Consider the following 72,089-nt stretch of genomic DNA (forward strand, 5'->3'; position numbering starts at 1 on the left):
CAGCTGGACCTAGACCTCAGCCATGCACAAAAAGAAAGATTATTTCAGCGCAATGGATTGGATGAACACAGAATGCAAGCCCTTCTCCATACAGAGGTAGTTCAGCTTCAGATAAAGTTATGGCATGACAAAAATATCAAGGAGAAGCAATTCCAAGAGGGAGATTGGGCACTACTCTATGATTCAAGATACAAATATTTCAAGGGCAAGCTAAGGACAAGATGGCTGGGACCCTACACTATGGAGAAATGCAATGACAATGGTTCAGTTTTGATCAGAACCTGTTATCACAAAATCACTACTGAGGGCTGCAACCAAGCAAGATTTCATGTAACTCTTTCAACCTATCTTTAGATCAAAGCTTAGCCTCTTTGATCAGAGAGGGCTCTCTCACAAACTCTTGATAAAAATCATTCACTACAAAAGATGGCTAACTCTTTATTCATTGATTAAAGCAAAAGCTGGTTGGATTCATGTCAAACTGGTTCTCATTGGGCTATGGAGTCTCATACACTAAGTAAACAAGAAAACATTATCATTTCATAGAAGCCAAGGCTCTTTGCATTAAGTGTCAAACATACTCCATCAAAACCACAGCTTGTTAAACACACAGGAAGTCAGAGCATAATATTATGAATTCTGAGTGATTGTGTTACAACAAGGCTGTAAATGAACATAAAACATAAAACACCATCCTTATATTTGACCACAATAATCCATCGAGAATCTTGGGAAGAAATCAACACTGTTTTACTATTACTGTCATAAGCTTTACAATGGCCCAAAACAACTCTGTTTTTCTATAAAATGTCCAACCCTTTTTACATCCTATATTGATCCATATATAGGCAAGCAAACTCCATCACCTCGAGCTTCCTCCTCCAGCATGAGGGGAGCCTCGAAGGTGGCTATTAACTATTCCTACATGCTATTTAATTAATGCATTTATTACAAAGTGCTGAACTGTAATTGCACACAATCCTAATCAAACTAAAACACTAATTCCTTTCTCCTCGTATGCTTGATGCTTTTCTGGCTCTTGACACATGTCCTTTTGCTGGTTGGATCTAGATGGCTGAGCTACAGATACAATGAATACTGACTTTGGATGCTTGAAAGCGCTGATGGCTCATTAATTGACCAAACGATGTGCTCCTATTTTAATGGTCTTTGTCTCCCATTAGTGTTCATGCATTTAAGATCATGTTTCAAGCCATTTAATCTTCTAATAGTCACGTATGAGGGAAGAAATCTTATGATCTGGCCATCTCATAACTGAACAAGTGTACCACTCAACACCTCGGCAACCCTACTAGAACCCTAAAAATTCGGACATAAAGTGAAAACTTTAACATAAGACAAAATTTCACCTTTTCCTTGAATACTTACACCTGGCACCTTTTTAAACATCTGAATGGCTTTATATAATCTTCATGCTAGCCTCGAGTCATCCCTTTAAGATTCGCTGACCTCAGCATCAATCTCAAATTTTTCACATAAACAGTCATCTACAGCAGTTTCGTAGCGCGCTACGAAACTGTTGTAGGTAATCAAAACTAAGCATATGAACCTTAAAGCAACAATGACTGAACTCTGTGATTTCTTCAGCTATTTTACACAGGTGTAAGGACTTCAAAAAGTTTCAAAAAGTTTCAAAATGATGACAGCCAAAATTTACCAAAATTTGGAAGGCAAATTTCCCTTTGGATCAATTAGCTAGTTTGCCTAGCTTTCTCTTCAAGCTGCTAACTTCTTCCTTTAATGCTTTGATTTCTGATCTCAGGCTCATGTTCATCTTTCTGACATGTTTGGCTTGTTTGATGGCTGAAACCGTCCAGGTGTACACCTCAGCCACTGCATCTACCTGACTAGCAAAGCTTTTGCTACCTTTCATTACAGCTACGAAACTGTTATTCTGCCTGAAAAATAGCTCTTGGGACAGAGCTCATAGCTTCTCACAGAAAACGTATTTGGAAAAACTAAAGGAGGTTTTTGTGAACCAACCCGTTCTTAACAAAAACCTCTTTTGGTTTTTTGAAAAACTACTCCAGCTGCCCAGAATCGAGCCTTGAAAAAGATGTGTGAAACAGGAAATTAAAAACTGCATCTACAGCAGTTTTGTAGCACAACTTTAGTCATTCGATTCTCTCAGCTCGTAACGGATTTGAGGAAACTGAAAGAGGTTTTTCTAGCTCAGTATGTTAGGAATAAAAGCCTCTTTCAATTTTAGAAAATACACTTTCATCTGCTCTAAATACCTCCTGGAAGTTGACTGCTTAAAACAGATAACTATGCCTGTAACAAACATCTCCTACAGCAGTTTCAAAAACACAATCTTCATCAAAAACATGTTCTTCAAATAAAAATGATTAATGGCTTCATTACTGTAGCTACTTGAAGTACATTCTGTGCTAACATTTGTTGGCCTTTCTGGAAAAGCATTGCCATGACTGCTGGAAGACTTGTTTGCAAATTTCACAAGATCCTTCCCACTGCTCGAAAGAGATGCAGCTGCACCTGAACAGCAACAGGGTTTTTTCCTTGTAGAACGTGTGACAATACTCTCTTCAGCATCCATGTCACCTTTATTCCATGTGATTTCTTCAAAACCTTCACTAGAAATAAGATGAGTTTTCAGAGGATAACTAAAAGCACCTTGAACTAACAGCTGCTTGGAATATTTTTACACAGGAAACTAATGGTAGCTTGTAGCACGAAAACAAACTTCGACTTTGGAGTGCAGGCTCGCTTGCAGTAGTCCGTTTAAATAAGAACTTGGGCTTCTCATACAGCAAACATGTTTACATAATATGAAGAACCCATTATGATATAACCATCTCTTGTAACATCCCCTAAACTAACACTCAAATACATGACTTCGAACCTTATGGCGAAATACTGGTTTATCATGACATGGAGAGGATGTGAACTGACAATCATGAACGGACCTATGACTCACTACTCTCGGATTTGACATTCAGAGGAAAAGCGCTACAAAAAACCCTGAAACCTCAATTTCGTAGCGCGGGCAGTTCAAATTTAACAAGATGCGCTACGAAATCACTGACAAACAGAGCGCTGCGAAAACACGAAAACATCATTTCGCAGCTAAACTGACCAATCAAATCTGCGCTGCGAAACTGCGCAAAGTACCATGACATGACATGCTTTGACTAACAATGATGGAGGGTGTCTAATGATTTTTCCTTTACACGAATTCACAACAATACCTCTTGAATTTCAAATTGACATATACTAATAAACCTATTCACAAGACTTCAAGGCTTTATATAAAACTTATGGACAACCTTATATACATGAACTATAGTTCCAAGTGATAACAGAACCATTGATGATGAAGCCATCCCCATGCTTGTCAATGGACACCGGTTGAAAGTCTACAAGAAACCCCTATCCAAGCGAGAGTTCATTGAATATTTGAATAAGACAGTGATGGTGGTGGAGCATGTCTTAGCCTCCACTTCACGCACTCACTAAAGAAAAATAATAATAATAATAAAAAAATAAGGACTCAAGTGAAAACCTCCATGAGGCACTTGAGTCCCATCATTGGGTTGAAAAAATATTATGAGGTGGCCCAGTGATGTCAAAAAAATAAGAAGAGAGAAAAATAAGATCCCTGGGTGAAAACCTCCCTTGGAGGCACCCAAGGTAGGTGATTAGGGTGAAAACCTCCCTAAGGTGCCCTAGTTGTTTTCAAAAAAAATAAATAGAAAAATGAATTTCCAATTGCATTGCAGGTTTGTAGGAGGACTATAGGAAGTAGCAAAATGTGCCAAGGGAGCCCTGAAAATAACACCAGCACCTATCCTACCTTGCTACACCTTTATCCATCATTCTTGGCATTCTTTTCACCTCACTATGCTTCTTTTTCAAAAAATGTGTTTTCTACAGGAGGCTCTTGTAGGAATTACAGAGAGCCAGAAATGGATATAAAACGCAGTTTGAAGGACAAAGAAGCTTCATAAAATATCTATAAATCCTCCTACAGTCTCCAAACCTCCTTGCCATCATTTAAAAGCCTTCATCACATACCAAGCATCATTCTTCTTCCTGTCCAAGAAAAACACAGAAAAGAAAAAAAAATAGGAAAAAGAAAAAAAAACACAAAAAATAAGAAAGGAAACAACACCATCCACCTCACCTGAAGCCTACCTATTACCTCGCCATATCTATCTACATCTCTGGCATCATCCTCACAGCTCCACGCACAGAAAGAAGCTGAAGTTTTAAAGGGAGAAGCAGCTACAGGAGCTCATGTAGGAATTCCTGTAGCAGCGGTTCCCATTAAAATCCAACATCAGCAACAAGAGGGTGCAAATATGAAGGTTGAAGAAGACACCTAAAGATTAGATCCAGCCAAAGAGGAACCTGTACAAATTACAGCCATACATCAGCAAGCAGACAGAATGCATCAAAAGAAATAAAGGCATGCAGTAGAGAGGGAGAGCCACAACACCTCACAGCAAATGCATTCAGATCCCAGGTAAGTAACTAACCTGCTCCTCTGTTTGCATTTGTGTAATTAGAAGGCATGCAACAACAACGATATGGTTGAGGTTGGATGAGGGAAAGGTGGCCATTTAACTTGGCCACCTTCATCTAGTTGACTCTACTCATCCGAAGATGTCACCCACACGTGCACACAGTCAACTCAAGAAAGATGTCAAGGACAGGCAGTGGAGGAAGTGTGAACTCCGATGCAATCATGAAGGATGTTTACGAGGAAAGAGCCATGATGAAAAGGTAAGTGGGGACCAACAATCTGAATATGGCCAACGTACACTTGGCCAACTCACCCTCCATCACCAAAAATATCCATAAAAAGTAATAAATACTCCTCCTCGATCACTCTCACCACCTTTTTCCTTCATTCTCTCCTTGAAACTCTGCTCCTACAAATCTTCTCAAGCCCCCACAGCCTCAGAACCATCGTTCTCCATTGATCTCTCCCATATTCTTGCTCTCAACATTCTATACAAGAGCACTTACAGGTTCTACAGGAGAACCTACATGAATTCTACAGGAGGGACAACATCCTTCTACAAGAGGGCCAGTGAGTTGATTTAAAGGGAAAAAACGAGTTTTGGCACAATTCTCAGGCTGAGGAGGTAGGTTCTATGCATACCCCCATTGGGTATCAAAATATGAAAGCAGTGGTTTAATTTTGAGGAGGAAATAAAGCCTTTAGGTGGAGGAAATAAGAAAGAAAATTTCTGCTTATTTCTTAAAAAAAAACACAGTCTCTCTGTTTCTTTGTTTTCCTTCAAAAATTCTTGTCTCCTTTTCCACATTTGGTTTCCCAAAGAAGCATAAAAAAAATGGCAGGAGGTTTTATGAGGAAAGAGCCCACCAACTCCTCCAGGCTCCATGCACATCCCCAAGTATTGGACATATTCACATGAGTAAATTGGATGAACTTTTTTGAGAAATTCTGAGGGTTTGATAAAGAAATTGCTGAAGAATTTTCCCACTCTTTGGTACCTCACACTAGAACACATGCCACTGTCACCTTTAGAGGCCTTTCCATGGAGATAACCCCTGAATTTATTAGTAAGGTCATTACCCTTCCTCTTGGGTTGCCTTGGAGTAAGGATGAAAAACCAATTGGCCAGGCTACCAAGAAAAACTTCTTCCAAAACAACGAAACCCCTGTAGAAGATAAAAATGGCATAAGAAGGGCTAGCATCCCATATCCTTGGGATGAAGCTAGCTACCAAATAATCAAGTATATTTCCTATGAGGGGAGGTACAACATTGTCTATGGTTACCACTTTAGACTCGTTCATGAGTTAAAGTATGGCATAGACACTCCAGCCCCTCAGAAGCTCAGCATCCCCTACTTCCTCTTTCAGTCCTTCATTGACTCTAGTACTAAAATAAAAGCAAGAAATCCATAACAGCTAGCTCACCATGGGTTAATCAAAATTTTAGTGGACTAAGCCCTCCATACATTTACACTCCCTATAACATGGGAAATCTTCCAAAACATGACAGTTGAGATGACATAAAGACCCTGACCTATGATATCAGTCCTACTGGCAGTGAGGAGGAAGAGAAGCAAGGGGGAGAAGGTGAAGCAACTGGTGATTTAGAAGAACAAGAAGGGAAGAAGGAAGAAACCAAGATAGAGGAGGAAAAAGTTGAAGAAACAAAGCAGGGAGAAAAAGATAAAACAGATACAGAGAAAGAGACAGAAGGAGGAGAAAAAGGGGCAGAAAAGACACAAGTATCCCCTGAGACTCTAGAAAGAGGGGCAGCAACTGCTCTCATTGCCCTCAACACACCAATTAAGCCAAAAAAGAAGAGGAAGAGGTAGACCTCAATGTATTTCAGGGCTAGGAAGAGCATAAGAATCTAAACATGGAAACCCCAGCCTTCTTCAAAAGTGCCAATTATTATTGAAGATTCTCCCTTTGCCCAAGGAAAGGAATCCCCTTCCAAAGCACCTATCACATATGAAAGGGGGACTCCTAGATCTCCCACATGGAAAGAAAAGGTAGAACTACATAACCAAAAAACAGTCCTACATGAGGCACAAGCAGTTCTATAGGAGACCCTGTCAAAACTACAGGAGACCCAGCAGCTTGAGAAAAGGGTAGAAGGACAGCCATAAGGAAAGGAGGAAGAGACAGAGCTATAAGAACCTAATCCCCAGCCCAGTCTTGGTTCCTACTACAATCTTCTTGAGGGGAAGAATAATTCCACAAAAATTTGCAATTCCACTATTCTTTGAATTAGTGAAAGAGAGAATAAGAACACACAGGTAGATGCAAATAGCCAAATCCAAGGGAGTTGATGATATTGTCCATATGGAAAGCAAACTCAGAGAAATGGGTAGAGAGTTAAGTGTTGTCAGGCATAGAGAAGAAATCACAAGAAGCCACCTTGAAATTGAAAATGAATTGCTAAGAAGACAACTGCAAGAGAAAGAGACCCAACTGGCATGCATGGCCAGTTGGTCCATGGAGGCATTGTAATGTAAGACACCAGCAAAATCATATGGCTTGTATCTCAAGGACCAATGGTTGCAATTTCAGATAAAGACTTTGGCAAAAAGAGGCACAATGCCTTTCCAAGATTACAAGTAGTTTATGGACCCGTGTGACCAAAGCACATCAAAAGATAAGGCAAAGATGGTAGAATTCTACCTACATAACATGGCCCTCACAGACATGAATGTAAGGGACCCCAATGCTAGGCTAGGGGACCTACAGCTAATGGCCATGGCCTCATGGATGAACCATGAAGAGTTAAGGGTAGCAGAAATAAAAAGGTTGATGATAAAGGAGTAGAATGAGCCATTAATGATTAGAGTTGAGCCATTAGACCCCATGGCACTCATTAGCACACATAACCTGCTTGCAAATAATCCTCAGATTGCCCCTAGATATATAAGTGATCAGGAACAAGCCATTGCACATCTTGAGGATATGGAAAGGTTACTTGGGGATGACTATGTGCATGCCTGTATGAGGAGCTGGAACACTTTACCACACAGTCTGCAGATTAGGGAATATCATTACCCAATGAGGACGAAGGAGGCATTAAGGAGATTGACAATGTACAAGCTCTCCATGTAGAGGCTGAAGTTCAACTGGATTGGTCGAAAATTGAGTCCCTCACTACTGCTAGGCAAGTTGGAAGGTAGAAGAGAAGAAGAAGAGCAGGAGTAGTGGGAAGAGATAGACAGGAAGGCATGATTCTATGACAAGGAAGAGGAGACCACATTAGAAGCATGGGATGCTAGGGAGGCCACCAAGGCCATAAAAGATGAGGAGATGGATTAAGTTTCTCAAAGGATGAGCAACACTTTCAGTAGGGGGTGATGATGAGCCTCATAAATGGGTAATTCTATGGGCTCATTTTACCTCCTACCCTATTCAAATCAACCATTCTCTTAGCTTATTGTATGATTTTCTTATTATATTTATGCTTATAGAGTGAGTTGAGTTATTTATGATGCCATGTGGTCTAATATGTGTTTAATGCAGATTATTGATGAATTTTGTGGGAAAATTCAAGGATCCAGTGGACAAATGGCAGCAATAACTTGAAGTGGACAAAGGAGAGGACTTATAGGAGGAAATCCCCCTCATTTATTACTCCTCACTTCAAATTCCCTTTCATTCAGCTCAGAGTACAAGCAGCCAAGTCATGCACTAGAAGGCAACCGAGCAAGTGGAGGATGATTGATGATTATCTCAAGTTTTGGGAGCCAAGCCTCCCTAATTTTAAGGAAGCTATTGGTAGATTCATTTGTATAAGTAGAGAGGGCTAGGGCCTCACTAGGGTCATATTTTTGTCAGATTTTTGTTGGATTTTTGCTTATGTAAACTCTGCTCAACTTCGAGCTTATTATTTTGTGACAGTTTCATGTAATCTTGTTATTGTTTTGGAAATAAAGATGGAATCCTTTTTGAGTTAGCACTGAGTTACCTCAGAGGGCTGAAGCTCTTGGGTTAGGGCCCAATCCAAGTAGCAAAGCTCCTCTTTACTTGTATTTGTATGTTTTATTTCAGTTGTAGATCAGATTTCTGTTAGATGAATTTCTTTTATGGTTAAGAATAGGTTGTTTTTGATGATTCAGTAGTTTGCTTCCATTTGTGCTTTCTATAACAGATAAGTAGTGATAAACAAAAGATTCAAAAGGCTAGTAATAGTGCCTTTGCAGTTTGCATTTTTTAGGTTGTTAATAGTCTAGTTCGCTCTGCTTCATAACTTCTTCATCATGCTCACTTCTTGGTTTACAATAGTCTTCTTTCATGCTTTCGTTTCTTGTAGCAGTTATCAACATTTCCTTTCATAGATCACAGTTTAGACTAGTTTGATGCAGAACTTTGTTTTCCTAGATGCAATTCTTTCATTGCTTGCTTGATCTTATTGGTTGACTATTAGTTGTTTATGCAAAAGATATCCTCTGTCAGTAGGCCAGCCTATCAGCCATCCCATCCTCCATCTGATCCATTCCCCACAGGTCACCTAAGTCTCCCCTCAATTCTGCCTTAGTTTCCTGCATTTTCCATAAAACTTCTTCCTCACTCCTTGAGAAAATCCAATCATCTTTCTGTTGGAAATAATACTGAGAGGGGGGGTGAATCAGTATTATCAGATCAATCAAACTTTTCAATTTCATACTCAGAAACATATACGCTACTTCAATTAAGTGAACCAGCGTGTACACGCTACTGTGTCTAATGAAACTCGCGTATATCCAGAGATCTTATAATTCAGTTAGCTTAATCTTCAGTAAATGCATCAGATCATTATTAAGCATATTAACAGTAAACAGGTGCAGAATAACAGAATAGAACATCACACAAGAGCCACACACATGAACACAAAGGTATAAGGTGGAAACCCAATGTGGGTGAAAACCACCTGCTGCAAGTCATCTCAATCTTCTTCTTAATAAGAAAATCCTTTTACAATATTTGTATTGGTGCAGTCTTATACCAGTACGGGAGCTACAACCCCCTTTGCTCTTGTACTAGCCGATCCATTTACTAGTACGCAGGCTGCTACCTGCTACAATGCTCCAAAGATCTCCCTTAGCTTTTGTACTAGCTTAGATACTAGTACGTAGGTGCTTGCCTACAATCTTCTCTCCTCCAGGTACCACGTTTCATCAATTTTCAGACTGGATACACTGAAGCACAACACATAATCTGAAAGGCCACTTTTCATCCAATTTTCATACTGGACCCATAACTATCATTGAAGCTCAAAACAATCATCAAACTCTGAATCACTGAAACCCTGTTAACAACAGTCACCAGAACACAGAGCAGACACAGAACTCTGTAATAACCATCAGATCTATCTGCAACTTCAAATATCAAGCTTTACAATGTATACGCTACTTCGATGAATCAAACCCGCGTGTATACGCGCTTTTGCCAAAGACAACCCGCGTACAGATCTAAAAATAATTTCTCATAACTTGCAGCTGTACCAGACATCAGTCATACTCATAACACTTATAGAACAATACATGCGTCAGTATGTAGATCTAGAATAAGCATCATAAAGATAGTTCATTTCAAACCATTTGATCCCGATCTCTCCTTAGATCTTGCTCTCCATCAACCGATGAGATCTCTCCTTAGCTCAGATCAAGCAATGCATCATCAACCCATAACCTGCATGCTGGATCTAGTGCTTCATCAGATATTCAAGACATTTCAGATACTCTTGCCTAATGATTTCCTTCTCCTTATGTAGCCTTAGGCCTTGCTCAATACCAAGAGCCAAAACCATAGTAACACAATACCATCAACTTCAAAACTAGGGATCGACACGCCCGTCGAGACACAATGGTCCGAAACCATAGGCACAACTTCCAAGGACTAACCGCCATGGACCAAAGGTACTTTTCCACATACACGCGCTTTTGCTGAAGCCAACCTGCGTGTACACGCGACTTGGGCTTAACGAACCTGCGTGTATGAACTTTCTCTTCTTCTTATAGTCTGATCATTAATTCCTTGCTGCTGACCTTCTGTACTATGATTTGTAATCAGTGAGGTTTGCCATCAAGGACAACACTTATCTCATAATGCCAACAATCTCCCCCTTTGGACTTGATGGCAAATCTAACTTGTCACACTTAGAATTATCATCTGATTCCTTTGAGCTGTCCTCCATCAGTCACATCTGATATCTCTTCTGAAGATTCATCATCTGATTCCTTTGAGCTGTCCTCCATCGGTCACATCTGATATCTCTTCTGAAGATTCACCGAGTTATTCTTCTATGAGAGGGTTGCCATCAAGTACAACACATGCATCATAATGCCAACAATCTCCCCCTTTGGACTTGATGGCAACAACGCCAAATCACTCTCCCGCTTTGACATCAAGGGCAAAGGGTGGACCAAGATATTCTCTTCCTTTGCTGAATCATTCCACTGTCCATACTCCCCCTGAGTACCTGCTGAAATCTCTGAATAGTCTCCCCCTTTGTATATGCCAAGGTGTACCAATCTGTTCATGCTCCCCCTGAGTACATGCTGAATCTCTGTACCGCTGAAGTGTGTTGTACATGCTCTTCCTGACTGTAGGCAAGATCTGCAAAAGATGTTCTTCAAGAAGAACATGACTCTATACATCATAAAGGACCTTCCTATCACTTAGGACTCATACATACATCCATCTCTCAACTAAGTGAGGATATACAAAAATTGACTCATCCACCCAACCAAGTGGGAATACATCAAAATTTTACATATGACAACCAATCACATTGCTTCAATCATCCCAGGCATAGTGGGGAAACCAAAATAGGCCGTTACATGACCTTGACACCAAGAAAGAGATACCACAAAAGAGATATATGACATAGAGACGAAATAACTAGACCAAGACTTATGAAAGTCACCAGCAGCATCTGATAATCACCATTCAGATCAGCAACCAAGAGATCCTTCTGTTCTCCTTTCGCCTTTGTTCCTCCTGAAATCAACACCAAATGTGAACTAGAACCAAAAGCTTTAAGATAATGCCAACAATGCATCATTGGAAGATTATCTGCTCCCCCTGAACCTGTGCCAGATGATCTCTGTCAGACCTATATCAGACTTTCTGCAACCAACATCTGTCCCTGCTGATTTCCTTCAAATATCCATATACGCATCTGTATACACATAAACAAGCGTATATACGCAGATATCCCTTACGCAACACGCGTACACCATATACGCGACTATCCCCTTGTAAAACTGCGTATGCACGTGGATATCCTTTAAACAACACGCGTACACAAATTTCCATATCAGCCACCTGTAAATGTCCTGTAGAGAATAGGTCATCAACAAGGTATGTCTGCATCAATTCATCCCTTTGAACAGAATTCAGAGTCATTCACATTGTATCATGTGTGAAACCACCATAGCCATTTCATCAAGCTCTATATGATCCAAGTATCATTACTTGGGAACATCTGCATCAATCATATGTAAGTATAAACCTATCATCATATAGATAAGAACTCATCACCATGTCTCCAATAAAGCAACTTTGAGTAGTCATCCATGTGTCAGCATTATGTATCTTGAGCTCAAGCTCATTCGACAAAACTTCTTGATATCATCAACAGCAACAATCCTTGCCTGCATCATAACTGTATGATTTTTATGCATATGACAACAGCAGTATATGAGTGACCCATCATCAAGTGAGGAAGATGTATATTCAAGCTTTATACTTCTTCTTGTCCTTATGAAGATCACCATGTAAGCACCATATATGCATCATCAAAGAATCATCCATAAATCTGATCTGAACATCAACTATGTAACCCCAAGATTCATATGAGATTTTATCATAGACAACTCACAACCACATCATAGCAAGATATATCATTTAGCCATATAAGAATCATCACCAAGGATTATTAACCATAATGCCAACAATTAATTACTAAAGGCATATGCTCCCCTCAACCAGTGCCATCTGTTAGATCTGATCATGCATAAGCATCAAAACATCATCATCCTCAAGTTAGGATCAAAACACTTCTAGACATCATACAAGTAACAAAACATTTCCACACATCCTCAGCAGACTGTAACCAATAGAGCAAATAATAGACTGAATCATATCAGATCCTTTTTCTGATCCTGTCCCCACTGCTTTTCCTCAAACTGACATATACGCGACTTTGCAGTGTTTAACTCACGTATATACGCGACTTCCCTTTAAGGAACTTGCGTATGAGATTCAGGACACTGAAGTTTTACACTTTCAGCTCCCTCTGAGTCTGATATGTCTGTGCTGTGTTGTGTCTCAGTACATTGTGCTGACTGTACTTCCTTCTTCCTCCATATCTTCAAGTGTGATGAGGTTTTCTTCTTTTGGTGTGATGTCCATCCTTTGTTCCTGCATTCCTTTGCTATATGTCCAAGCTTGTTACATGCATAACATCTTACATGTTTCATATTCCTCCTATAGCAATCAGCAGCTTTGTGACCAAACATATTGCAAGCAAAGCAATATCCATTAAAGTACCTTGAGTGTGATGATCTTTCTGCATGATGGTCTTGAACCCTTCTTCTTCTACATCTAGCTGCAACATGTCCAAGATTATGACATACATAACATTCAACATTATTCATAGGAGGAGTAAAAGATTTTCTTTGAAGAATCTCTTTCCTTGGTTGATGATGAGATGGATCTTTCATTTCTTCACTGATCACTTTAGATTTCTCTTTAGAGTTCCTTGCCTCACCTTGTGAGCTAGATTCACCTTCAACAGATTCATGAAAACCAAGACCGGTCTTTATAGCAGGAGACCTTTGACTACTAAGAATATCATCCAAGACTTTAGAACTATCTTGAAATCGTAAAAGCTTATCCTTTTCTTCTAGTTTACCTTTCAAGATATTTACCTCAACCTGAAGCTGTTCTTCCTTTTCAAGAGATTGCTTTTTCAAATCTTCTTCACTTTTCCTTCCTTCTTCCATTTGTTCCCTTAGTTTGAGAATCTCCTTTTCTTGTTCTTCATTTACATCCTGCTGTATTTGACGAACTCGGAAGGCACATTCTAGTTGAGATTTTAAGCTGGTGGCTTCGATTTCTTGTTTTGCAATAGCTTGGAGTAGATCTGTATTCTGCTTCTTTGATTCTTCAAGATCTCCTTTTAGTGAGAGGATTGTAGCTTCAAGATTTTCATAGTAGCTGGATCTATCTTTGAGTTTCTTGATGGTTGTGCTTCTTTCGTTGACTTGTTTTCTTAATGATGTCACTTCATGCTGCAATTTTTGACATTGGTCTTCCTTGTCCTTGAGTAGCTTTCTTACCTTGTTTCCTTCTTCTAGTTGGGCCTTTAGTTTGGTAACTTCTTCTTTGAAAGAACATTCCCTTTTGTTCAATAGATCTTGTTGATCTTTAACTTTGTCTGTAAGCCTTCTAAATACTGCCTCTATTTGATACTTTTCTTGCTCACCCATAAAAGCATGTTCAGTAGTTTCACTATCACTTCCATCACTTTCACAAGGAAATATAGCAGGAACATCAGAGGATAACACATTCATACCTGATAATGATTCTGAATCTGATTCTGAATCTGAAGAACTTCTTATACCTAATCCCCAATCGACTCTCCCACTGTCATAGTCCTTCTGAGATGTCTTCTTCTTCTTATGAGCCTTCTTCTTAATCTTCTTTCCCATTGTTCCACGGATCTCCTTCAAGCGATCAAGCTTCTACCAAAGGACCTGCTCTGATACCAATTGTTGGAAATAATACTGAGAGGGGGGGTGAATCAGTATTATCAGATCAATCAAACTTTTCAATTTCATACTCAGAAACATATACGCTACTTCAATTAAGTGAACCAGCGTGTACACGCTACTGTGTCTAATGAAACTCGCGTATATCCAGAGATCTTATAATTCAGTTAGCTTAATCTTCAGTAAATGCATCAGATCATTATTAAGCATATTAACAGTAAACAGGTGCAGAATAACAGAATAGAACATCACACAAGAGCCACACACATGAACACAAAGGTATAAGGTGGAAACCCAATGTGGGTGAAAACCACCTGCTGCAAGTCATCTCAATCTTCTTCTTAATAAGAAAATCCTTTTACAATATTTGTACTGGTGCAGTCTTATACCAGTACGGGAGCTACAACCCCCTTTGCTCTTGTACTAGCCGATCCATTTACTAGTACGCAGGCTGCTACCTGCTACAATGCTCCAAAGATCTCCCTTAGCTTTTGTACTAGCTTAGATACTAGTACGTAGGTGCTTGCCTACAATCTTCTCTCCTCCAGGTACCACGTTTCATCAATTTTCAGACTGGATACACTGAAGCACAACACATAATCTGAAAGGCCACTTTTCATCCAATTTTCATACTGGACCCATAACTATCATTGAAGCTCAAAACAATCATCAAACTCTGAATCACTGAAACCCTGTTAACAACAGTCACCAGAACACTAAGCAGACACAGAACTCTGTAATAACCATCAGATCTATCTGCAACTTCAAATATCAAGCTTTACAATGTATACGCTACTTCGATGAATCAAACCCGCGTGTATACGCGCTTTTGCCAAAGACAACCCGCGTACAGATCTAAAAATAATTTCTCATAACTTGCAGCTGTACCAAACATCAGTCATACTCATAACACTTATAGAACAATACATGCGTCAGTATGTAGATCTAGAATAAGCATCATAAAGATAGTTCATTTCAAACCATTTGATCCCGATCTCTCCTTAGATCTTGCTCTCCATCAACCGATGAGATCTCTCCTTAGCTCAGATCAAGCAATGCATCATCAACCCATAACCTGCATGCTGGATCTAGTGCTTCATCAGATATTCAAGACATTTCAGATACTCTTGCCTAATGATTTCCTTCTCCTTATATAGCCTTAGGCCTTGCTCAATACCAAGAGCCAAAACCATAGTAACACAATACCATCAACTTCAAAACTAGGGATCGACACGCCCGTCGAGACACAATGGTCTGAAACCATAGGCACAACTTCCAAGGACTAACCGCCATGGACCAAAGGTACTTTTCCACATACACGCACTTTTGCTGAAGCCAACCTGCGTGTACACGCGACTTGGGCTTAACGAACCTGCGTGCATGAACTTTCTCTTCTTCTTATAGTCTGATCATTAATTCCTTGCTGCTGACCTTCTGTACTATGATTTGTCATCAGTGAGGTTTGCCATCAAGGACAACACTTATCTCATAATGCCAACACTTTCTCTCTCCTAATGATTCTTGGTGGACACTAGGTGCCCTAACACTTCATTCCTTCATCCACCTTTTCCACCCACTCTCACACCCTCAAAATAGCCAAAAATTCTCTCGACCTCCTCCTGTAGGCCTCCTGTAGAATGTTGTCTTTCCTCCTGTAGATTTCGTGTGTCCTCCTATAGATTTTCTTATAGGCTTTCTTTTGAAGGCCGAGTTTGGGAAAATCCTCCAAGAGTCCACCTGAGACCTCCTAGGACCCATCCACACCATCCTACATCCTCTTGTATCCCAAAACCACACTCCAACGCCACGTACTCGCTGCCACATTCACAAACAAACAAATTTCATGCATGTCAAATTCACATAAAAATCCAAAATGATGTTTTTTTTTAATTTACTTCTAGAAATAGCTTAGTTAGATGTTGTTTACCTCTTTGAATATATAATGGCATTCTTTTCATGGTTTTCATAGTGCTTTCTGCAAAAGTAGGGTTAGTTGGTTAATTAGGGTTTACCTGGTTTGCTTTACCTTTCAATCTTTCTCCTTTCTGCAAATTAGAATGGCATCTAACTTTCTTTCCTTTCATCACATATAGAGCTTCTTCTGGAATCCATAGAAGTTGGCTTGAGATCCTAGTGATCTTGCGTCAACTGACCAAGTGACAACCTGCATTAAGAACTAGTACTTGTGCATACAACACCATCGCTTCCAAGTTTGTTACAAATTACCGGGTTGATAAGAGTAAAGTAGGAAGCCTAGGAGGTGAGGAATTATTGCTGCAATATTGGTGCTCACAAACTAGGTAATTCCGAGCTTGAGTTTTTTCATGACGTTTAGTGGCATGATATTTGCAGAAGTTCATGAATCCAACGTGAAATTGTGAAGAAGGAGGCTATATATCTTTAAGTTCAATAGGAATGGTTCATGGTCAAGATTTGTCTTAGTGAAGTTTATATTTTGCAACATAATAGGTGGGTCATACTCATCAAACCCTACAACTTTCTCCACTTGCATTCTTTTGGATGGGATCTTTACAATCTCCTTTATGGGAACCTGCATGCTCATTTTTCCTACATCATTGCCCGCATTAATAGCTAATTCTACTTATTTACCTTTGGTATTGTGCTTTAGCTCCCCTTTAGGAGGATCCTTTTTGGTGTTATTCTTCTCATGGGAATCCTTCTTTGGGGTTTCCTTAGGAGAGAGATCTTTCACCTTTGATGTTTTAGAGCTTGGGGAGGATTTGTTGTCGTTCTTCCTAGAATATTCCAACACTTTAAACATTCCACTATCCTCTACATTTAGTATAGGTTCATCTTGTTTTTCTTTAAGTTTTACTTCACTAATTTGAGGATGAGTATATGTTCCATCTAACATGATGTTGAAAGCTTGGGATTCGTTGACTAGATTCATTTTCTGACCACCCTCATCATATTTAGTTTCTTCACTAGAACTATCACTTTGATATTCATTGGAAGATGAGCCCCCTTGTTCCACTCCATTAGTTAGGGCTAAACTATTATGGACACTTGATTGAGCTAGCTTACTCTCATCGAAGGCTTTGTTCTTATTCTTGGGAAAGAAATTGGATCTTTTCCCCTTTTGAAGAGCGGAGAATTTGTTCATATACATCCTATCCCTAGAATTCATGTCATAAAATATCTTATCTAATTTCTTGAACAAGGTGACAACTACTTCTTCCACATGGCCCTTGGACTTGCTCTTTTTAGTTTTAGCCTTGGCTCTAGGAAAATTAAACATTACAATATGAGCAACATTTCAATAACCATTTCCTTTTCCTCAACAATATTTGTAGGCTTACTATATCTAAGTTGATATGTTAGGAGACCTTGGACAACTTTGATGAATTTTTCAAGGATTTGGGCATTGATAGGTTTGAGGAAATCAAGGTTATCCCTAACAATCCTGTCAAACACTTGGATAAAAGTCCTAATATCTTCATCTGACTTTTTCTGTACCCAATAGAAGTTTCCAATGACAAGGTTTCCCTCAACATCTGTTGCACAAATTTTCTTGAAGAGGTCTTCAAATCAGTCAAAATTACTCATTCTAGTTAGAGGAAGGCTAATGTACCAATCCCTAACATCTCCTCGAATGTTAAAGCATATAAAATCATCATTCCATCTTATTATTCGACCATTTGAAGGCCCAGTATGCAAAATAAGTCCTCTGCATTTCTTTCAATAGTTTGATTGGAAGTTCCTTTAAACTTTGGTAACCATTCATGATACTTCTCAGGTAATGGCTTAGGAGAATCAGGAATTCCACTAAATTTTAGAGGTTTGAAAGATACGACATTCCATTTCTTAAACCTACGGGTTTGGGTTTTATTTTAATTTTGATTTTGGTCTTAATTAGTGTTGATATTCATGTATGTAGGTAAAAGTTGTTGTATAAGAGGTGTTGGACTACTAGTGGGAGTTTTACCAAGCTCAATAGCATTGCTAGCTACAACCCTAGTTATAAGAGTTATTTTTTCTTTGCGATCTTCATAACCAACAAATTTGGGAGTCACCGGAAGAGGACATATGATGTCATTGGAATATTTACCTCTATAAATATGTGTCCAAGTAGGTATACTTGTTTGTTTCCCAGCAATGATGCCAAAAATGTTACCACACAATCTAACAAAGCCCTGAGGAAGGGAAACCTAAGGGTAAACTACTAGACCAGGTGACAACAATGGGACAATGACCCACTGTCACCTCAGTCAATGTCCCCTCCTCTTTACGAACTTTCACTGATGGGAGGAGTCTTGGTAGGAAGGGAATCATCTGAAATGGAAAGATCGATGATCTATGTGTGAAGTGATTCCACTGAGCCCATTCAAGAAGATACACAATAGTGGTTCAATGCTTCAAGGAAGCTAAAGGCTCTCCAAGAAAGACCTAGGATGGAGATCAATACTTGGGGCTTGATATTTGCAATGATAACAGGAATTTCTAAGGTCAATATTCTATAAGGTGAAGTAGTACCTCTCAAGAAGTGAGATGTGATGATTTGACACTTCAAACGGCTCTTTGATCCCTTTGAAAGACCTAGAAAGGGATTGCACTATACCTAGAGTTTTATGAATAAGCGTGGGAATAAATACTTCCAAGGTAATCACTAGGTAATGGCAAGGGAGAAGAAAGGGTCTCTTATGATTTATTATACCAAATACAATGCTCATACAATCCTCAAGAAAACCACCCATCCAAGGAAAAACAAGATAGGTTCCCTTCTATGGAAAACCTAGGGAATAAGGATTTACAGAGAACTAACCATGAGAATTCCGAAAAAACTTGGGATATTTAAGAGGAAACACTAAGGAGGAGTTATATTCAAGTGAAATCCCAAAATTCCTTCTCCAAGAGAATTCACTTGATGTCGTAGCTAGTCGTCCTAGGAAAGAAGGGCCAAAATTTTAGAAAAGAGAAAAGGAGGAGAAAAGAGGGGTTGACCACCAAATTTTTCATACCAATGCCTAATCCCTGGGCTATGGACTCTAAGATGATTCAATATTAGCCAAAATCATCCTTAAGGGGGCTAAATATTGATGCCCTAGTAATCAACCTTTAACATTTATCCACTCAAGATTTATGGATTTTCTTGGAATGAAAAACAAAATCAAATCCACTAGGAACATTCATTTATTGTCATTCAATGAGTAACATATGCAATTGCCAACCAAGTAGCCTTTTACAATGATATTTAACAAATTAGGGCATAAGAGCATTAACTAGTTGCAACAATTCCATACATTAGACATTATTACAAGAGAAATTTTCAATAAAAAAAACACTTATAAGATGACAATATGATATATCTAACCATAAACCATGAAGTAGCTCCAAATAAGATCGAAATTCTAGCTCTAAATATCAAAATGCATTAAATCTCAAATAACATACCAATAGAAAAGTGCAAATTTGTTTACAAGAGAAAGATCCAATTTATCATGATCCTCTCTCACAATGAGAGCAATTTCTATTTATATGAAGCCTTAGAGGTCTAATTTTCTATCCTAAAGCCCCTAGCATTATAATAATAAGTGAAAATAAGGCCTTGGTCACAAGCCAACCAATTAGCTATGATAAATTATGAATCAACCATGAAAGAGTTAGTTGAAATGATGACATCACGCAGTTGTTGGGCCATCAGAGGGCCACATTGAGTCCTCTAGGTGCCAAGATGAGATAGAGAGCTCCATGACTGAAAGACAAGGGGATGACCCCTTAATCACTATGTAATTCATCATGTGGTGCTCTGAGGTGGATCTGGGGCACAAATGTTGGTCTCATGGGTCTCTTGATGAGATGAAAGTCGGTATAATGATTCAATTGAGGGCTTTGACGATGGTAATATTTCCCTTGTCTCGAGGGTGAGACAAACCTCCTCTAGGCCTCATATCAACTACCATGATAAGGCTAAGTCAAATGGGGCACAGTGGTCCAAGTGCATCATCCCGTGAATAATTTGGGGCAATGAACAAACTGTTGTAGTTGTTGACAGTGCCCATGGGATCAATTAATGCTCAAACACATGATGGAGTCCAATGGCTCTCAATGCATTCACTACAAGTGTCAATATGATCCTTTGGTGGGATTAGGCCCCAGTTTAGTTGCCCAAACCATGATGAAACCACATGCTAGTTACAGATAAGATCAAATGCGCTTCCTCACCATCAGAATAGTAATTCATTAGTGCATCTAAGTGAACCAAGCTTGTTAATAAAGAGCACACATGAGGCCTCATAATGGGCTTCCCTTCCAAATTTGGGGTTTGTGCTTGTAATAGTGTTACCTCCCTAGGTAAGAGAGACTAATAAACAACCCTATTATATTTTCCTAACCCCTAAGGGGAAAAACGGGTCAAAGGTACATCCTTCATTTGATAGGGGTCATGTGAATAATGATGAGATTGATAGGGACACAAGGGATATCAAAGCCAAATTCCATGGGGTCAAGGATGGTAATGATGAGGGATGTCCACATATTTGGGTGTATAGATGTAGGAGGGATAAATCATGGATACATGAGTTATATTGACCTTTGTTTTCCACCTTTTTTCATTTTCCTTTTTCCTTTTCTTTATTTTTCTTTTTTTATTGCTCAGAGCTCTGGGAGATGAGAGCATGATGTGTATGATATAATCAGTTATTACCCCCTTAAGGTGGGTCAATTCATCGCGCAACAAGGTTTGGGACGTGCATGGGTTCCTTAATGATGTGGGGGAACTCATGAGGGCCCTAGGAACTAGGATGATGGCCATAATTATGGGGTATGGCTCATGTTTGGATTTTTCCCATGTGCTAATATAACATCTCGGCCATATTTTTCATTTTATAATATTCTTTTCTTTTTCTTTCTTATGGCCATGATATGTTTTTAACCTTTTTTTTAGTTGCATTAACATCTAGGAAACATTTCTAGACTCAACCCAAACAAGTCAACAAGGGGACGGGTGCACCAAAGCCTTGTGGACCTAGTGGTCATGTGGATTCAAACAGGGAAGATAATGAAATAGGGATTGTAATATGTGGATAGGAGTGAAAATATGTGAATGAGAAAATGGGACCACGCTATCAAAATCAGGTTTTCCCAAGTATTTCCCTTCATGAAGTTATAAGCCCATAAGGGAGATACCACAAGATTAGGATTAAGGATTAACCCTTCAATTAAGATGAGAGAAAAATATTACAATCAAAGACATTCCTCCATATAGGTCACTCAGTAATCCATACCTAATGTGCCCAAGGGAAAACATGCATAAGCACCTGATTTCACAATGAAAAACATACCTTTAGGATTGGATGGCCCACCTTCAAACATATGCTCTTAATAGATGAGTGAGGGGACATATGACTGGCTCAGACAATAAAGATGAAATAACATAATATATTAGCTACACTAGTGGCTATCAAGGGCTACTGGTTGTCGGTTGAAGACAAATCTAGGAGAAAATTTCTCCCACGAGGTCACCCAATTTTGGTGGGTAACAAGTTGTAATATGGTTATACACCATGATTTTAAAACAACCAATTACACATATGTTATAATACATCAACAATACGTTACAACCATACCACTTTAAATTCCAAAGTGGGTAAGTCAACGGGCTTGACCCTGGGACCTCCCCAACCTCAATACCTTAACATAACAATGAAAACCAACATGCCCAATGGGCCACGTCGGTATGTCCATGGACAGGCTATTATTTAAACCACCATTCAACAAAGCGAAGGAGGATGAAAAATTTAAATGATAGTAAATGATAGAAGAATGATCTTGGGAGATTCATAAAGTTTCAAGTTTTCTACATTGGCTATCAACTACATCATTCTTCTATCAATTACTTCTGGTTATGCCAATTTAGGTGTTTGATACTGTCTATTAATTGATAGTGCATGGCTTAGGCCATTTTACAGTTACATCATATTTTTAAGGATCAATCTTCCGTTGACATTTTCCAACAATGTGACCCACATACACCAAAGAAGTTATACCAAATTCACATACAATATCTCCTTTTGCAAAGTATCTAGTACTTTCTTGACATGTTTCATATGATCATCCCATGTTTACTAAAGACAAGAAAAATTGAAACTATATAAACCTCCCAATGTCATGGATCTAGAGGAGAGTGGTCAAGTTACATCATTGGATGATTTCACTCAAGATTACTTGGAAAAGTTACAAAAAGACATCATCATAGACAAAAGAACCAAGACTTCACGATGGGGAGATGTGAAGTACCTTCAAGTGGGTTTCAAAGGAATGCAACCCAATAATGCACAATGGATTGAAAAGGATAAAGTGAGGGACAAATCCCCTCACCTACCTATTGATTGATAAATCTTTTTGAGGCCTAAAATCTCTTCAGTGGGGAGGAATGATCTAGGAGGATCCAAAAAGGCTCAAAATTTGAAGTTCTCAAATCTTGAAAAAATTGGCACCTATTCATAGATCTTATAGATACCATTCCAACTAAATGAACAATATCTCAATCTGAGTATGTATAAAAAAGTTATGCTTATCTGAAGTTTGGCACAAACAAAAAAAATTATGTGTAGGTGGGACCCTAGAGTGCGACATTGCACTCCCACAAGTTTCCATGTGCCAACCTAGTCAACAACCCTAGGTGGGACCCATGACAGCTAATATGGTAGTATGGCATCTGATTCATATGTAGGAGCTTACGTGGCAGGATAACCGAACAATTGGACCAACGAGGGGATGTCACATGGCCCAATCAAAGGGTGCCATTTCGAATCCCAATGTGGTCAAAATGGGTTCGAATGACAACAATGACAAGGTCCACGTGGTCAGATTAGACACAATATATATTGGTTTTAAAATGGTTGTATGTTGTGGGTTTAAAACAACTAACTGCACATATATTATAATACACCAACAATATGTTATAACCATACCAAATTAAGCACTTATTGATTGGAAAAATTGACCTCTATCAACATCAAAGGAAACCACCCAGTTAGGGCCCCACATCAGACCCTTTTCCATTTGGGATGGTGGTTATGACTAGTTCTATTGGGGTCCAGTTACCCATACACCTTAGACAAGCCTACTATGCTCAAAGAGCTATACTCAACATATTTGTTGATTTTGATAAATGAAGGACTTGAGTTGTATATGGATGATTTTACTCCATATGGGGATGACTTTTAGCAAGCATTGCAAACATTAGAAAAAGTCTTAGAATGATGCATTGCTACCATGCTATTTTTAATAAATGTCAAGTGCCACATGATGATGACAGAGGGCATAATCTTGGGACACTACATCTCTATAGTAGGAATACAGGAAAACCTAGCAAAAATTCAGGTAATTCTTTTACTTCCTACCCCCTGCACTAAGACAGAGGTACATAACTTCGTAGGATATGCAGGTTATTATCGTAGGTTTATTAAAAACTTTTCACAAATTGTTGCGCCTCTATATGCTTTGACTGGAAATGTTGATTTTAGTTGGTTTTAGAAATGCGACACAACTTTTACAGGTTTAAAGAAACTACTCTCAAAAGCACCAGTATTGCGTGGACCAAACTGGGAGTTGCCTTTTCACATATCCACAGACGCATCAGATGTAGCTATAGGTGTTGTCCTTGACCAAGAGGAGGAAAAGAAACCTTATGTTATATATTATATTAGCAAAAATATCACTTCTGCAGAACTTAATTATACAGTGACAGAAAAATAATATTTAGTTGTTATTTATGCAATAAACAAATTTAGACACTATATAACTAGCTACCCAGTCTTTCTGTACACTGATCACTCTACCATTTGGTATCTAGCTAATAAATCTATCACAAATGGTCGAGTAACACAATTGCTATTTCTTTTGTAGAAGTTTGATATTACTATTAAGGATCGTCTGGGGAAGGAAAACCTGGTTGTTGACTTTATATCATGAATTCCGAAGGTGAATGATCCACTAACAATAGACAACAAATTTTCGGATGAATATCTATTTTCCATGGCAGTCAAAATGCCATGGTATGCAGATGGCGAATTATCTAGCTGTCAGGAAGCTACCCAGGAATTTGACAACAAGAGAGAGGAAGTCGATCATTGAATGCAGCGCCCGATTCTCTCGGATAGGCAGATATATTTTTCATACAGAGGCCGACATGTGTATATGCAGATGCATTCGTGAGGATGAAATTTATGACATACTGAAAGCTTGCCATGATGATCCCTGCAGGGGACATTTTGCAGATCGAAGGACAGGGCACAAGGTATTATAGATGGGCTATTATTGGCCCACTATTTTTAAGGATGCTAAGAAATATTCCTAGGCTTGCGATAGCTTTCAAAGGATGGCCAGGGTTGGCCAATCTGATGAAATTCCTTTGCAACCTTAGTTAGTCATAGAACCCTTCTAAAGGTGGGCTTTAGACTTCGTTGGCCCATTCCATTCGCCATCCAATCAGAAGGCCTACATACTGGTTGCCATGGATTATGTGACAAAATGGGTGGAAACAATAGATTTACCAAGAGCCACAGAGGAAGTTGTGATTAACTTCCTTTTTGGGTTGTTTGTACGATATGGGTTACCACGTGAAGTGATCACAGATGGGGGAGGGCAATTCATAGGACATAAGATTACTGCCACTCTCAGGAATCATCATATTACACATAGGATCACTTCCCCCTATCACCCATAGGTGAACAGGCAGGTGGAAAGCACCAATAAGGTCATTGAAGCAATTCTGACCAAGGTAGTCTCAACACATCAATGCGACTGGGCTGCTAGACTGCAAGAGGCCTTGTGGGCCTATCACACAACTTGGAGGAATACTACTGGATACTCTCCATACTAGATCATGTTCAGTAAAGAAATTTTTCTCAGATCGAATTCTAAATCAATACTCGAATGACCCAGGAAGTAGGGTTGGATCTAACAGAAGCCTAGACCAAGCAACTCCAGCAGATTAATGAACTAGATGAGGCTTTACTGCTTGCTTTGCAATGGACTGTAATTATTCAAAAACAAAGGGAAACATGGCATGATAGCCTTATCAAGGGGAAAACATTTAAAAAAGGGGATTGGGCACTACTTTACGATTCCAGATTCCAAGATTTCCCGGGCAAGTTGCAAACAATATGGCCTGGCCCTTATGAGATTCAAGAAGTGCATAACAGTGGTACTCTTACCTTGGTTACCATCGATGGATCTGGCCATTCTTTTAAGGTGAACAGACACCGAGTAGACCTCTATCACAAACTGCTCACCAAGGAGTCTTTCTGCGAGCAAGTACACGAGGACCCCTCCATGCAAATTTTAGCTGCGGGAAGTGATGACCCGACAAATTTTCTCTCAAAAAATTGAGATCTCGTTAGAAATTGTAAATAATGTATATAATATTTTTGATTGGTTGCAATTAGGAATAGACATTACCATGTAAATATGAGAAGTTTTATTGCTTGATAAGTGTTGTTCAAATGATTGAACAACACATTTTTTAGTTTCTTTGATTTTGCGATTCAAATGATTGAACTATTATCATTCAATCGATTGAACAACACATTTTTTGTTTCTTTTATTTTTCCATTCAATTGATTGAACATCACATTTTTTCGTTTCTTTGATTTTTCCATTCAAATGATTGAACGATTGTTGTTCAATCGATTGAACAACGCATTTTTGTTTCTTTTATTTTTTTGTTCAAACGATTGGATGATTGCCGTTCAATCAAGTTAACAACACAATTTTTGTTTCTTTGATTTTGTCGTTCAAACGATTGAACGATTTTCGTTCAACCGATTGAACAACACATTTTTTCGTTTCTTTGATTTTGTCATTCAAATGATTGAACAATCTCTGTTCAATCAATTGAACAACACATTTTCCGTTTCTTTGAATTTTTCATTCAAACGATTGAACGATTGTCATTCAATTGATTGAACAACACATTTTTTGTTTCCTTTATTTTTCCATTCAAGCGATTGAACGATTGTCGTTCAATCGAATGAACAACACTTTTTTGCAAATTTGTTTTTTGTTCAATCGATTAAACAACACTTATGTTTGCAATTTTTTATGTTCAAATGATTGAACAATTATTGTTCAATCAATTGAATATCCCTTTTTGCCTTTTTAATAGAATAAATTGTGATTTTTTCTTAATGTCATTTTTTCTTTCTTTCTCCTTTGTATTGTGAATAAACACCATTTGAATGGATTTGTGCTTGATGTATGAAAAAAATAGTAATAACAATATCATTATGACTCATGCAGCCGTTTGATAGTTATCTTTATTCCAAAGTCTATATGATGTATCTTTATAATGACTGACTAAATATCTCTTCTCTAGACACATCATAAAATGATTCATTATTTTCAAACCACGTTGGCTTATGTTTTTACACTGTCAATTGGATAAATCTCATTAACATGATTATATGGGGATAAGAGTATAAAATTTCATTGACATCTTTTTACTTCTTACACCATCCCTCACTCTTAAGGAGCAAATGGGCCTCCCTCTCTTTAATAAATAAAAATTCCACTAGAAAAATGGACATAATGAGATGAGAAAAAGAATCAAACATTGTCTTAACAAGGATAGGGAGTCTCATCACAAGCCAGCCTACCATGATAATCAAGATCTAACAAGTGAAATTCCAATTTGGCTACCAAACAAAGGTAATGACCTTCTTGATGCTTAAAAATATCAGAAGGGCAGGGGTTTCATCACGAGCCAGATAGTCACTTTTTTATATCCTGGTGAATGGAAATATGTTTATCTAATCACCATGTCAGCATAGTGGTCTCTTTATGACAAGAAAAATAAGAACCATATACATTCTAAAAGGAGGACTCTGGCTCATTTGTGGGGTTAATAAGCAACCCTATCGAGGCTATGAACGCTTGCTGGCAGTAGTGACTCTACTTATGGTATTGAGGTATCATCTTACACTGCCAAATTTTCTCTAAGCTCGTATCACCTATGGATTTGTTTCTAAAGGGAATTTTCTATTTGAACATCACACTTACAAGCCGATCTGCATGGTGAATTTATATCATATATTCATTATATTCTAAATTGTCCATTAATTTTACGTCCGTCATTAATATAACGTTGATCATTTCTTTGTCATTAATACTAATTTTGATGAAATTTTTTGACATAATGTATTAAAATCTCTTTTTTAATTTCTTTTCGGCCATTTCACGTCCAATGACGTGTCTTTCTTTAATTTCTTTATTGATTAACACACTATTTTTAGAATCGGTTGCCGTCATTTATGTCTTGTTAATGCTTTCTCTTGCTTTTCACATGCTAAAAGGATGTGGACGCCCTTTTCTAGTCAGAAGGGGATGGCCTACATACGCATGACATGTGTCACAGTTAAGAACAATTGTGTGATAATCATTTGAATTAACTCCCAAGGAAGGACTGAATGATGATTATGAATGGGTAATAATTAGCAAGTATTTCTTATTGGGGTAAGGACGACAACCATTATGGCTGGCATGCAGACTCATGATCTTGTGTTAAGTATGGTTGACGGGACCAATGCCTTAACTAAATATGATATTAAATCCCAAAATATCGTCATTTCTCTATTAATTGTTGTAACATTTTCTACTGTTGTTTTGAATTGTGGAAGTGTAAAGAAGTTTCATATAAGAAAACTAGTTACACGTACAACAGCCATGGGAGGAAGAGCTATCAAGAATGAACCGCAAGTACTTATGGTATCATATCAATCTCGTGCAATTCTCGAGCGTGCAGGATGGCTACAATATCTCAATAGGTTACTGGATTTTCATGAGGGGCTGACGTTTGAATTTCTGCAGAATTTTCAGAATGGTAGCACCACAATCAGAGGAAAAAGTATAACAATTTCTAAAGTAGTCATAGCCAAAATCACTGGACTTCCGGCTGAAGGAACCAAATGGATAGAAAAACATGTCCTTTTGCACAATGCGATTGAAGTATGCCGAGATCCAAGAGAAAAACTAGTGTGTGCCAGAAAATGGATCCATCCTTCGATGTTAAGGAAGTCGTGGCAAGAGCTGGCCGTCATCATGCAAAGATACATTACTTGCAATGGTTGGCACGATGTGGTAAAGCCTCACCAATTGAAACTTATAGCCATTTTAAATGAGAAAACTTCAGTTAATTTGTTGTTTTACTTTAATTCTCTATTACATGATGTTGCATGTTGAGTTAGGAAATCCAAGGACCCATACAAAGTAATCAACCATCACCGATTGATTAAATTAATCATTATGAACTGACTAGCCCAACAACAGTTAACTTGGGATAATTTTATAAATCCTACCACGGCTCCACCCCTAGAAAACACAGTAACAGAGCAGCAAGGGGCAAGAACCCTAGGTCCGAGAAAAACACTAAAAAGAAATAATTCCTCCGTGCCCCTAAACCCAGAAAAGCATTGGCGCTCTGTGCGAGTGAAAGCCCAGCAAAGCATCCCAATTCAAGTAGATGAGGCTAGGCCATCCCGCACACCACTTGCGGGACTGAAAAATTCTCCTTTGCAAGACTATGAGGAGGAAGTGGCCAAGGTATTGGAAAACATGGGGATATTTGGAGAAGCTAGAGAACAATCCAAGGATGCTGAGGAATAGAATTTCACCCCCAACCTGTCTACCCCTGCTGACAGCCCTGGTCATGAGCAAAACCTGCCATGAATTGATTTCATGGAAGAACATAGGGAACCAATTCCTTCTGAGGAAAAACCTCTTGAAGTGGAGATACATCAAGAAGATATCACTAACAGAGGAAATCGGGCAATAGACACCAGTCCAGTGGACCCCCAGCTGAAGACAACTTTGTAAATGAAACCCTGGTATATGAAATTCAACCAAGTAACACTATTTTTTTCTAAGTCCCTTGAGGACAAGGCCTACCTAGCAAAAAATATGGAGAATGACAATTGTTCAGGAGACACCATTGTATTGGTATCTCCTGAAAGAGAAATCCATGATAAGGCAGAATTAGAAGATGCAGCTCCCTCGAGAGATACAGTTCCAGATGGAACCCTCCCTGATGCCGACGCATTACCACCTGTACAGGACCCAAAGGATAATACAGTTAACCCATCACCGCTTGGATGTTCTAGGATAAATAAGTCCTACAAGGGCAGGCTCAGAAAAGCGCTTAAGAAGTATGGGAAACAGAAGTGAATAATTGGGAAATTAAGGCAGTGGTTAAAGGAGGCCACTAGAGCCAAAAATTTGCAAGTAGAAAAAGATACCACAGGCACACAAATAGAAAATTGTTCTGGAAGGAATGTTGAGACCCAAACTAAGGATCTTTTAGCTTTTCCAATGGAAACTCAAACAGAGTCGTGCCTCATCGAAGATGCTGAAATGAAAGCTGAGGACCCTTGTGTTTGTCACAGGAGTCCCAAACGGGCCATCCTACCATGGATACTATTGTTCAAATAGATGTTGAAGAGGACATTTTAATTGGTCATTGCATGATTCAAGAGGTAGCTGAAGCTGTTGTTCAAACCAATCCCATGGAGACCCAGGAAGCAGAAACCCAAACTGAAGAAACACCTGCCTATACTCCCTTAATCAGGGAAGAATTTATTAGCAGACTACATAATGAATTACTAAAGGCACAACAGGAATTAGCCCAGTACAAGGAGGAGGTAGTGCCCCTGAAGATACATCAAGAATTAAAGAAACAATTTGTGGCACTAACCATAACTAAGGATGAAACCTTTTCTCAGTTCAGGGCTGAACATAAAAAGGTTGAGAAAGCAAGGGAGAAATTACAGAAGGATCAAGAGAAGTTGGAAACTATTTGCTCTCTCTATTCAGACACCTTTCGTGTAGAGCCCCTACTACAAATTATGCCCTCTACCTCCTAGAAATGTTCCAACTGCTAAAAATCAAAGCCGTTAAGGCTGGTAATCCGGTGGAAATCAAAACCACCCTTGATTTTGTTAAATTATTTAGAGAATAGAAAAAACAGGTACAACGCCTCCTTTATGAGTTGTATATGCACTACTTTATGGAAGATGACAAGGATAGTGACCCTGACCCCTTTATAGGGGATGTGAAACTCCAAGCATTTCTCTCTTTCACTACTAATCAACTCAAGTAGGCCAAGACCCACAATACCTTTAGGAGGCATGAAGAATGAATTGACCTATGGGTGAGAGGAGAACTGACCAAACACCTACAGCGCTTGATTAAACATAATCAATTCATGAAACAAGCTGGTGTTATAGGCCAACTGGGGCCATTCCATACAGATGTTATACAAGCTGGAAAGGAGTATTTCCAAGAGATTAAGGAGGTATCCTTGTCTACAGCTAGACAAAGGTGGGAAGCCTCTAACATTACTGTTAAAAATCGAGAACCATTTAGGTATTGGAACTTTAAAGCCACCTCGTCTCATTTTTATAATTACAGTAATATGATTTTGACTATGGGACCTGAATGGATAGGATGTCAATATAGGACTCCAATCACATGGTATCCTCTAGATAAGTATCACTATGATTACACCTTGAAGGATCAGGATGTTACCCAGGATTTTATTATATTCAAGAAGAAAAATGGCTTCAGACATTATAAGGAGTAGGTATATTTTGCCTACACCCTAACTCAGCTACACATCAACTATTTAATTGCATGAGGACATGCAACAAGGTAAGCTGGGGAGTATGTTGGTTCAAGAAAAAGGTATATTTTCTCCTCAGTAATTGCTTTATGTTGTATTTATCTTTACATGATTATCTCTATTTATGAACAGAAATAAAGGAAATTACAGTTAAAGTTGGATGAAAGCACTTGGTAACAATTTAGATAAATATGGCACTAGAAACTGACTTTTTACTATCCTTGTGTGCAGAAGATGCGGATTGGTCAATTGTCGTTCATTTGACAGAGCAGCACCAAGCCATAAAAGGGAAAGAGTGTCTGATGTAAGCAAAGCAGTGAGAGACCAGGAAGACAAATAATATTTCATGACATAATTAGATCATGCATTGCAAAATCCTCAATATCCCCTGATCCTGGGGATTGACTTTTATCTAGTTTTCTCTCTTATTATTATATATAAGGTTGAAAGGCAAAAAAAGTTTAGTTCAAACTTATGTAATGTATAATCATTCTTTATGAGACATATTCTACTCATTGATGTTATAATCTAGTTACTCATATTAATGAAAGACTACGTTTGATATTCACTTATATTCTGAATATTCCTTAGTGGAGGCTTCTGACAACTCTGGGCTCGGTCAAGAGAAGTTCTACTAATTTCTTGTGTTATAATCTTTCCGTTTGAATATTTATTGATTGTTAATATTCAGTTAATATTATTTCGCTTATTGTGAGGATTGACGATTCTAATTCATATTTTTGTTCATTTCGATTCATATTTAGTCGTGTGATGTATCTGAATAATGCTTTGATTTGATTGTTGTTCCTTCTGAGTTATGATACCATAGATCTTAGAGATAGTGTCAATTAATTTCCATGGTCTACTAACAGAAGAAGTTGTTGTTTAGAATTCATTTATCGTATTTTCTTGATTGTCGTTCAATTGAGAATTGTTGTTCAATCAATATTTTTGTTCAATTGAGAATTGACGTTCAATCGAGATTGTTGTTTAATTAGGATTTGTCGTTCAATTTTGATTTTCAATAGATTGACATTGTTGTTCAGTTTTTATAGTTCTCTTTCTTGATCGAATGAGTTAGCTTTAATTCTATTTGAAGATTTCCAAGCGTGATTCTTTTCATTCACATTCAGATTCATTTAAGTTTGGAATAAGTAGACGAAATTACAGAGTGTGTTAAGAGTTCTTTCAGAGTTATTTTCCCCTTATTTATTTCTTTAAGAGTTGTGTGACTTAAGTTGAAAAGATAATTATTAGTGATTGCAATGATTTACCTTTAGCTAACCTCTGAATTCACTGCATAGATTGTCCTGACACTCTTGAGATAAAAAGACTTATCTCAGGTAGACAATTAATGTAGGAATTAAGATTGCCTAAAAAATACATCTTAGTGAACTGACAAGGCCCACTATGCAAAAGAAGTCCTCTGCATTTCTTTCAATAGTTTGATTGGAAGTTCCTTTAAACTTTGGTAACCATTCATGATACTTCTCAGGTAATGGCTTAGCATAATCAGGAATTCCACTAAAGTTTAGAGGTTTGAAAGATGCCACATTCCATTTCTTAAACCTATGGGTTTGGGTTTGATTTTAATTTTGATTTTGGTTTTAATTAGTGTTGATATTCATGTCTCCAGGGAAATTTTTTTGTATAAGAGCTTGTGGGATTTTTAACAAGCTCAACAGCTTTCCTAGCAGCAACCCTAGTTATAAGAGTTATTTTTTCTTCGTGATCTTCACAACCAAGCAATTTGGGAGTCACCAGAAGAGGATATATGATGTCATTGGGATATTTACCTATTTAAATATGTGTCAAAGTAGGTAGACTTTTTTGTTTCCCAGTAATGATGTAAAAAATGTTACCACACAATCTAGCAGAGCCATAAGTACAGGAAACCTAAGGGAAAACTACTAGACCAAGTGACAACAATGGGACAATGACCCACTGTCACCTCAGTCAATGTATTCTCCTCTTTACGAACTTTCACTAATGGGAGGAGTCTTGGTGGGAAGGGAATCACCTGAAATGGAAAGATCGATGATTTATGTGTGAAGTGATTCCACTAAGCCCATTCAAGGAGAGACACACTAGTGGTTCAATGCTTCAAGGATGCTAAAGGCTCTCCAAGAAAGCCCTAGGATGGAGATCAATACTTGGGGCTTGATATTTGCAATGATAACAAGAATTTCTAAGGTCAATATTACATAAGGTGAAGTAGTACCTCTCAACAAGTGATATGTGATGATTTGACACTTCAAAAGGCTCTTTCATCCCTTTGAAAGACCTAGAAAGGGATTGCACTATACCTAGAGTTTTATGAATAAGCGTGGGAGTAAACACTTCCAAGGTACTAACTAGGTATGGGAAAGGGAGAAGAAAGGGTCTCTTATGGTTTATTCTATCGAATACAATGCTCTTACAATCCTCAAGAAAACCAAACATCCAAGGAAAAACAAGTTAGGTTTCCCTTCTAGGGAAAACCTAAGGAACAAGGATTTACAGAGAATCAACCATGATAATTCCACCAAAACTTGGGATATTTAAGAGGAAACACTAAGAAGGAGTTATATTCAAGTGAAATCCAAAAATTCCTCTCCAAGAGAATTTGCTTAATGTCCTAGTTAATCGTCCTAGGAAAGAAGGGAGGAAATTTTAGAGGAGAAAAGAGAGGTTGACCACCAAATTTCTTGGACCAGTTCCTAATCCCTAGGCTATGGACTCTAATATGATTCAATATTAGCCAAAATCATCCCTAAGGAGGCTAAATATTGATTCCCTAGTAACCAGCCTTTAACATTTACCCACTTAGGATTTATGGATTTTCTTGCAATGAAAAACAAAGTCTAATCCACTAGGAACATTCATTTATTGTCATTCAATGAGTAACATATGCAATTTCCAACCAAATAGCCTTTTACAATGATATTCAACAAATTAGGGCACAAGAGAATTAATTACTTGCAACAATTCCATACATTATACATTATTACAAGAGAAAGTTTCAACAAAAGAAACACTTAGAAGATGACAATATGATATATCCAACCATAAACCATGAAGTGGCTCCAAAGAAGATCAAAATTCTAGCTCTAAATATCGAACTGCATCAAATAATATCAAATAACATGCCAAGAGAAAAGTGAAAATTTGTTTACAAGAGAAAGATCCAATTTATCATGATCCTCTCTCACAAACAGAGAAAATTTTATTTATATGAAGCCTTAGAGGTCTAATTTCCTCTCCTAAATCCCCTAACATTATAATAATGTCTAAAAATAAGGCCTTGTTCACAAGCCAACCAAGTAGCTATGATAAATTATGAATCAACCATCAAATAGTCAGCTGAAATGATGAAATCATGCAATCATAGGGCCATCGGAGGGCCACATTGAGTCCTCTAGGTGCCAAGATGAGATAGAGAGCTCCATGAATAATAGACAAGGGGATGACCCCTTAATCAATATGTAATTCATCATGTGGTGCTCCAAGGTGTATTTTAGGTACAAATGTTGGCCTCATGGGTCTCTTGATGAAATAAAAGTTCGTATAATGATCCAAATGAGGGCTTTAATGTTGGTAAGCACCTCCTCTGGGCCTCATATCAACTACCATGATAAGGCTAAGTCAGATGGGGCATAGTGGTCCAAGTGCATCATCTTGTGAATAATTTGAGGCAATGAACAAACTGTTGTAGGTGTTGAGGGTGCCCATGGCATCAATTAATGATCAAACACATGATGGAGTCCAATGGCTCTCAATGCATCCCCTACAAGTGTCAATATAATCCTCTAGTGGGATTACACCCAATTTAGTTGCCCAACCCATGATGAAAGCACTTTCCAATTACATATAAGATCCAATGCGCTTCCTCACCATTAGATACAATAATCCATTAGTGCATCTAATTGAACCAAGCCTATTAATCAAGAGCACACATGAGACCTCATAATGGGTTTCCCTTCAAAATTTGGGGCTTTGTGCTTGTAATAGTGTTACCTCCCTAGGTAAGAGAGGCTAATAAACAACCCTATTATATTTTCCTAACACCTAAGGGGAAAGATAGGACAAAGGTACATCCTTCATTTGATAGGGGTCATGTGAATAATGATGAGATGGATAGGGAAACAAATGATCTCAAAGCCAAATGCCATGGGTTCAAGGATGGTTGTGATGAGGGATGTCCACATATTTGGGTGTATAGATGTAGGTGAGATCAATAATGGATACATGAGTTACCTTGACCTTTGCTTTTCGACCTTTCTTCATTTTCCTTTTTCCTTTTCTTGATTTTTATTTGTTTTATTGCTCAGAGATCCACAAGATGGGAGCATGATGTGTATGATATAAGTAGTTATTACCCCCTTAAGGTGGGTTAGTTCATCACGCACCAAGGGTTGAGACATGAATGGGTTCCTTAATGATGCGGGGGAACTCATGAGGGCCCTAGGAACCAGAGTGATGGCCATAATTATGGGGTATGGCTCATGTTTGGCTTTTTCCCATGTGTTATTATAACATCCCGACCATATTTTGCATTTTATAATATTCTTTTCTTTTTCTTGCTTGTGGCCATGATATGTTTTTAACTTTTTTTTAGTTGCATCAACCTCTAGGAAACCTTTCCAGACTCAACCCAAACATGTCAACAAGGGGACGGGGTGCACCAGAGCCATGTGGACCTAGTGGTCATGTGGATTCAAAGAGGGAAGATAATGAAATAGGGCTTGTAATGTGTGGAGGGGAGTGAAAAGATGTGAATGAGAAAATTGGACCATGCTATCAAAATCAGGGTTTCCCAAGTAGTTCCCTTCATGAAGTTATAAGACAATAAGGGAGATACCACAAGACTAGGATTAAGCATTAACCCTTCAATTAAGCCGAGAGAAAAAGACTACAATCAAATCCATTCCTCCATATAGGTCACTCAATAATCCATACATAATGTGCTCAAGGGAAAACATGCATAAGCACCTGATTTCACAATGAAAACATACATTTGGGATTGGATGGCCTGCCTTCAAACATATGCTCTTAATAGATGAGTGAGGGGACATATGACTGGCTTAGAAAATAGAGATGAAATGACATAATATATCAGCTACATTGGTGTTTATCAAGGGTTGTTGGTTGTCGGTTGAAGACAAATCTAGGAGAAAAATTCTCCCACGAGGTCACCCACTTTTGGTAGGTAACAAGTTGTAATGCGGTTATACACCACGATTTTAAAACAACCAACTACACATATGTTATAATACACCAACAATACGTTACAACCATACCACTTCAAATGCCAAAGTTGGTAGGTTAGCGGGCTTGACCCTGGGGCCTCCCCAACCTCAACACCTTAACATAACAATGACAACCAACATGCCTAATGGGCCACGTTGGTATGTCCATGGACAGGGTATTATTTAAACCACCATTAAACCAAACCATAGGAGGATGAAAAAGGTAATTGATAGTCAATGATAGAAGAGTGATCTTGGGAGGTTCATAAAGTTTCAAGTTTTTTACATTGACTGTCAATTACATCATTCTTCTATCAATTACCTCTGGTTAGGCCATTTTAGGTAATTGATACTATCTATTAATTGATAGTGCATGGCTTAGGCCATTTTAAAATTACATAATATTTTCAAGGATCAATCTTCCATTGACATTCTCCAACAATGTGACCCACATACACCAAAGAAGTTATTCCAAATTCACATACAATATCTCCTTTTGCAAAGTATCTAGTACTTTCTTGACATGTTTCATATGATCATCCCATGTTTACTAAAGACAAGAAAAATTGAAACTTTATGAACCTCCCAATATCATGGATCTAGAGGAGAGTGGTCAAGTTCCATTGTTGGATGATTTCACTCAAGATTACTTGGAAAAGTCACAAAAATACATCATCATAGACAAAAGAACCAAGACTTCACGATGGGGAGATGTGAAGTACCTTCAAGTGGGTTTCAAAGGAATGCAATCCAATAATGCATGATGGATTGAAAAGGATAAAGTGAGGGATAAATCTCCTCACCTACCTATTGATTGATAAATCTTTTTGAGGCGTAAAATCTCTTCAGTGGGGAGGAATGATCCAAAAAGGCTCAAAATTTGAAGTTCTCAAATCTTGACAAAATTGGCACCTATTCATAGATCTTATAGATACCATTCCAACTAAATGAAAAATATCTTAATTCAAGTATGTATAAAAAATTTATGCTTATCTGAAGTTTGGCACAAACAACAAAAATTATGTGTAGGTGGGACCCTAGGGTGCAACGTTGCACTCCCACAGGTTTCCATGTGCCATCCTAGTCAACAACACTAGGTGGGAACCATGACAGTTGACATGGTAGTATGGCATCTGATTCATATGTAGGAGCTTATGTGGTGGGTTGATCGAACAATTGGACCACTGAGGGGATGTCACATGGCCCAATCAAAGAGTGTCATTTCGAATCTCCATGTGGTCAAAATAGGTTTGAATGACAACAATGACAAGGTCCACGTGGTCAGATTAGAAAAAATATATATTGGTTTTAATATGGTTGTATGTTGGGGGTTTAAAACAACCAACCACACATATATTATAATACACCAACAATATGTTACAACCATAACACATTAAGTGCCTATTGATTGGAAAAAATGACCTCCATCAACATCAAAGGAGACCACCCAATTAGGGCCCCAAATCAGACCCTTTTCCATTTGGGATGGTGGTTCTAACTAGTTCTATTGGATCCAGTTACCCATACACCCTAGACTAGCCTAAGGTTAACGTAACCTAAAATAAGTGTTATTATAACCTAATCCTACTTATCATATGTCAAGATAACACTAAATGTTAATCCTATACGATATTATGGTACATAGACATTAGTACTATCCTAATACTAATGTAGTGTTAAATACTAGCATATGTTAATATAAATCTTATATTATACCTATACTATTATATTATTTAACTAAATGTACTTTTAATAGGGTGTCAATCCAAAAATTACTATTATATTAGGACTCATAATAGAATATAATACACTAGGTCTAATAATATAATACTATACCTCAAATTTACTAATTGTATATATTGTTTATATATATATATATGATAATCTATTTATGATATTTATTATTGTTATGCTAATATATAACTATGTATTACTATACATATATAAGTTTATATGAGTATATCCTATATATATATATAATGGTTATCTACGCAAAAAAGAAGGTATATACGTTATTAGTTCTAATTCAAATTAATGATACAACTAAATGTTACAAAAGAAAAGAAAGATAATGAATATCTCAAAAAGTCAAATTGTGTTAAACATCATAAATTTAACTATAATAATAAAACGCAAATTAATGTACAAAAATTACACGATTCTTTCTACTTGATCTTTAAGGGATTGAAAATAGGATTTAGTTTCAAGTGAGAAGGGTGATCATAACAAAGGCTTGATGAATCTACTAAGGTGTTTTGCCTCTATGAAAGAATATTTTTAAATTCAAAGAGTAGATTGATGCAATCTTATTCTAAATGCAAAAATGCAAAAGAAAGGAAATCTTGATTGAAAGGAGGATTAATCCTCTCTCAATCAAGAGCATATTGAATCAGGAGGAGAAAGGATTGAGATTGTGTTTAAGATAATTATAAGCTTGTAAATCATGGAAATAATTCATGTGACTCATTAATTATTCAAACAAACATCTAATAACAATGCTTCAATAAATAGTTACAAGATCATCTTATACACACACTAGATAATTTATTAATGAATTCAATATTATGTTTGTTTTTATGTCAAAGAAAAAGTTTGATTAACACAAAAACGTTTTCGTCAAAACAAAGTTATAACTTGGTGATAAATAGTTATAAAAAAAATACAATAAGTTTCATTGAATCCATGAGTTGAATTTCACTTCTGTCAACCCCTGCAAGATAACTTTACATAAATGAATTAACATAAAATAGAAGAAAATAAAAAAAGTGTGAATGCATGTCATTCACGCTAACAATTGATAGAAGAGAAATGAAACTTAAATTATATTGCAGAGCCTAAAAAATATATCTGAAACAATCTTACAATAGTGTAAAAGAAAGACATATTACATAAATGCTCCAAAATGGCTAATATAATTTTCCTCAACAGTATTAAATCCTATAACAAAAACACTACAAACAAATCTTTTGAGAATCTTACTAAAAGAACCCAATAGAGAGTAATCCCTCGTGCAAAAGTGCCTCAATGTCTCCCTGTATGCTAAATTCCCCACCCCCTATTAAATTTTTTTCTTTCTTTTTTCTTTTTCTTTTTCAAGGGTCGATTTTGTCCTCCTCTTCTTTGTCCTAACTGTGTTTTTTTGTAATTTGATCAGATAAACATTAAATCTTGGCACCAATCAAAATTTTTGAAAATTTGTAAAATCGTAATCTTCTCAATTCAATTTCATAGAAAGAAAAATGAATTTATGAAACGCCTGGTACTTTGAATAATGTCTGTTTGAAGGTCCCTCCATGCATGCGGGTATTGGTGGACCAAATCTCAAGTGATGGACTTTGGAATATACTAAGCAAGTCAAAACACAACTATTTTATATATATGCGGGGCAAAAAAAATTTGAATGTGAAATGTAGCAAGTTTTTATAAAAGTTGCACAAACAAATTGAAATTAAAAGTTTTTATAATCAATAGGTTCTTCACACTTTGCAGAAGCACAAGCTATATATGCTTACTTGGAAAAATGCTCCTTCCACATGAACAAGGTCTAATACATAGGCTACAATATTGTTGATGAACATTATGTGCATGTGGATCCAGCCAAGATTTAGGTCAATTTTATTGGTTGGCCCCGACAACACTAAATTAGCTTTATATTTTCTTAGGCCTTACTAACTTTAGTATCATACTTTCATGTTGGGATTCTACCATATTGCAAGTAAATTTAGCCAAGTGATCAAGGGTGGTGGAAAAACTAAATTTGAGTGGGGAAAGTTGTAATAGAGAGCTTTTGATGATATGAAACATTGTATGTGATCATCCCTAGTACTCTCCTTACGTGATCTGCAATAACCTTTTGAGATTGAGATGGATGCTTCAGAGTATATTATGGGTATAGTTCTCCCTAAGTACAGTCTTCCAATGGCCTACCATAGTGAGACACTATCAGATGTCATCCATAACTACCTAAGCTATGGTGAAGAAATGTGTTCCATTGTACAAGCTAACCACTAATGGAAGCATTACATTCTTGAAAAGGAGAAAATCATTTACACTTATCACAGACCTCTATAGTTCATGCAGACACAAAGAAAATTGCAGAACAATCACCATCAAAAGTGGTCCACATACATGCAGCAGCATCATCTTAATATCAAATATAAGACGAGGAGCACCAATCACATCACTGACTACCTCAAATGACCTCTAGTTCTATCACTAACCATGATGCTCCACTCCTACAAACATGAGGCTTCTAGTGGCCCCAACTATATGAGAACAATCTTAACTTCACTACCACCTACCATATGTTGAGCATAAGCATGGTCATCACTGACTTTCATCTTCAGGATGGATTGTTATGCCATTTAGGCCATCTCTGTGTTCCTTAAAGCAAGCATTCAAACCTAATTTGGGAAGCTCACTATAATCGGATGGCATGACACTTTTGCGTGTCAAATACAGTGGTTGTGCCATAAAAGTATTTCTATAGGTTGAAACTTTGAGAGGATGTTAGGAAGTATTCAGTTCCTGCACTACTTATAACATTACTAAACTAGCCATTATGAAGCAAGGCATGTACATGCTTCTGCCTACTCTTGACAAGCCTTGGCAATCCATATCTATGGACTATATGTCTATTCTTCCTTCACCAAGCAGGGAAATGACTATGTCTTCATGGTTGTTAATTGGTTTTCTAAGATGAACATTCATATAGCCTACAAGAAGAATATCACATCAAAGGTCACTCCCAAGCTATTCTTTGAACGAGTGTGGGTATATTTTGGAATACGATAAACCATCATATCAAATCTGGAAAATAGGTTCATAAGAACATTTTGGTTGAACCTCTAGTCACTATTAGACATCGAGATCACCAAATTCATTGCCTTCCACCCCTAAACTAATGGTCACACAAAGGTAATAAATAGGATGACCATGCATATCATGCACATGTAAAACTCCAAGCATCCATGCACATGGGATGAAAGTCTTCTCTATGTTTAACATAGCTACGACAAAACCCTCCATAGCTTGACTATCCACAAACCTTTTCAAATTGGCCTGAAGTTTCAAGCATTAGGTCCTATTAATGTATCACTACTCCTTGTGTCCACAAAATCATAATTTTAGGTCAATGAAGCTACAAAATTCATTCAACAGATTCAACAAATCCATTAATAGGTCCATGATATTTTACAAATGACCAACACTAAATACAAGCGGTGTCATGTTCAACAACACGTGCCACGCAAATTTTATATGGGAGACCAAATTTGGTTGCATTTGTAAAAACAGCATCTTACGAGGCCCCATCATAAGCTTCATCCATTTCATTATGAATCTTACACCATCATGAAGGTTGTGGGTGAAAATGATTTTGAGCTAAGTATTCCCTGTTCCTTGGCTTACACCCAATGTTCAATGTAGACCTCCTTCATCCATACTTTCCACCATGATTGAACACATAAGAGATAGTAGAGTAGTTGACACTAGCATAGGTAAACCTCAACTGCATGGAAAAGGATATCATTGAGTATATCATGGACACACAAGTTAAGGGAACTTTCTTGTAGAGGATCCAACTTTATCTGGTTATCAAAAGCATGGTAGCTCCTACACCAAGCAAGTGGCTCACCAATGGCTAAGTTTAGCAGAAGTTTCCCCATATGATGGGGGTACTCAACACAATGGAGAAAATTACTTCCTAATGGGGGAGGATTGATCCAAGTGGATATTGATGGCCACCAACCTATTCCACTGGCTCAAAGAATAATTGTTGATCTTGGCGGTTTTTCAATAGTTTTTGGGGTCCTAAACTTCTGAGTTCATTTAGAGTCTCTAAAGAACATTTTTTGATGTGGCCAAGTTTGGTCCCATTCAAAATGTGTACTTCCTATCTAGGTATTTCCAATGGGCTTCTGAGTGTACTAAATTATGGATTCGAAGACATTCAACTACTGATAAATTAGCTGACTCTTACATTGGCTCCATTGAGGATAGCAGCCTGCCTGCGAGGTGCCAACAATGACACTGTGGAACAGAAGCCTATCCATTGGGAAATAAAATCAATGTACAAAACTGAGAAAATGACTAACAAACTAAAAAATTTAACTGACTAAACTGACTGAAAATGACTAATAACTGGCAAACTCTTAATTGATAGATTGACTTATTTATGGCAGCAAGAAACGAGACCTTATGGATTTCACCTTGGGCTTTAAACCCCAACCCCGACTACCCAAAATTGCAATATTCAAAAGGAAAGTGGTACATACAATGAAATGATACTTCAACTATGAAATTAGGTGAGAAAGTGCTTCAGCAGCCTGCCATTCACAAGCCCTACTCCAACTGGTTCATCAAAAAAATCCTCAAGTAGATAAGAATTTTTTCCCCTGAACGCAACAATCTTAAATGGTCCCTTCCATAGATTTTCAAACTTCTTGTGCTTTCCCTTTTCTTCGTTCCGAGAAACCCACCTTAATACCAAATCTCCAATTTGAAAATCAACTAATTTTTTTCTTTTTTCATAAATTATTTTAATTTTGTCTTCTATCAATTTTGTATTCTTAAGCAACTCTTCTCTTGACTTTTGAAGTTGAATCATTTGACGAATCCTTCGTTTTATGTCATTTGGTTCTACTTCAGCTTCTTACAATAGCTTCATAACTTGGACTCCTAATGAGGAAGGAAAGATTGCATTTTTTTCATAGACAAGTTGAAATGGAGACATGCCTTTCGACTAATTCTTAGTTCTCACACGATCCACCCACAACACATGTACCAACTTTTTGTGCCAGCTCTTCTTATTTTCTAGCAGCATTTTCTTGATAATATTTACCAAACTTTTATTCAAGGATTCTACCAAGCCATTACCTTGAGGGTAATAGGCTATAGAGTGTCCTAGAACAAATTTGTATCTGTGACAGAACTCTATCATCTTTTTAGATCTAAAAGTAATAGAATTATCTATGATTATCTTTTGTAGAAAACTGAAACGAGACAAAATGTTGCCTTCCAAAAAATGAATGATTACCATGTTCGTATCTTGTCTTGTCAAGACTGACTCAATTGACTTGGTAAAACAATCAATTTCCATCAATGTCCACCTGTGTTGTTTATAAGAACAAGGATTAATTTCGCCAATAAAATCGATTCCCCATTGTTGAAATGGTTACTCAACTACTACAACCTTCAAGGGCAGCAAGAGCAACTTCTTTCTTCCTTCAAACATCTAACATTCTCTATAGCTAGCCACCTTTTTATATACACCAACAAATAAACTAGGTCAATAAAGGCCAACTCTTAGGATCTTTTTCATTGTGGTTTTCTAATACAAGTGCTTGCCACAATCTCCTTTGTGAAACTCCTCAATTGTTGCTTCAACTTCATATTCTTACAAACAATTGAGAAACATTCTATCGAGATCCTTCCAGTATAAGAACTGATCAATAATGAAAAATTTTACTACCTTCAAATTTAGAAAATGAGCCTTAGTTTTAGGCCAGTCTAGAGGTGTTTGTAATTGCTACATCACATATAAAATATCAACATAACAAGGTGAGGTAGCAAACCTTTATGGAACTTGTTGGACAGTACTTAAGAGTTCCTTTTTTGCTATGACAACTAAGAAATTGATTTGGAGTGACTTCCTATTGGATTTGGCCATCATTTGAGCCAATCCTTGCCCTTTAATCAGTTTTGTTGGCTTGATAGTGATGTCATATTCAAGTATAGAAGCAATCCACTTGCCCCATCTTCCATCTGGATCACTCTCAGTCAAAATGTTTTTGACTGCAGCACTGGGTACATAAGCCACAATGTGAGAGTGAAAAATATATTCCCAAAAATCCTTCAAATATTTAACAAGATAAATTGCATGTTTCTCCTTGTATCATATTTAAGAGCAACATCTCTAAGCACTTCGTTGAAAAATCAAATGGGTTGTTCTATCCCTTGCTGATTTTTCTACAATATGACAACAACAATACTATGTTATAAGAAGAGCTGCATTGACAAAGGTCTTTCTATATGTGATTTACGCCGAAGCTCTTCTTATAACTGTTATGGATCACAAAAGTCTCAATTCAACAACAATACTATGCTCAGAAGTGAAAGAAAATACTATGAATTCTTGTGTATAATCTGGACTAGCCAATGTGGGAGCATGGCACAATGCTTCTTTAACCTCATTGAAATTTTTCTTTTTCTCTTCATCCCATTTCACCTCATTTTCCCACTTTAACATGTTTGTAATTTTTCTCAAAATTTCAGACAGATTTGGGATGAATCTCCTTAAAAAATTAATTCTGGCCAAAAAGGATTGAATCTCCTTTTAACTCCTAGGAATGTCCATTTTCTGAATTTCTGAAACTCTGTTAGGATCTATTTTGATGCCATCTTTAAAAATAATATGACCCAAAATCTTGCCTTCCTCCAGCCCAAACAATGATTTCTTGGGATTTAAATAAATGTCGTATTTCCTACAGTTTTCAAAGACTTCTCTTAAGTGTTGCAAATGATCGTCATCAAACTATGAAAAAATAGTAATATCATCAAGGTATATAACAAGAAACTTATATTTTTCCTCTGCAAAATCTATATACAAATCTTGTTGAAATGTTTCCCTGCATTCATCAAACCAAATGACATCTTGGCATATTTGAAATTCCCCCAAGCTGTGGTGAAGGTGGTTTTATCTTAGTCTTCTAGGTGAACCAAAATTTGGTTATACCTAGAAAAACCATCAAGAAATGACATTATTTTTGTACTAACTACATTATGAAGTATATGGTCGATTTTCAGCAGCTGGTAGTTATCCTTTAATGACACCCTATTCAAGTTCCTAAAATCTACACATAGTTTTATCTCTCTTGTCTTATTTCTAACTAGTGCCAAGTTAGATAACCAATCGAAAAATATAAGAGGTACTATTATTCCCTCATCAAACAACTTCCTTACCTCCTTTTCGATCTGTTGTGGTCACAACCACCCTATTAAAACATGCTTTGGTAGCAAGTTTGAATGGGTCCCCTAGAAGTTTGATCTTTGACTTCTCCGAATGATCTGTTTTTATCTCGGGGATTTTAACTCTTTGCCGAGTAAAATCTACATTTCTTAATGGTCAAGACCCCCCTTTAATGAATCTCTACTACATGATTCATCCACAACCTAGTCTAGCCCTTCATTCATATCCTTCATCGGGACTCTTTCAAATCCTCATAAAAGTTCATGGTGCGCTATGCCCGCACATATAATCACTTCTCTCTTTACCCCTCGAAACCTTCCATTGCATTTTTATTCCCATTATAACCCTTTTCACTTCGCAAAGCATCCTTAACTTACCCTTTCCACGCTTTTTTTAGTCTTTCTACATTTATGAATGCTTGTCTCTATCGCTATCGCAATTGCTCTATTTCCGTGGTTATGATGTGCCTTCCTCTTTCTCATCTGCTAAGCGAGAATCTTCCGGACTTCAAATGAAATTAACCACATCCATATATATATTGGGTCTGACGTTACATCGCTTATCGCAATCGGCAGAGTCCATGGCATATGCATAAGCACGATGCGATATGGCGGACCCGCCAATGTTATTAACCACAATGCATATATATATCGGGTCCGCTTCCCCAATCGTAAGTCGCAATAGGTGGAGTCTGGGGCTTATACATAAAGCACACTGTGATCTTCCAGACGTGCCAATGTTATTAACCGTAGTGCATATAAATAGTAGGTCCACTCCCCCAATCACAAGTTGCAATCGGCGAAGTCCAGGGCTTATACACAAAGCGCACTGCGATCTGCCGAACTCGCTGGGATCATTAAACAATATATATATATATATATATATATATATATATATATATATATATATATATATAGGGTTTTCTTTCCCCTATCGCAGTCACAATCGGCAGAGTCCATGGCATATACATAAAGCACGATGCAATGTGGCAGACCTGACAATAACTTTAGACTTGGGTGCATAATATTTCAAGTCTGGCCTTATGGCTCGGCCACGAGTTTTCTCGTGTTTTCTTGTGTATTGCGATAAAAGGCTCTGGTTCGGGGTTTTCAAATTAAAATCCCATAAAGTGAATGGTCTTCTTGTGAAGCATGGTTAAATCAATCCTTGTGTAAAAAGATATATTATGGGCAATGCAAATACGTGTCACAACAAGTTCGGTGGTTTGATAATCATAGTTGCTTTGAGTTGCAAGATTAAATAGAAAGTATGGCTGAATGCAAGGTTTGTTTGTGAGCATGTTTGTCAGATTCATCATAATCATAACTAATATGAATTATATTTACAGGCGAGTTCGAGTGGACCTGGTAGCAGATAAAGGCGATTTATATCAAGATGATACCTTTGCACCATTGGTGTCGATATTGCAAAGGAATATTCTACAGAAAGGGAGATGAACCACCGTAATGCATCATGAAGGCACACTCCATGTCAAGAGGAAGCACAACGTTGATACATCAACATGTTATTACCTCCAAACACGCTTTCAATCATGCCAGATGTGGGATGATAAGTGCGGTGTCTTTAGTTTCCTTCAGGAAATGATAGGGAGTAACGTCTGCTCGATACAAGTGTGAAGGGATGACATGAAGTCTTCCTCTTTTAATCAATATCTATTCACTTCCCCAGGAAATGAAGCACTGCATCAGATATACCCTCTACGTGTTGAGCGTTTCACCGATCGACTCTACGTCTATGTGTATGGAAAAGAGAGGGAGGAGAAAAAGTTGAGGAAGGGAAGACCAAGGGTCATTTTCCTTCGGCATAAGTATTACCTCAAGAGATGAGATGTGGACCTTTTTTATGCGCAAAAAAAACTTTGATTTATTATGAATAAAGAAGATTGTTTGGTCGAAAAAGAGCCCTTTTTTCAGATTCATTTGCCACTCCTTTCATGTGTTTAGAATTAGGATGTTGTTGTTGGCATAAATATAAATTGTGATTTGTTTTGTGCATATTGATAATAGACTTTCATGACTAATCTTGGTTATTCAAATATGATTTGGTACCATGGTTAATTCATGAGCAATTGGTAATTCGAGACCTTTTTAAACATCAGTTGCAAGTTTATTTGTATGGAAAGGAATGTGTATTCCTGTATAAGTAATTAGATTGCAATTAAGTTTTAATACAACCTTGTTCATCTATGAGCCAGTAATTGATTCATTAGAACTTGGAAGTTATATATGGTGTTTAACTTCCTTTTTTTCTGCTCCTGCAGGATAGATTAGAATAGTTAGAACTAGCATAAATAGTTAGAATTAGTGTAGATAGGATCTGATACATATAGGTTAGCTATTTCGTTTGTTGATTTAATTGAAGTCTTCCTCCAAGAAGCAATCTTTCAACACATATAGCAGTTTACAAGATCTTCTTAAACTCGTCGGAACTAGCCATTCCAAACAAAAACAGATCTGATTGGGGTCTGCAATCAGGTTAGTTCCCCTTGTTGGCATAGCGAACATTCGCCACGTTAACAAATTGGCGCTAGAAGTAGGGCCTAAACTGTCGTCCATGGATTTTTATGATTTCATCTATAAATGTAGCACATGGATTCAAAAATATTAATGCATGGATCGTAAAGGTTGAAAATATCCTTCCTCCCATTTGGAAAAGCCTCATTTAGAAGAAGAGACACTGTGGGAGTATCCTGTCACTCAGGAACAATGAGTCAGAGTACTTACTCGAGATTACACTCGTTCCCTGTCTCATCTCCCCATCTTTCACTCTTTACCTCTGACAACTAAAAGAAAGCCAAGGATCTGTTCCATAAATGAAGAGACATCTGCAGCTCCATTCTTGAAGATATTGTGCTAGAGTCCTTACAAAGTATCGAAACTCCCTGGGAAGAAATTCCTGAGGATCCACTATCTGAAGGTAATCCTTGGCCAAATTTGGGAAATCCTAATAAAGAACGCCTTGTAGAAACCTTCAACCAGAACCTCCCTATCCATAATATGGCTAACATTCCTCTTCCAAGTTGAAATCAGCTTCAATTGAGTGGGAACCAACTCCCACCTCCTCCAGGAGCACTCCCTCCCTAGCTCGCTCAAGATGCCATAACAGTACCTTGGTAACAGCATCGCTTACCCAAGAATGCAGAAAGAGTACTACCTAAATTCAACCCTGAGAGGGGATACACCGCTGATAACCATATTCACTCTTACTTCCTGATTGTGCACATGTTGGGGCTAGTCGATGAAGATATAGTATGTCACCTATTCCCTTTTACTCTCATTGGTGTGGGCTCCACATGGTACTTTAGCTTGAGAATAAGATCAATCACCTCGTGGGTTGCCTTTCAACAGGCCTTTTTAGACAATTATGGCGATGACAAAACAACTGCGGCCTTAGTTTTAGAAATATCCCGTTTGAAAATGGAAACCAAAGAAAAGGTCAAGGATTTTAACATCTGGTTCAACACTTTGTTCAACAGAATCTCAACTAACGCTAGACCTACTGAGGAGGTGCTCATAGAATTCTACATCACTTCTCTCCCTATCCCTACTACGATGTGGGTCAAAAGGAGTAATGCACAAACCTTACAGGGTGCTATTGATGAAGTAGTAAAAGTCGAGAATGAAATGATAAGTCTCGCAACATGCCATCATACAACCGGAGAAAAGAAAGCCTCTCAAGGATCCAAGAATAATAATGGGAGTGATAACAAAGGGGATGAAATCAAAGAAAAGGATACCACAGATGTGGAAGGTTTGTATCAAATCATTAAGAAGTTTACAAAATAGTCATCAATATGAAAAGGAATTCTGGGGAGAGTACAAGTGGGAATGGAGGAGAGTATAACAATAGAAAACCATTCAAACCTTTCTATCATAAGAAGACAGAAGGTGGTCATGGTCAAATTGCATTGCTTGCTCCACCCAATGAAGGGAATTTAAATATGGAAGAGTTGGATCCTATCAGATCGCTCCTTAACAAATAAGAACCTGTAGTGGAGCTAGAGCCAGAACAAGAAAATGAGGAAGAATATCAAGTAGAAGAGCCCTTGGATGAAGAATCTCAAATCAATGTACTGTGGGATTTCTATACAAATGAGAATGATGATGACGAAGAAGATAGCACAACAGAAATCCACAGAGGAAGTAAAGGGCCACTCACAGGCGTGATGAAGCCTGTAGACCAGACAAAGAAAGATGTTCACCCTGTGAAGGCATCCGTTCCCAAAGTTTTTGTTGAGAAGGGTAGACCTAGTGGTGAGTCCAAGAATACTCCAGTTCCAAACTATCCAGAGAAAGAGAACACATCTCTGTCTATGACGAAGGTGACTCAAAATGGTAAACTCCCACCTAAGAATGGAAAAACCGGTATGTTTACTCTACCCTAGCTTGTTTATAACATTGATTACAATATTGTGGATGATCTTAAGAAATACCGAGATAATATCACACACTTTTATTTTTTAAAGTTAACGCAGCAAAGAGATTTTCTTTTGAAAGCTATGAATGAACGGAATTGAAAAGCTCCCACCATCCCAAGCAACCAAACCAAGAAGTCGACATCTAGACCTGTTAGTACCCCCAATATAGCCCAAACGCCATCATCCATGGAAGCCACGCTGTCAAAAATGAATCGATCCCCCCAAGATGTTAGTGTAGCCATGATAGGAAGGAAATCAAAATCCATGACTCCACCTTTCCTTATCACATTTGAAATATTTAACATGAACTTATACAATTGCTTGGTAGATTTTGGTGCCTCGTCAACTGTTATGCCTTATGTTGTTGCTAAAAGATTTCATGCAGTACCCGAGAAAACTGGAACTCAAATTATGCAACTGGATAGAATGAATGTGAAAGTAATTGGAGAATTAGTAGATGTGTTGATTCGGATGGCTGCCAAACCACAATACACACAAGTCATTGACATAATGGTAGTCAACATACCCGAGGCATATGGAATGCTACTTAGTAGGGACTAGTCAACAAATCTGAATGGGTATTTCTCAACTGATTGGTCTCATCTCTTGTTTCCTCAAAAGGGAAAAGATGACATGCTGAGAGTTGATTGAGAAAGATACATGAAGTATGTAGTGATAGAACTAAACGACCCCAATGAACCTGTAATGTTTACAAAATCTATCCTTGGGAATTATAGTTTCGATGTTTGTGTCATCGAAACCTGTTTCGGAGAATTCCATGCAAAGAAAATTTAAGAAACTACAATAAACACATGGTTGGAATCTCTCCCCAGTAGTCCGACTGATGAGCTAACCTATAATATGGTAGATGATAGGGCCAATTTCGTAGAAGGCAATTCATTTGATATAACATCAGATTCTATGTTTTGGACACTCTATTTTCATGGCTCTAATTGCCTAGAAGGTGAAGGTGTTGGGAGCATTCTGATTAACCCGCAAGGGGACCAACATTCAATGGCTAGCCGATTGGAGTTCGCGCGCAACAACAACACAACAGAATACAAAGGCTTGCTATGGGGCTTGAAAAAAACCATTGATGTGAAGGTGAGAATCTTAAAGCTTTTGGTGACTCACAAATGATTGTGGACCAGGTAAGGAAAACAATATATTGCAATTCGCCACACCTGGTGAGATACCAACATGAGGTATGGAGCTTAATTGACAGTTTTGATGCTTTTCATATCATACACATATGATCCAGGTGGATGTTGGTGGCCACCCACCTATCCCATTTGGACCCCCACAACTGTCTCTTTCATTTTTTCAATTTCCTTAATTGTATCATAATTTACTATTTTCAACAATTTTTCAGGTCCTGAACTTTCAAAGCCATTTTGAGGCCCTAAATGACATTTTCTGGGAAATCTGGGAGCAACATGGGTCCATGGACCTATGCTCTTCCCAAATTTGTAGTGCTCAGATAGATCTTTCTAATGAGCTATTGTACGTGTCAAACGAAGATCGGGTGCCAAAGTTATGACCCCAGGAAGTTGATGTACCAACTTACTCAAAACGAGGCCCACAATTTGGCGTTTCATCTTCTAGGGTTAGGTTTTGGGATGTTAAGGGTTTTCCATTATTTCTCATCAATAAATAGGCCTTCGAGCCTCATTGTAACACAATTCAGAGGCATGTAGCCGCCACATCTCTTCTCAGAGATAAGCTACCATCACCCTAGCTAGTGTATTTCCATTTCTGTTTGTAAGCATATTTCAGTATTTTACATTAATGAAATGAAGTATTATTTCCGTTGCATCTCTGTGTTTATGGTTATCTCTGTAATTTTTTACGTTCCTATTTAAATCTGGATCAGTGGTATCAGAGCGGTCTGCTTTTTTCTCTTTTTTCCTTTGCATGTCCCTAACGAGGTCGGGATATAAGGGGTTAGGGCTTGAACTAGTCGAACCTTTGCAAGATCAGCCTCGCAAATCTCAACGGCCTCCCATGGTGGATGAAAAGAAAGATGATGGGGCAGGAGATCCTATCAAAATCTTGCTCAAAGAAGCCCTCGAACGGCAAAGGAACGCGATTATGGATAGCTTTGCACAGATCCTTCAGCGGCTACCCAGAGGCTACACATCGACTTCCAAAAACTACTCTGGAAATGCCACATCGTTTAAGGTACAAGTTAATTTTGAAATCCCCATCTTTGAGGGTCAAATAGACACAGATGTCGTAGATAAATGGTCAAATCTGCTAGATGGGTATTTTTCTATTCATGATTTTTCGAGTCGGGAAAAGATTATTTTCGCTCTTCTCAAAGCAGGCCCCCATGTCAAGGATTGGTGGGAAACCTACTAAGATTAGAAGAATGAAAGTACAGACTCACTATTTTTAGCCGCACCCACTTGGGATTCATTCTCGGATGCCATCAAGGAGCAGTACTACCCTGTCAAAAGCTATGAGGACAAATACATCAAATGGGCCACACTGTGACAGGGAAGGGACCAAGATGTGTCGAAGTTCACAAACATTTTTCATACCCTTCACACATAGTTGGGCATCGAGGACTCTGAGCTACATCTGGTACTCAAATATTGCAGTTGTCTACACAGATACATCTAGGAAGAGATGGAGTTCCTGAACATCTTCTCGCTCAGCGCAGTGTACCAATACATTGTCAAAATTGAGCAAAAGCTCAAACGGAAGAAGAGAGACTTTGGATTTGCAAATCCGAAGACTAAAGGACAAAGCCGAGGCAGGGTGGCTCAAGACAACCCGTCGAAGCCGCAAGAAAAGAAAAACACCACGAAGTCAAAGAAGGACACAAGGAAGTGGTTCGAGTTCTACAAGAGCCCCACTCACAAAACAAGTGAGTGTCAGACCAAGCAGTTGTTGGTGGCCGAGTTGAAGGCTTCAAAATCAGATGCATGTTCCGACCCTGAGTCAGAACCCGACAAGGGGAATGGAAAAGGGAAGCATATCATTGATGTGGAGCCTAGCGTCATTATTGCCATCACCAAGATCCAGAAGAATGAGCCCAAAGATCCAAAGGATGGGGAACGTCTTTTCAACTCACAGATGTGGGTGAAGGGTTCGCCACTGTAATTCATTGTCGGCAGTGGCAGCCAAAAGAACCTCATTTCAACAGAGGTCATGAAGCAGTTGGGTCTACTGACTACACCACACCCGCAGCCATACATTATCGGGTGGCTTCACCAAGGACAAGATCTCTGAGTTCGCCAGCAGTGTTGCCTTCCTTACAACATAAAACCCTTCACATATGAGGTATTGTGTGATGTTACACCTCTGGATGTTTGTGATGTATTATTAGGCCAACCATACTTGTGGAGGCGACATGCTATGTATGAGTCAACGTCTCGCGCTGTCATTATTTCTTTGAATAATTCATTATACAGGATACCAAAGGTAGCCCCACCTACTGCCACTTCTTTTATTGCTGCTAAGAAAGGTAGCAAGCTCATTTCATAGACTAGGAAATTTATTTTCTGTCTAGTTCTCTCCCAAAGTAAGGGGAAGGTCGTTGCCACATCCATGACCCTCATGAAGGGTTCTTCCATGAAACAGCAACAACAGAGGGATACAATTATGATAGAACATAGGAGCAACTTCTCCTCACCCACAGGGGCACCACACAAGTTTCAAGTGGGAAACAAAACCTAGTTGCATCTATAGAAAGAATGCCTTACAAGAGCCCATCAGAAGCTCCAACCACTCCAACATGGTCCTTACAACATTACCAAGGCTATGGGAAACAATATTTGGATCACAGTATTCCTCCATTCCTTTTCTTGCACCGAGTGTTCAATGTGGTCCATCGTCGACCATGTTTCCCACCATTACTGGACACATCAGAGATTGCAGAACAGCTCACCCGAGAACAAGTCCAGCAGATGGAGGAACTCAATGCAATGGGGACCATTACTTCCTAAGGGGGGAGGAATGATCCAGGTGGATGTTGGTGGCCACCCACCTATCCAATTTGGAGCCCCACAACTGTCTCTTTTAGTTTTTCAGTTTCTTTAATTGTAGCACAATTTACTATTTTTAGCAGTTTTTTTGGGTCCTGAACTTCCGAAGCCATTTTGTGGCCCTGAACGACGTTTTTTGGGAAATATTGGAGCAACATGAGTCCATGAACCAACGTTTCCCTTCCCAAAGTTGTAGTGCTCATATAAATCTTTCTAACGAGCTATTGTACGTGTCAAATGAAGATCGGGTGCCAAAGTTACGGCCTCGGGAAGTTGATGTACCAACTTACCCAAAACGAGGCCCACAATTTGGCGTTTCATCTTCTAGGGTTAGGTTTTTGGATGTTAAGGGTTTTCCATTGTTTCTCAACAATAAATAGGCCTTCGAGCCTCATTGTAACATATTTCAAAGGCATGTAGCTACCACATCTCTTCTTAGAGATAAGCTACCATCGCCCTAGCTGGTGTATTTTCATTTCTATTTGTAAGCATATTTCAGTATTTTACATTAATGAAATGAAGTATTATTTCCACTGCATCTCTGTGTTTATATTTATCTCTGTAATTTTTTGCATTCCTGTTTAAATCTGGATCAGTGGTATCAGAGCGATCTGCTTTTTTCTTTGTTTTTCTTTGCATGTCCCTAATGAGGTCAGGATATAAGGAGTTAGGGCTTGAACTGGTCAAACATTTGCAAGACCAGCCTCGCAAATATCGAGGGCCTCCCATGGTAGATGAAAAGAAAGATGATGGGGTAGGAGATCCTATCAAAATCTTGCTTGAAGAAGCCCTCAAGTGGCAAAAGAATGCGATGATGGATAGCTTTACGCAGATCCTTCAGCGGCTACCCAGAGGCGCCGCATCGGCCGTGGGTTTTCCCATGTTTTCCTGTGTATTGCATAAAAGGCTCTAGTCCTGTAGGTTTTAACCCCGTACAGAAATTACCTGAATATGAATTCTAAAACACAGAAAATAAACAATGTGAGAGCATAACACATAAAACACATATACATAGAGATTTTCCCCTGGATCCCAAAACCGGGACTACCAGCTTGATTTTTCATTATGTTCCTTTCAATGTTATAATACATATTTATACATGTTGAAGCATCCAATATCATGGACCCAAAACCATCGCGTCCAATACCATGGACCGAAAATCATCGTGTCCAAAAAACATGTGCGAAAATCATGCACAAAACCATAGGTGGGTCCAAAACCAAAATTTTTCGGGGCGCTGCCCCGAACCCCATAAAGTGGGGTTACGTGTATGCCTCAAACCCCCTGTGACCCCCCCCGGCTACACAATAGGCACAACGAAGGGGGGCTCTGCCCCTCATCTAACCCCCCGGTTAACTACTTGGCCTAGTCGTGGAAAGAATATAACACAACCCAACAAGTCCGGGGTTTTCAAAGGAAAATCCCATAAATTGAATGGTCTGATTTTGAAGCATGGTTAAAGCAATCCTTGAGTAAAAATCAATATTATGGGCAATGCAAATATGTGTCACAATAGGTTCGGTGGTTTGATAATCATAGTTTCCCTGCATTGCAAGATTAAATATAAAGTATGGTTGAATGCAAGGTTTGTTTGTGAGCATGTTTTTCAGATTCCTCATAATCATAGCTAATATGAATTATTTATGAGGGCGAGTTTGAGTGGACCTAGTAGTAGATGAAGGCGATTTATATCAAGATGATACCTCTACACCACTGGTATCGATATTGCAAAGGCATATTCTGCAAAAAGGGAGATGAACTGCCATAGTGCATCATGAAGTCATGCTCCATGTCAAGAGGAAGCAAAACGATGATACATCAAGATTTTATTACCTCCAAACACACTTTCAATCATGCCAGATGCAGGATGATAAGCGCAGTGTCTTCAGTTTCCTTTAGGAAATGATAGGGAGTAACGTCTGCTCGATACAGGTGCGAAGGGATGACACGCAGTCATCCTATTTTAATCAACATCTATTCACTTCCCCAGGAAATGAAGCACTGTAGAAGATATGCCCTCTATGTGTTAGTCATTTCACTGATTGACTCTACGTCTGCATATTCTAATGTGTATGGAAAAGAGCAGGAGGAGAAGAAGTCGAGGAAGGGAAGACCAAGGGTCATTTTCCTTCGGCATAAGTATTACCTCAAGAGATGAGATGTGGACCTTTTTTTGGGCAGAACATCTTTGATTTATTGTGAATAAAGAAGACAGTTTGGTCGAAAAAGAGCTTTTTTTTTTCAGATTCATTTCCCTCTGCTTTCATGTGTTTAGAATCAGGATGTTGTTGCTGGCATAAATATAAATTGTGATCTGTTTTGTGCATATTGATAATAGGCATTCGTGACTAATCTTGGTTATTAAAATATGATTGGTTACCAAAGAATCCAATATCATGGACCGAAAACCATCGCGTCAAATACCATGGACCGAAAAACCATCGCGTCCAAAAAACATGTGCAAAAATCATGCACAAAACCATAGTTGGGTCCGCCCATCCTAACATAGGGTCCAAAACCAAAATTTTCCAGGGCGCTGCCCTGAACCCTATAAAGTGGGGTTATGGGTACACTTCAAACCCCTCGTGACCCCCCCCCCGACTACACAATCAACACAACGAAGGGGGGCTCCATCGCCCCTCTAACCCCTCAGTTAACTATGTGGGCTAGTCGTGGAAAGAATATAACACAACCCAACATTCTCCCACCTGTTGTTTTCTTTCCACAAGGGGCCACAAGAGAGCTTAGTCATTTTTCCAACCCTGAAATGCCCATTGTCTCTCTACACCAATAGAACTTCTCAGATCTCATAGATTTTGTCAATGCATCTGCAGTATTCTTCAAAGTGTCCACCTTTACCAACAACACCTTTTTGTCTTCTATCATATCCCTTACAAAGTGCTATTGAGCATCAATGTGCTTTGTCTTTTAATGATATGCGGGGTTCTTTACCAATAATATTTCACTTTGGCTATCACAGTCTATCCTTATAGCTCCCTGTACTAACCCCATACTTGAACATAATCTCTGCAACCAAACTGCTTCCTTGCTTGCATGAGTGGCTGTCATGTATTCTGCCTCTGTAGTTGATAGTGCCACTACAAATTGTTTCTTACTCATCCAACTGACTACACCTCCAAATGAGTTAAACACATACCCACTTGTAGGTCTTCTCTAATCCAGATCTCTAGCTCAGTCTACATCAATAAAGCCATGAATATCCAACACTCTGTCCAATCCTGGTCTTCCTTAGTAGCACAAACCATAATCACTAGTACCACACAAATACTTGAAAACCCACTTCACTATTGTCCAATGCTCCTCCCTGGTTTTGACATATTCCTGCTCAATACTCCCACTGCATGTGCAATGTCTGGTCTAGTACAAACCATTGCATACATTAGGCTACCGACTGCAATTGCATATGGAACATGGGACATTTCCTCTTCCTCTTCTTGTGTCTTGGGACACTGTTTAGCAGATAACTTCACACCTATAGGAATAGGAACCTTCACCAGTTTACTATCCTGCATATTAAACCTCTGCAGTATTGTCTTGACATACTTCCTCTGGTTTAACCAGAGCTTCCTCTTTGTACAATATCTTTTAATTTCCATGCCCAAAATATAGTTTGCAGCACGAAGATCTTTCATGTCGAATTTGGAGGACAATTGGGTCTTCAAATCCTAGATAATTTCTTTGTCATTTCCAACCAGCAACATATCATCCACATACAAGACAAAATAAATAACATTTTCACCAATTAATTTAAAATACACACAGTGATCTGCTTTGCTTCTGGTGAAGCTAAGTCCCCATACAAATGTATCAAATTTCTAATACCACATCCTTGGTGACTGTTTTAACCCATACAGAGACTTCTTTAACTTGCATACCAGTTCTTTCTTACCCTTCACCGAAAAACCTTCAGGCTGCTTCATGTAGATCTCCTCCTCCAGATCCCTATGAAGAAATTTTGTCTTCACATCCATCTGTTCTACCTCATAATCAAAAGCAGCAGCAATAGATAAAAGTAATCTAATAGAAGTTAACTTGGCAGCAAGAGAAAAATATCACCAAAATCAATTCCCGACACCTAGGAATAACCCTTTGCTACCAACCGAGATTTGTATTTATCCACCTTTCCTTCCGCATTTGTCTTCTTTTTTAACACCCATTTGCTACCAATGGGTTTCCTTCCAACCAACAACTCCACCAGATCCCAAGCCTCATTTTTGTGCAAAGATGCCATTTCATCAACCATGGCCTCTTTCCAAAGTTTTCCATCCTCTGAATCTACTGCTTTCCTCACAGTTCTGAGATCATCTTCAGTAATAGATAAAGCAAAATTTGAACAGAAAGTAGATGGACTATACCTTTCTGGCTACCTTCTTTCTCGAACTAATCTTCTCACACCCGGAGTTTGTGGCTCTTCATCTTCTTATTCCTCCTCTGCTGTAGAGTCTAAATCTTCCTCCTTAAGCTCAAACTGTATCTTCTCAAGTTCCTTTGGTTGGACTTCATGTTTAATAACATCTTTTACCTCTCTGAATACCACATATTGGTTGTACACAACCTTCCGTGTGACTGGGTTCCAAATCTTATAACCCTTTAAACCATCCTTATACCCAATAAAGATGCACTTTTCAGATTTACTAGCCAACTTGGTTCGTTTCTCCTTTGGAACATGTACATATGCATCACATCCAAATACCGTCAGATGTGAAAGAGAGGGTTTCTTACTAGTCCATACCTCTTGTGGAGTCTTATCCTCCAATACTCATGAAGGTGACCTATTGACCAGGTAACATGCAGTATCCACGGCCTTTGCCCAGAATTCCTGTCCTAACCCAGCACCATTGAGCATGCTTATTTCCCTTTCCATCAATGTCTTATTCAATCTTTCTGCAACTCCATTTTGCTGAGGTGTATATGGAGTAGTCTTCTATCATGCTATACCGCACTTCTTACAGAATTCTTCAAATTCCTTACTGCAAAACTCTCCACCATTATCTGTCCTCAACACCTTTATCTTCTTCTCTGTCTAGTTTTCCACCAAAGCCTTAAATTCTTTAAACCTATCAAAGACTTCAAATTTCTTCTTAAGGAAATATATTCATGTATTCATTGAGAAGTCATCTATAAATGATACATAGTACACAGACTTACCCAGTTATGGAACCTTCATAGGTCCAAACACATCACTGTGCACAAGTTCTAATATATGTTTTGCCCTCTTACCACCAGAGGGGAAACTCACCCCATTCTGCTTCCCATATACACAATTTTCACAGAAACCAAAATCCAGAGAGCTATTACTCATACCTTCTACCATACCTTTACCATGAAGTATTCGAAGGCCCTTCTGTCCAATATGTCCAAGCCTTTAATGCCACATCATAGTCTTCTCTCCAGAGACCACTAGATTTTCTGCTCCAGTTTCAGGAACCGCAAAACTATTGCACCCATCAATAATAGTGCTACCTTGCATCTTGTACAGAGTTCCAATCCAAACTCCCCGCATCAATACCAGTGCTCCCCGAACCATTTTGCAGGTATCCTTCTCGAACACTGTTTTAAAACTTGCATCATCCATCTTGCTTACAAAAATCATATTTCTGGCTAATGTAGGAATATTTAGAACACCTGGAGGTGTTCTAACCCTTCCACCTTGCAACGTCAACTTTACTTTTCCACAACCAACGATTCTATCTTTCCTGTCATCCCCCAAGAAGACATCACCACCATCATATTTCTCATACCCGCAGAGCCACTCTCTATGGGGAGTGAAGTGAAAGGATGCACCTAAGTCAATCAACCATGCCTCATGATCTACATGTGTACTTGAAGAAGCCAAGTACACATCCCCACCTTCATCTGAAGTGGTTTTCACCTCTGCAGAAGGAGCCTCATCAGATCCCTTTCCTTTGTTAGGAGCTTTAGATTTACAGTGCCTTTTGAAGTGACCTTCCTTTCCGCATTTCCAGCACACCACCTTTACAGGTTTTCCTGGAGATTTAGATCTCCCTCTAGATTTAGATCTCCCACGCGATGAATTATTTTTGTTTTTTTTTCTGGTAACGTCCTCGTATAGATAAGGCATCACCATTCTAGCTCTCCATATGTTTCCATCTCATCTCCTCCGTCAGCAAGGATGAGACTATTTCATCAAACTATAAGGTAGTTGCATTGCTACTTATTGCAATAACTAGACTATCCCATGAATCTGGTAGAGAACACAACAGACTGATGCACTTATCTTCATCTAAAATTTTAATATCAATAGATGCTAACTGAATTACCACAATATTAAATATGTTCAGATGCTCTGTCACTGAGTCTCCATCTTTCATCCTCAGGTTATACAATTTTTTCCGCAAGAACAGTTTATTCACCAGAGACTTAGATTGGTACAAAGTCCCTAAATTGTCCCACAAAGCCTTCGTTGTAGCTTCCCCTGATACATTCAACAATACTGAATCTGAGACACACAATCGCATTGTACTTTTTGCCTTCCAATCCATCTTCTTCCAGAATTCATCGAATACTCTTGTTGGTTTAGTACCCGGATCTACCACGATCCACTGATCTTTATCCACCAACAGATCCTCCATCTTGAGTTTCCACAACTCAAAACTCTAACCATTAAATTTCTTGATCTCTATCTTTGCACTGCTCACCATCTTCTTTCACCACCAAAATCGATCTCGCAGATCTCTCATTGAACAAGGTCTACCACGGACCTGAGCGAAACCCCTCAGCAACAAAGGCATCCCCTTGAAACCAAAAATAGCTCTGATACCAAATGTAGGTTTTAAACCCATAAAGAAATTACCTGCATACAAATTCTAAAACATAGAAAATAAACAATGCGAGAGCATAACACGTAAAACATATATACACAGAGATTTTCCCCTGGATCCCAAAACTGGGACTACCAACTTGATTTTTCATTATGTTCCTTTCAATGGTATAATACATATTTATACATGCCGAGGCATCCAATATCATGGACCGAAAACCATCGCGCCCAATACCATGGACCGAAAACCATTGCATCCAAAAAACATGTGCGAAAATCATGCACAAAACCATAGGTGGGTCTGCCCATCCTAACATAGGGTCCAAAACCAAAATTTTCCAGGGTGCTTCCTGAACCCCATAAAGTGGGGTTACAGGTACGCCTCAAACCCCCTGTGACCCCCCCCTGGCTACATAATCAGTGCAACGAAGGGGGGTTCCGCCCCCCTCTGACCCCCCGGTTAACTACGTGGGCTAGTCATGGAAAGAATATAACACAACCCAACAAGTCCGAGGTTTTCAAAGGAAAATCCCGTAAATTGAATGGTCTGCTTGTGAAGCATGATTAAAGCAATCCTTGAGTAAAAATGAATATTACTGGAAACACAAATATGTGTCACAGTAGGTTCGTTGGTTTGATAATCATAGTTGCTCTACATTGCAAGATTAAATAGAAAGTATGGCTGAATGAAAGGTTTGTTTATGAGCATGTTTTTTCAGATTCCTCGTAATCATAGCTAATATGAATTATTTATCTAGGAAAGTTCGAGTGGACCTGGTAGTAGATAAAGGCGATTTATATCAAGATGATACCTCTGCACCACTGGTATCGATATTGCAAAGGCATATTCTGTAGAAAGGGAGATGAACCGCCATAGTACATCATGAAGGCACGCTCCATGTTAAGAGGAAGCACAACACTGATACATCAAGATGTTATTACCTCCAAACACACTTTCAATCATGCCAGATGTTGGATGATAAGCGTGGTGTCTTCAGTTTCCTTCAGGAAATGATAGGGAGTAACGTCTACTTGATACAGGTGTAAAGGGATGACACACAGTCATCCTATTTTAATCAACATCTATTCACTTCCCCAGGAAATGAAGCACTATAGCAGATATGACCTCTACGTGACGGTCGTTTCACCGATCAACTCTACGTCTACATATTCTAATGTGTATGGAAAAGAGCTGAAGGAGAAAAAGTCAAGGAAGGGAAGACCAAGGGTCATTTTCCTTCGGCATAAGTATTACCTCAAGAGATGAGATGTGGACCTTTTTTTGGGGCAGAACAACTTTGATTTATTGTGAATAAAGAAGACAGTTTGGTCGAAAAAGAGCCTTTTTTTCATATTCATTTGCCTCTCCTTTCATGTGTTTAGAATCAGGATGTTGTTGCTAGCATAAATATAAATTGTGATTTGTTTTGTGCATATTGATAATAGACACTTGTGACTAATCTTGGTTATTCAAATATGATTTGTTACCATGGTTAATTCATGAGCGATTGCTGATTCGAGACCTTGTTAAACATCAGTTGCAAGTTTTATTTGTATGGAAACGAATGTGTATTCCTGTATAAGTAATTAGATTGCAATTAAGTTTTAATACAACCTTTTTCATCTATGAACCAGTAATTGACTCATTAGAACTTGGAATTTATATTTTATGTTTAACTTCCTTTTGTTATGCTCCTGTAGGATAGATTAAAATAGTTAGAACTAGCATAAGTAGTTAGAATTAGTGTAGATAGGATCTGATACATATAGGTTAGTTATTTCTTTTGTTTATTTAATTGAAGTCTTCCTCCAAGAAGCAATCTTTCAACACATATAGCAGTTTACGGGATCCTCTAAAATCCATTAGAACTAGCCATTCCAAATGAAAGCAAATCTGATTGGGGTTTGCAATCGGGTTAGTTCCCCTAGTTGGCATAGGAAACATTCGCCACGTCAACATGATCAGGGGTAGAAAAAATGGATTTGTCCTTCATAGCTCTACTTGAATGGTTTCTAATCTACTTTGACTGGTATTGTGTGTTGGATAATGTCTTTTTTATACACCTTCAAGTATTCATACCCTCGGGAAAAACACATCAGAAAATTCAGTCAACAATTCCAAGTTTTTTTTCTTCATTTCTGGACTCAAGGTCTTGGACAAATTTATCATTTTTGCGTGTTCATTTGTACCTATATTACATTATTCAACTCCTTCTCCCACAGGTTCCAATTTTGGCCTCCTAGCCACATCATTATGGTCAAAGGTTTCCTCTAAAGGCATGAGCCCTCTTGGATGAACATTGTCTTTAAGATGAAATACCTTTAACTCAATGTCCTTCTTATCTAACTCTTCTTTCAGTTGATTAATAAAATTCTCTTTATCTACATCTTCCCATCCACCATCCCTTTCCAATTTCATTTTGGCAAATTCCTCCTTCATTAACAAAACGTTCTCCAACTGCTTGCCGTTTTTGAAGACTTTCCAATGCTTCAAGTTATCCGAGACAATAGGCCTATGTCTAAATTATACCTTGTTTTTCCATTTAACACTATTGGAAACTTCAAAATCAGAGGCCGAAGAGGCTAATGCATCTACAACAACATTATCTCTCCTTGGGACAACATAAAAACTATACTCAAAAATTTTTGCAAGTAATCTAGGATAGTGTTGCGATATGAACACATTCAGGAGTGTTTTGTTTGATATTAACCTTTGACCTATCTAACAACCAGCTCGGAATCCTCATAGACAACTATTCTTCTAGCTCCTTATTTCTTCAGATTTCGTAAACCCAAAATAAGAGCTTCATATTCCACTACATTATTAGTACAGTCAAAAACTAACTTGTATGAGCATAGCTTTGACTTACCAACTTCTGGGTTGATTATCCATATCCCTGCACAAACACCTTCTCTGCTTACTGCCCCATCGAAATGCATAATTCAAACACATTTTTTTCTTCTCTTCTTCACCTATTTCATCCTACAATCTTGTATATTTTTCATGGACACTTTGGCTGCCTAGTTTCTCATTTTTGTTGTTGCCCTATCCTTCCCTTTTATGATTGCCTTTTTCACATTTTTCATTGCTATATACTTCTTCTCTAATGTCTAGAACATCTAATTTAATTATAATGTCTTTCTCCTCTCTTATGTCCAAAACTGTTGATTTTATTTCGTTTTTCTATTCTGAATATTTGCCCAAAATCTCTAAATTATGAGCAATGTACCTTTCTTCTTCTATATCTAAAACGGTCTCTTCATCATTGGGACAACCTAAATTAAATAACACAAATGAGTCAAAATTAGAATGAATAACGCACATTGGATGATTTCAGGGTTTATCCTTACTACTGATGATGTATTGCATGAGCGGCTCCTTGTATAACCTCCTTGACTGACCTTCGAAAACTAAAACTTTGATGTAGGACATGTATGTTTGCAATGCTCTGTGCAATTTCGCCATCCAAGATCTAGACAAGAGTGTACCATACCTTAGAGGTATATCCGCCAACACAATATCCATCACCATACATTTTGAATTAATTAGAGTTAAGGACACTGCTAAGTCCTTAGTTAATCCAAGACACTTACCTTGCTAGAATCAAATGAATAGAAGTCCGTGTATGGTCTTGTAATATCTAGGCCCAACCTATTGATGATCACCTTTGGAATTAGATTATGTGAGGCCCCAGAGTCCGGCATAACATTATGCACTATTTTCTCATGCATATTTAAAACTGACATAAAAAGGAGGAGCATCCCCATCTTGCCCCTTATCATCAATTTTTGGACCAAAAATAATAGTTGGATGATCATCCGCTATATTAAATGTATCAAAATATTTTTCAACTCTAAGCGCCTTTAGAATCTAGAATCTATATTGGTCATTCTTTACCAATTCACCCGAGGGAATAGAGATTTTTAATTTGGCAATTTCAGCATCAAAATTAAAGGGATTTGATACCTTTTCAACCTCTTTATGAGCAACATCCTTCTTTTATGCAGCATCTTTGGGTGTGTCCTCTTTCCTCTACAAGATAGTGATAGGAGGCTCCTTCTTTGGGCACTTGTACTAGGGACATATTTCTTTTAAGAACTTGTGCTAGGGACATCCTTCTTCACATTTTTGGTTGCCAATTCTTTCTTTATTGTGTTTCTGATTGGAATTTCCTTTTTCACTGCATTGTTGCCCACAGTTTTGTTCCTCAAATTATATTGTCACTGAACTTGCACTATAGAATTTTTATATCCCTTCCTATACTCCTCGGATTCAGTCATTAATACATCATTTTGAGACTGAGCAAACATCAACTCTTCATCCTCTTCCTTGATATTTTCAAAGTGCTCCTGCTCTTAATCTTATTTACTCAAATATACATCTTGATGTCTATCACCAAAAAAAAACTTTGATCTTCTATTAATTTCTTGTCTTCCTCGTCTTGGTCTTGTGCATAATTTTGCTGAAAGGGTGGTCTTACTTGTTGTTGTGATTTCTCTGGACCCTTTTTCTCTCTTGGTTTGTTTGGCACCTATGGCTACCTTCGAAAATTTGGGTTTCTAATTTGTATACCAATTTGAGGTTCTCTAACTACTGCCCAATCAGTTAGAGTAATTTTCCCCATCATATTCCCATGGTTTTGACCAATGTATCAAACTTAGCATCAGAAGAAGTACCAGGCTCTTCATTTATTGTGACTCTTTTCTTTGCTTTCATCTTGGATTTATTTTCTAATAGATTGGCCTCCACACTGACTTCATTACTTTTCATGTCTTCCAGTGTTTCCATATTTCTTTCCCTAAGTTGATAAGCCATATCAAGGTCGAAGGCATCCGGATAATGAAGTAAAGACAACCCGGGATGAGGCTTTACCTCTGCAGGAATAGAATTGTACACTTTATTGAACCTTACATAAAAGTCTTGAACATTTTCTCCAGGTTGTCTTTTTTAGATTATTATACTCAGCCAACAAGGGATTCTTCTTCTCACCCCACCTTGCAAGAAATTCATCTTCCAACTCTTGATAATTAGCAAAAGCTCCCAAGCAAGAACTCCTGAACCACTTCTTGGCATCACCATAAAATCTTTGAGCAAACAATATGACTTTAACATCATCATGGTCCACTTCCTCTAAATCCACAAAATCACTGACCTTATCAACATGCTTCTTAGCAATAACTTCCCCTGTACCATCATATTGGGGAAGTATTTGACCATAGTTAAAAGGAAAATCATGGAGTTGAGCAAGCAAAACTAGAGGGGCATATCTCACTGCCATGACTGCTACTTGAGTAGTTGAGTGACTAGCGGATGGTGTAACTGAAACAACAGATGATGGAAAAACTCAATAGATAGATGGTAAAACAAATTATGGAGGGCCTAGAGATGATGTGAAGATAGAACTAGAATTTAAATTGACTTGTGAAGGGACTATTTTTTGAGATAATACTGTCTTTTTAGCAGTTCTCAGAATTTTATTAACCAAACTTTTAAGTTTACTAAACTATTGAAGAATATTTCGACTGAACTCATTTTCTGGAAGTGGGGTATAAGGACTAGTAACTAATTAATCCACTAGAAATTTTGGAATACAGGGAAAAGATCTAGTTCTAGAAATAGTAACTTCAGAAGGAATTTTTGTTAAAGAAACAGATCTCCTAAAAGGGATATTAATTTCGTGACTCTCCACCACAATCCTCTCCTTCCTAAGCAATATTTCAGGACCACAGATAACCAAAGGGGGCTTTGGATCAGGATTTCACTTGGTAAACCTCCTAGAAGTCAAATATTCTCATATTTATTTTCATGCAACTAATTTCACCATTAGTCAAAGCGACTATGAAAATTTCAGCCTATGATGTAACTCTCAAAATGAAGCAACTTCCTGGGAAAACTTAGAGCTTTCGATCCCTGGCAATGACACCACTATGTTAGCACTTCGTGAATTATACTAAGCTAAGGGTAGACTCACAAAGGTAACCACAAACCTCTTTTGGTTGAGATACTGGTCTTCTCCAACTAGAGGGGGCTCCCTCGCTCGAAAAACTAAAAAACAAGAGACTTTGAAACACAAATTATAGCAGAAACTAGATCTGAAACAAATTTTAAAATTCATTGGAATATGAATGGTTGAAGTAGGATGAACACTTGTGAACACTTGATTTACTATCTCACCATACTTACGCATGTAATATCCAATAAAATTCACAAAGTCTTATAAGGCATGTACTTTGGATAATGAAAATAAAGTTTGTAGTATAGAGAAGAAATAAGCCAGCACATATTCCCTTTCACATATAACAGAACAAAAGGAAATACATATACTTCATATACATGACAAGGAAATTAAGAAGAAATAATGAAGTATACAGGTATAAGATATTCAATTTGCAACTGGAATATTGACATGGTTGGTTTAGAGCATTTCAAAACCGAATTCTAACCCAACTGAGATCATCATACCCATAAACCATGAAAACTATATAGAATAAATCAACATAAAATTGATGCAAATATCCAAATATGATACCATAAGAATCCTTGCGAACAATAATTGGAAAACCCTTAAGCCATAAGCATTTTACTGATAAATTCGATCATATTCACATTAACTAGTTCATAATAATCTCCAATCAAAAGCAACCTTTCCATCTATTTTTTCCTAGTTAAACAAACATTCAACAACCAATAAAAAGTGTATAGATACATTGCATCATTGATCCATGCAATGGATCGAACCAAAACCAAAAGAGGAAAGCTTTTGTTGTTTAAGTCTTTTCCTCAATTGATAAAAGAAAAAACATAACAGTGTTGATGCATTTATCTAAATACAAAAACAACTAAATCTCTATTAAAGGAAACCTACCTTCGAAACATATCTTCATGGAAGAAAAACACCAAAAAGATGAACAATTGGCAGCTGACTACGCAATGACTGGGTAGCAGCATGTTAGCACATTTTCCTCCCAAGGGCATCACATGGCTAGTGACTGGTGGTATAAGCTGGCTCCAACCTGTATTACACGTTCATCTCCCCAACTTCTGTCAACTGGCTTCTTCTCAATGCTTGTGAAAATCTATAGACATGGACTACGCACCAGCTGCATAGCAACTACATAGTAAACTTTCAAGACTACCTTTTTTACCTATCAAGATTTAAAAAATAACACCATAGTACAATAGGCCACTCCATATATCAAAACCATTTCAATATATTGATCAAATACCCACCGCAACTTGAAAACAAAAGGGTACCCCTGTTGTGCAAGTTAAACACTTTGAGATAAGAACAAAATTTCAAGACTTCAAGCAAGGAACAGTTACCTCCTTTTCCTCTTGCTGGAGGCTTTGCTGGTGGAAGCTAAAACCTGAGCATTAGGTGTGGGATCTTTGTGGTCAGTAAGCACTGGTTGAGTAGGCTCTGTTTCAGACTAAGCCTTAGATCTTAGCATTGGCACTCTTTTAGATGGAGGTATTTTGGTTGCCTCTTTATATTTCCTGACTAGTCACTATGCCTTGTCTACACTTTTCTTCATACTCCTCATCCTTGCATTTAATACCAGTTTCTGACATAAAGGTTTTTGCATTGGATTCTTACAGGAAGTGACATTTGACAAAGTTCTTACCTCTATCTAAGGCTTTGGAGGCCTCACATATTTCTTTGTCACAATTTTTCAAGTAAATGTTGCACAAATTTCTTATAATTATAATTTTCTTGCTTTAACCTCTTAACTTGTATCTAACTCTCCTCAAGCTCTTCTAAACATCATTTTTATTCCTTCCACTGGTCAAAATGTGGCCTACCAAGCGCTTGGGCCACTTTCTTCATTTGTTGCACCCAACTTTGTTTCGACTTTGCTGCTCTAGTTGTAGATCCACTGGACTCTACTTTAAGTTCTTTGGACTGCTCAACAAATGAAACATGTTTACATTTATCTTTTATCATAGGTTTTGGCGGTGTCTCTGCCCTTTCCTTTTTCTCAGCTACTGGTTGGGTTGTTTCTTTCAAGTCTTTATTTTTCCTCTTCGAGGATGCTATCTTCAACTCATATTTAGAAAGAGACTCTTTCATTTTCACCATCTTGGGATCTTCTTCTTCAAACTGCATTATTCCTTGCTCAAACTGCATTGGATATTCTTCTTGCTCAAAATGGATTGAGTCATCCTGCACCACTTCTTTATGTTTTTTGTCCTCTTGTTCTGCTTCTTGTTTGCCCTCTAAAATTTCAACAAGTTCCTAAGGAACTGATTCCTCCACACTCTTATTGACTCTTGACTTAGTCCTTGGCCTTGTCATTAACTCTTCATCTTCGAATGTCTCTTCTACATTTACTTGAATCTTGGTGGTCTAAGATGATGCCACCTAGACCTTTGCTTCCTGGATTTTCTCCTTACCCTTTGTAATCTGCGTCTTACCCAAATGCTTACCAAATTTTCCTTTGGGTTTCTTGCTGGGTTTTATATCCTTTTTCTCGACTATCTTTGTTCTTTCACAGTTTGGGTGACTTTTTTCTCATGTGTTTCATGTACTTATTGTTCCTCCTCACAAATTTTCACAGATGAAGGCTTTTTTGGGATAGTAAATCAATGCTAGATAGAAAATTATACCAATACACATTATTTTTGTTCACTGCAAACTTAACCAGAATATTAATAAGAGAAAAATGAAACATACTAGACATACGGTTTTCCTTCTAAAGTTGAACCTTTTTTTACATTCTTTATATAATTTTGAGCAAAAATAAAGGTAGATTCAAGGGAATTTTGTCTGTGAAATGAAACATGAGTGTCAAATGGTATTGGTAAGCTCTACTAAAGATACCTTCATATGTAAAATAGCTTTGGATAACCTTAAACAGATCATTGTAATGATCATGAATTTACAAAATAGGGAAGGTTGTGGAATATTTGTTGCTAAACTCAAGTTTAATAAACTCCTTGAAGGCTGAAATGTCCAACTCATCACCCTTGAACCACTTCTCACCTGTTTTAGGGAGGCTTGTGGCATATGCTATAAGCTTCTATGTGACAACAAATTCCACACTTCCCAACTTGAATTTGTTATCATGGAAGTTCAAGGCGAAAATACTAGCCAGTCTTGTGTTATGACCCACTTTGTGAACCTTTTGGAAAATTGGAATGCATCCATCATTCTCGAAAGAAAATCTGATAGCTAGGGAAGGGTTGACTATGTTAAAAGTTTTGGGATCAATGTGTACAGCATCCCCTCCCTTTTTCTAGTAGTAGGAGCCATTTAACCCTAAAACACACGGAAAATTGTCTTGAACTTTGTGGCAGACTACATGTACAGGACCAAGAATGAGAGACTTCACAAGCATGACAATGCAAAAATCCACTAGACAACAACATTACGTAGTGATGACAGAGCGAGCTTATTACATTTAAGATGAGTGGGAAAGATTTCTATTTCATCCTATAATTTACCCTAGCCACTCAGCATTCCATATTGACCATGATTCTTATTTAAAAGAAAAAACTTTAAGCCTTTATTTTTAACTGTATGCGTGGCAGAGAGGGTGTGCACAATAAATTTTTCAAAGAGAATGTAATAAGTGTATTATTGTTCTCAATTTGAGTATTGAACATAAAATTTATGGGATGAGAAACATACCCCTACCTCCCACAAACTAAAATTAAATTGTGTTGACATTGGTGGCTTGAAGGAATCACTACACAACTGTTGTGTAGCAATGGTGTATCAACTGCATAGCACAACTTTTGAATTTCTCTGTAATCTACTCTCCAAGTTGCGACTAACCTCTCCAAACTATGAACAACCTCTCAAAACTCCTGCATGAAAAACCAAGATATCGACCTACGATCAAAACTAATGAAAATGGTGGTCTCCTCAGGAAATTTGAAATTGATAATTAATCTCTCATGACGTGAATAGACACAATGTTTAACTGGAAATCCACCTGAAAAGAAATCATGTTAGAGTATGGGAGTGTTATAGTATCTGAGTGATGGGTTTGGGTATGATGAGATGGGTTCGCGTATGGGGTATGTGGGTGATGTTCACTTATCATACGCAAGGATGATTTATAAAATGGAATTAGTCTTAGGGTAGAATAATGAATGGCGTGGATATATTAGAAATGGGAAATAGTTTGGAAGAATAAAGGGACAAGGGGAATAAGATAGATAGTGTTAATGAAATAAATGAGGAATAATAAATAAGAAATGGGGAAAATTTTGAGGGAAATAATGGATATTGGAAGAGGGAAAGAACTGTGATATTTTATAACCGTGTTGCTTTAAGAAACATCCCTTTGACTGTAAAAATATGTTCAGCTAAACCCTCTAACAAACCCTCAGTTTGACATGAACCTTGAATTAAAAATATGTGATGAGAACCCTCAAAAAATCTAACACACCTTCCCATTATCGATCAAAACTTTGATAACAAAGTTCATGATGACTTCCTAAGCAGTGATCGGTCGAACTCATGACAATGAAAATTTTTGTGAGTTTGACCCATTTCATTACAAAAAAAAATTATGGATTCAAAGACATTCAACTACTGATAAATTAACTGACTCTAATAGGCTCCAGGAGATGAGAGCATGTTGTGTATGATATAAGCATTTATTACCCCCTTAAGGTGGGGAAGTTCATCACCCACTAGGGGTTGGGACATGCATGGGTTCCTTAATTATGTGGGGGCACTCATGGTGGCCTTAGGTACTAGTGTCATGGCCATAATGATGGGGTAGGGGTCACGTTTGGCTTTTTCCCATGCCCTAACTTTATTTTTCGACAATATTTTGCATTTTATAATATTCTTTTATTTCTCTTGATTGTGGCCATGATATGATTTAACCTTTTTGTATTTGCATCAACATCTGAGCAACATTTACAGGACCGACCCAAACATGTGGACGAGGGGAGGTGGTGCACTAGAGCCTTGTGGACCCAGTGGTCATGTAGACCAAGAAAGGGAAAATAATGAAGTAGGGCTCGTAATGTGCAGATGGAAGTGAAGATGTGAATGAGAAAATGAGATTGTGCTACCAAAATCAAGGTTTCATAGGTAATGTCTTTCCTAAATTTATAATCAAATAATGGAAATCCCATGAGACTAGGATTGAGGATTAACAAGACTACAATAAAAAACCCTTCCTCCTTCTAGGTCACCCAATAATCCATACCTAATGTTACTATGGAAAAACAAGCATAAGCACCAAATTTCATAATGAAAAACATACCTTTATGATTGGATGGCCCACCTTCAAACATATTATCTCGACAAATAAGTGGGGGGGCATATGACTGGCTTAGGGAGCAGAGATGAAATAACACAATATATTGGCTACATTGGTGTCTATCAATGGTTGGTAGTTGTTGACTGAATAAAACTATACAAAAACAATTCTCCCATGGGGTCACCCACTTTTGGTGGGTAACATCTAGCGCCAACTAGGACATGAGCTCTTTGAAGAGTTGACAAACCATGTATTCTTATAGGAGATCATGAGAACACCAAGAATTGTCTAGGACTATAAACCAATATCTTTCACATCATAGACAATCAGAAGCATCTATCTTGGGCGCAATTTTATCACCCATTTTTTTTATCAAATAGTAAAACCATAGATAAAATAAAATCTATTTTATTATGAAATTCTAATCTAAATGCACCTAATCTAGCATGATAATATGATATGATGATATTATCTATGCAAAATCAATATGCAATGCATCCTACTCTAACATGCATACAATACAATGTCATGTGTCTAAGAAAGGGGTG

This window comes from Pinus tabuliformis, chromosome X (genome assembly GCF_031772625.1).
Source record: "Pinus tabuliformis cultivar Carrire ecotype Pingquan chromosome X, CPIR1, whole genome shotgun sequence".
Taxonomy (NCBI): domain Eukaryota; kingdom Viridiplantae; phylum Streptophyta; class Pinopsida; order Pinales; family Pinaceae; genus Pinus; species Pinus tabuliformis.